The sequence below is a fragment of the Ceratotherium simum genome, chromosome 13, assembly GCF_057802395.1.
Source record: "Ceratotherium simum simum isolate JZ-2026a chromosome 13, ASM5780239v1, whole genome shotgun sequence".
In the NCBI taxonomy this organism is placed as follows: domain Eukaryota; kingdom Metazoa; phylum Chordata; class Mammalia; order Perissodactyla; family Rhinocerotidae; genus Ceratotherium; species Ceratotherium simum.
Window position 1 is genome coordinate 3,059,044 of NC_141912.1, and position 52,954 is coordinate 3,111,997.

At 44.6% G+C, this 52,954-nt stretch overlaps 1 protein-coding gene and 1 pseudogene across 4 annotated transcripts; one reads left to right on the plus strand and one right to left on the minus strand.

Moving 5' to 3' along the window:
* Positions 1-12,484: 12,484 nt before the first annotated feature.
* Positions 12,485-34,855, plus strand: NQO2 (N-ribosyldihydronicotinamide:quinone dehydrogenase 2). Of its 4 annotated transcripts, XM_087437927.1 has the most exons (7): positions 12,488-12,674; positions 17,382-17,526; positions 19,628-19,792; positions 21,225-21,355; positions 23,919-24,032; positions 24,953-25,054; positions 26,997-34,855. In XM_087437927.1, exons 2-7 carry the CDS (start codon positions 17,520-17,522, stop codon positions 27,171-27,173), a joined length of 696 nt encoding a protein of 231 aa, XP_087294053.1. In that variant the 5' UTR covers positions 12,488-12,674; positions 17,382-17,519; the 3' UTR covers positions 27,174-34,855. The 4 variants fall into 4 exon arrangements, 3 of the variants coding, with proteins under 3 accessions (XP_087294054.1, XP_087294053.1, XP_004432221.2); XM_087437928.1 differs by lacking the exon at positions 23,919-24,032 and having other exon boundaries at positions 12,485-12,674; XR_015553923.1 differs by lacking the exons at positions 12,488-12,674; positions 17,382-17,526; positions 19,628-19,792; positions 21,225-21,355 and having other exon boundaries at positions 21,362-24,032; positions 26,997-31,025; positions 31,213-34,855.
* Positions 28,425-29,945, minus strand: LOC106799994 (17S U2 SnRNP complex component HTATSF1 pseudogene; annotated as a pseudogene).
* Positions 34,856-52,954: the final 18,099 nt, after the last annotated feature.

Genomic DNA, 52,954 nt, shown 5'->3' on the forward strand with positions numbered 1-52,954 from the left:
CATCTTGTGTTAATGGATAAGAAGACTTAATTGTCAAGATATCAATACTACCCAAAGCAACCTACAGATTGAAGGCAATGCCTATCAAAATTTCAACAGAACTTTTTTGCAGAAGTGCAAAAGCCAATTCTCAAATTTGTATGGAATTGCAAGGGGCTCCAAATAGCCAAAACAATCTTGAAAAAGGAGAACAAAGTTGGAAGACTCCCACTTCCTGATTTCAAAACTTACTACAAAGCTACAGTGATCAAAACAATGTAGTACTGGCATAATGATGGACATATAGACTAATGGAATAGAATTGAGAATGCAGAAATAAATCTATACATCTATGGTTGTTTTTGATAAGAGTTCCAAGTCCATTTGATGGGAGAAAGAATAGTCTCTTCCACAGATGATCTGGTACAACTGGATTTCCACATGCAAGGATGAAGTTGTACTCTTACTTCACAGTATACACAAAAATAACTCAAAATCAATCAACAACCTAAATATAAGAGCTAAAACTATAAAATCGTTAGAAGAAAACACAGTAGTAAAGCTTCATGGCCTTGGATTTGCCAATGGGTTCTTAGATATGACACGAAAGGCCCAAGGCAAAAAAACAAAAAATAGATACGTTGGATTTCATCAAAATTAAATATTTTTCTGTATCAACGAACATTATCAAGAAACTGAAAGACATTGGAAACCACTCTTGCATTAAGGGCCAACCAAGATGCATGCAGACACACGTGCTGTGGACTTACTACTGTAAGATTACTTTGAATCAGGTTCATGTGCTTTAAAGGCTTCTCAAGCCACCTTAGAGGTTGTTGAGTTCTTTCTACAGTTGTGGTTGTTGATTGTCGTTGCCCTGCAAATCTGAAACGTTAGAGCCTATAAAGAGCTGCACTGCTCAGGACGCCTTCAGTCCTCAACTTCTTTGGAAACAGACTCCATTGTTATAGGGTTTGTGGTTTGGGTTTATGTTCTTTTTTAAAAATCTTATGAAAAATTAATAGTCTCCTCACCCCCCTTTTAGCCATATCATTGGGGATACTGCTTTTTAATTCATTATTATGGTTAAAAGATGAGCTCTGGAGCCAGAACGCTTTGCTCTTTGGGCCTCAGTTTTCTCTCTGTAAAATGGAAATAGCCATAAAAACTGCATCATGGTGCTGCTGTGAGGATTAAACCAGATAATCCATGCAAAGAACCTAGCATGCTGTTAGTACACAGCGAGCACTCTGTAAGTGCCAATGATTATTATCTCACACTATTCTTATCTTGAATAATTACCCAGAAATATTAAGTTATCTTTTTAACCTATCCTTGAATAGCAGGGAGCACTTAATTCACATTCACTCACCCAAGATTTATTACTCTGAGTCATAAATAAAGTGGGAAGAAAAGTCATGAAACAGAATTTTGGCTTAATTATATTTGCAATTCCAGTGGTACGATCTTTGAAAGTACCCTTTACTTCTAAGTTTTAATCAAACTTTCACCCATTATACATCAATGTGTACAATGAAATCCTAATACTTCTAATTATACAGTTTCCAAAATGTTCTGATTGATTTGGGGTGGAGATACAAAGTTTAAGGTTTGGTTGGGTCCAGGTACACGCAAAAGTAATTTCTAAAACATGTTGAATTTGCCAGTATTTGGTTGTCAACTAAATCCTTAGTTAAAATATGAGAAGCTTGTGTTTTCATTTTTTTGAGTAGCCAATTATTCATGGTATGAATGGCCACTTAACATCAAAAACCTATTTAATCACAAAGAGTTTTTTACTTGAATCTAGTCTCTAGATTACCATTTTGTTGGGATGATATCCACTTAAGACTCATTAATACAAAAAGCAAATTCATAAAATGTTGCCATTAGAATTCCAGCCACAGCTTTTGAGGAATCAAGATTGATCACTCTTGACAAGCAGCAGATCTTTCCAATGCACCACGGGGAGAGAAACTTCTCAGAAACCAGAGGTTTTCTAAGGAGATCAACATAATAGCTCATTTCCTAACAAAACTGGCAGGGGTCAATGCCTGCTAGTTATGTTTGAGAAAAACCATTAGATTTCCTCCTGAGATTTCAGAGTTTAGATGATCTTCAATTGGAGACAATGGACACCCTGAAAACGTATAACATCTGTTCACCCCAAAATACTTCCCAGAAACATGGAAGTATTCAGAACTACCAGCATGTTCATGGAACAAAGACTGTGCCTCCATACTACTGCCAAGGTCTATTTCCTGGGAACTCAGCAGCAAGGTAGAAATAACAATAGAAGAGAATTAAGAAAAAGAATACTTGGCTAATTGCTTTTAGAGGAATGGCACAAAAAAAGGAAGGAAGGAAGGAAGAGAAAGACAACCTACAGAATGGGAGAAAATATTTGAAAGTTACATATCTGATAATATTCAGAACAGGTAAAGAACTCCTACAACTCAACAACAAACAGACAAACAACCCAATTAAATATTCGGCAAATGACTTGCACAGACATTTTACCAAAGAAGAAATACAAATGGCCAATAAACACATGAAAAGATGCTGAACATCATTAGTCAGTAGGGAAATGCAAACTAACCACAATGAGATACCACTTCACGCCTATTAGGATGGTTATAATAATTAAAAAAAAAAAGAAACATAACAAACATTGGTGAGAATATGGAGAAATCAGAACCCTTGTACATTGCTGGTGGAAATGTAAAATGGTGGCACTGCTGTGGAATGTAGTTCGGCAGTTCCTTAAAAAGCTAAACAGAATTATCATATGACCCAGCAATTTTACTCCTAGGGATATAACCAAAAGAGTTAAAAACAGGGACACAGATACTTGCATACCAATATTTATTGCAGCATTATGCACAATAGCCAAATAATCCAAGTATCCATCAACAGATGAAGGGATAAACAAAATGTGGTATATATGTACAATGAAATATTATTCAACCATAAAAAGGAATAAAGTTTTGACATGTGCTACAATATGGATGAACTTTGGAAACATTACTCTAAGTGAAATAAGCCAGACAAAAAAGCCCATATATTGTATGATTCTACTTGTATGAGATTTCTAGAATAGGCAAATTCATGGAGACAGAGAGTAGATTATAGGTTACCAGGGCCTGGGTGAAGTGCGGGAGTAGGGAGTTATTGCTTAATAGTTATTGAGTTTCTGTTTGGGGTGATGAAAAATTTTTGGAAATAAATAGTGGTGATGGTTGCACAACATTGGGAATGTAATTAATGCCACTCAATTGTGTACTAGTGATGGTTAAAATGACAAATCTTACATTATATAAATTTTACTACAATAAAAAAAACATTCTGTGCTATTAGGAAGTTTGTCTACCAAAGGAAAGGAGATGCTGTTAGCAGAGGGAAATAAAAATCATTAAATAAAACCAAAAGAAACTACCCTTGTAGAAGATAATTCAAACTACTCTGATTAGCCTTAAGGTAGCCCTCGATATTCATTTTCTTTTTTTTTTTCATTTTTTGTTTATTGCAGTAACATTGGTTTATAACATTGTATAAATTTCAGGTGTACATCATTATACTTCTATTTCTGCATGGATTACATCATGTTCTCATGTTCACCACCCAAATACTAATTACATTCCACCACCGCACACATGTGCCTAATTATCCCTTTCACCCTCCTCCCTCCCCCCTTCCCCTCTGGTAACCACCAACCCAAACTCTGTCTCTATGTGTTTCTTTATTGTTGTTATTATCTACTACTTAATGAAGGAAATCATATGGTATATGACCTTCTCCCTCTGACTTATTTCACTTTGCATAATACCCTCAATGTCCATCCATGTTGTCACAAAAGGCTGGATTTCATCATTTCTTATGGCTGACTCATATTCCATTGTGTATATATACCACATCTTCTTTATCCATTCGACCCTTGATGGGCACTTAGGTTGCTTCCAAGTCTTGGCTATTGTGAATAACACTGCAATGAACACAGGGGTGCATGTAACTTTACACATTGGTGTTTTCAAGTTCTTTGGATAAATACCCAGCAGTGGAATAGCTGGATCATATGGTAGTTCTATCCTTGATTTTTTGAGGAATCTCCATACTGTTTTCCATAGTGGCTGCACCAGTTTGCACTCCCACCAGCAGTGTATGAGAGTTCCCTTCTCTCCACATCCTCTCCAACACATGTTGTTTCCTGTCTTGTTAATTATAGCCATTCTGACAGGCATGAGGTGATATCTCATTGTAGTTTTGATTTGCATTTCCCTGATAGTTAATGATTTTGAACATCTGTTCATGTGTCTGTTGGCCATCTGTGTATCTTCTTTGGAGAAATATCTGTTCAGGTCTTTTGCCCATTTTTTAACTATGGACATCTTAACTATGCTAATTCTTACAATCCAAGAGCACAAAATATCGTTCCATTTCTTTGTGTCTTCTTCAATTTCTTATAGTTTTCATTGTACATATCTTTCACTTCTTTGGTTATGTTTATTCCTAGGTATTTTATTCGTTTTGTTGCAGATGTAAATGGGATTGTATTCTTAATATCTCTTTCTGCTACTTTGTTGTTAGTGTATAGAAATGCAACTGATTTTTGTATGTTGATTTTGTATCCTTCAACTTTACCGTATTTGTTTATTACTTCTAAAGGTTTTTTGGTGGATTCTTTAGTGTTTTCTATATATAAAATCATGTCATCTGCAAATAGTGACAGTTTCACTTTTTCATTTCCAATTTAGATCCCTTTTATTTTTTTTTGCCTGATTGCGCTGGCTAGGACTTCCAATACTATGTTGAATAGGAGTGCTGAGAGTGGGCATCCTTGTCTGGTTCCTGTCCTTAGAGGGATAGCTTTCAGCTTTTCACCATTGAGGATGATATTAGCTGTGGGTTTGTCATATATGGCCTTTATTATGTTGAGGTATTTTCCTTCTATCCCCATTTTATTCAGAGGTTTTATCATAAATTGTTGCTGTATCTTGTCAAATGCTTTCTCTGCATCTATTGAGATGATCATGTGATTTTTATTCTTCACTTTATTAATGTGGTGTATTATGTTGATTGATTTGCGAATGTTGAACCATCCCTGCATACCTGGAATAAATCCGACTTGATCATGGTGTATAATCTTTTTAACGTATTGTTGTATGCGATTTGCTAGTATTTTGTTGAGGATTTTTGCATGGATGTTCATCAGTGATATTGGCCTGTAATTTTCTTTTCTTGTGTTGTCCTTGTCTGGTTTTGGTATCAGGGTAATGTCAGCTTCGTAGAATGAGTTAGGGAGCTTCACCTCCTCCTCAATTTTTTGGAAGAATTTAAGAAGGATAGGTATTAAGTCTTCTTTGACTGTTTCGTAGAATTCACCAGGGAAGCCGTCTGGTCCTGTACTTTTATTTTTGGGGAGGTTTTTGATTACTGTTTCGATCTCCTTACTGGTGATTGGTCTATTCAAATTCTCTACATCTTCTTGATCTAGTTTTGGAAGGTTGTATGATTCTAAGAATTTATCCATTTCTTCCAGATTGTCGAATTGGTTGGCATATAGCTTTTCATAGTATTCTCTTATAATCTTTTGTATTTCTGAGGTGTCTGTTGTAATTTCTCCTCTTTCATTTCTGATTTTACTTATTTGTGCCTTCTCTCTTTTTTTCTTGGTGAGTCTAGCTAAAGGTTTGTCAATTTTGTTTATCTTTACAAAGAACCAGCTCTTGGTTTTATTAATTTTTTCTATTGTTTTGTTAGTCTCTATTTCATTTATTTCTGCTCTGATTTTTATTATTTCCCTTCTTCTGATTTGGGGCTTGGTTTGTTCTTCTTTTTCCAGTTCCTTTAGGTGCATTGTTAGATTGTTTACTTGAGATTTTTCTTGTTTGTTGAGATAGGCCTGTATTGCTATAAACTTCCCTCTTAGAACCACTTTTGCTGTATCCCATAAATTCTGGCATGTCGTATTTTCATTTTCATTTGTCTCCAGGTATTTTTTTTATTTCTTCTTTGATTTCTTCGTTGACTCAGTTGTTGTTCAGTAGCATTTTGTTTAATCTCCACATATTTGTGGCTTTTCTGATTTTCTTCCTATAGTTGATTTCTAGTTTCATACCTTTGTGGTCAGAAAAGATGCTTGATATTATTTCAATCTTCTTAAATTTATGGAGACTTGTTTTGTGGCCTAATATGTGATCAATCCTGGAGAATGTTCCGTGTGCATTTGAAAAGAACACTTATTCTTCGGTTTTTGGATGGAATGCTCTGTATATACCTACTAGGTCCATCTGTTCTAGTGTGTCATTTAAGGCCAATATTTCCATATTGATCTTCTGTTTGGATGATCTATCTGTTGGTGTAAGTGGAGTGTTAAAGTCCCCTACTACTATTGTGTTACTATTTCTCTTTTTATGTCTGTTAATAATTGCTTTATATATTTAGGTGAACCTACATTGGGTGGGTAGATATTTACAAGTGTTATATCCTCTTGTTGGATTGTTCCCTTGATCATTATGTAATGCCCTTCTTTGTCTCTTTTTACAGTTTTTGTTTTAAAGTGTATTTTGTTTGATATGTGTATTGCTACCCCAGCTTTCTTTTCATTGCCATTTGCATGGAGTATCTTTTTCCATCCCTTCACTTTCAGTTTGTGAGTGTCTTTAGGTCTGAAGTGTGTCTCTTGTATGCAGCATATATATGGGTCTTGTTGTTTTATCCAGTCAGCCACCCTATACCTTTTAATTGGAGCATTTAGTCTATTGAAGATTAAAGTAGCTATTGATAAGTATGTACTTACTGCCATTTTTTAACTTTTTATTTTTCTCAGTGTTTTAGCAGTCCTTCTCTGTTCCTTTCTCCTACTATACAGAATTGATGGTCTCTTTAGTTTGACCTCTGTGTGAAAGCTCTACTCTTTAACTCCCCTCCTCTCTTATTTTATGTTTTTGATATCATATCTAACCTCTTTTTTGTGCATTTGTATCCATTACCCTCTTATCATGGAAATAGATAATTTTTCCTATATCTGGTAGTCTCTTTTCCCCTTAAATCAGTCCCTTTAACATTTCTTGTAGCACTCGTTTCTTGGTGACAAACTCCTTTAATTTTTGCTTGTCTGGGAAATTTTTGATCTCTCCTTCCATTTTGAACAATAACCTTGCTGGGTAGAGTATTCTTGGCTGTAAGTTTTTTCCTTTTAGCACTTTAAATATATCATCCCACTCTCTTCTAGCCTGTAAGGTTTCTGCTGAGAAGTCAGCTGATAGCCTTATGAGGTTTCTTTTGTATGTAACTTGTCTTTCTCTTACGGCTTTTAGGATTCTCTCTTTGTCTTTAATTCTGGACATTTTAATTATGATATGTCTTGGTGTGGGCTTCTTTGGGTTTATCTTGTTTGGTGCTCTCTGCTTCCTGTACCTGGATGTCCGTTTCCTTCCTTAGGTTAGGGAAGTTTTCATCTATTATTTCTTCAAATAGATTCTCTGCCCCTTTGTCTCGCTCTTCTCCTTCTGGGACACCTATAACACGGATGTTAGTGCGCTTGATGTTGTCCCAGAGGTCCCTTAGACTGTCCTCACTCTTTTTAATTCTTTTCTCTTTCACCTGTTCAGCTTGGGTAATTTCTTCTAGTCTTTTGTCCAGCTCACAGATCCATTCTTCTGTATCCTCTACTCTGCTTTTGAGTCCCTCTAGTGAATTTTTCATTTGCAGTATTGTATTCTTCATTTCTGATTGTTTCTTTTTTATACCTTCCATTTCTTTGTTGTCATTCTCACCGAGTTCATCTATTCTTCTCCCCAGATCAGTGAACATCCTTAACAATCTTTGTTTGAACTCTCTGTCAGGTAGGTTGCTCATTTCTGTTTCACTTAGTTCCTTTTCTGGGGTTTTGTCCTGTTCCCTTACTTGGAATGTATTCATTTGCCTCCTCACTTTGCCTCTTTCCCTGTGCTTGTGTCTATGTATTAGGTAGGCCAGCTACATCTCCTGCTCTTGGATAGGTGAGCTTATGTAAGTGATGCCTTAGGAGGTCTGCAGTGTGCTTCCCTCAGTTCTCAATGTTCCAGGGGTGAACCCTATGTGGGCTATGTGTGTCCTTCTGTTGTGGTATGTTTGCTCTCCCTGTAGGTGCCCAGGGAGGCCAAGATATGCTCCTGGCCCGCTATTGTAGTGCTCAGCTACTTGTAGTTTTTGTGGGCCCTTCAGTCTTTTTATCAGGTGTGGGGAGCCCCAGCACAGTTGGCTGCAAGTTCTAATACTACATTTGTGTTGCAGTATTTCTTTTAAGTGAGCAGGCCCCTAGTGTGGCAGGTTGTTAGGCTCAGGGTCTTACAATTGCTATAAGCCTCTAGCCTTTAGGTCTCTTGTCAGCTCTCTGAGGATTGCAGCTGAGTGGGGCTGGCCTCAGGCACAAGAGCACCCAATTGTTTCAGGCTTTGGAAGGTGGGACAAACCCCCTACGTGGGTCTTTGAGAAGCACAAGTCTTACGCAGCTGACAAGCCCTGCCACCCACAGGTCCACACACACAGTCAACACAGTCCTGCCCCGTGTGCGTGACCCGACCTCCTGAAGTGGACCCAGTCTCTCCACGGTGGGAGCCCCACACACTCCACCACCGCCCCTGACTCTCCACCCACTCCTTGTGCATGCCCTGCCCCTCTGAAGTGGGCTCAGTTGCCAGGCTGCAGAGAATCCAGTCACCAATCTATGCAGGCCCATAAGTTGCCTGAGAGCTTGTTGTTGGGTGGGGCCAGTCTCTAGGGTGGGCTGCCTGCCCTGGCTGAGCTGGATTAAATTGGTGCTCTAGTGGGTGGGGCAGACCTGGGCTAGCAGGCCCCATGGAGAACTCCAATGGCATCTGTGTCAGCACGCCCACACCAGGACACAACAATGGCCGCCGCCAATGTCCTAGTCCCTGGAGAGGTCTCACCGCTCACTGAGATGCACTCCAGGCCTATCAGGTGAGTCTCTTTTCACCAAAGCACTGTGCACCTTTCTTTCTGGTGATTTTAGGTTGCATTTTGAAACGGGTGAGTTTGCATGTGGGCCCTTTAAGAGTCGGTTTTAATTTCTTTGTGAACCAGCTTTTCTGGGGGTACTCCCCAAAGTTTTAGTAGCAGGCAAAGTCAAATATTATGCCACTCATCTCGATTGTGCTGGGTCCACAAAATGCCCACAGCGGGGGTGCTCCCCAGCTCAGGGCCCCATTCCTCCAGGGAGGGCTGCGTACCTGTGGGCTGCTCCCGGGCCGCTGTGAGGCACTGCGGCTTGTGAAGGCAGCATTTTTCCTCTCCAGAAGGGTGTTTATGCCTCTTCCACCTCAATTAGGATTGTCCTTTGTTGCAGGAGTTCCTCTTATCCAGTTTTCAGTTCTGTCTCAGGGGTAATCTTTCCACGAGTAGTTGTAACTTTGCTGTGTCCGTGGGAGGAGATGAGCTCCAAGTCTGCTTACGCCGCCATCTTGATCTCTCCCTCAATATTCATTTTCATCTGAAGTACAAATGTGGGGAGGTGGGGCGAAGGGGAAGTGTAAAACCAGCTTAAGCGCCTTTTTGTCTAGAATGCCTAATCCTATTGCATTTCTTCATCACAAGAAATGAAATACGGGCACCCCCAAAGGTGGTGTTTATTGTTGATGCTAACTCCATCTCCTTTTAACAGCACCACCTCCTCCTCAAATTCAGGATAAAAATACGGTCACATCTCATTTGTGTGCAGTAAATGCTCAGCCCCCAACCCCAGATTAACAAGAAGTTATTTCCCTTTTGCATTTGGGCTCCTATTGAACTGTCCTAGCATCACCACTGGGGCTTACAGCACTCGAAAGGCCAAGGGAATGAGGGCAGGCCAGCTTCCATTCACAAGGAGGGAGTAACTTGCTCCATCCACATTTTCGTTTTCTCCTCGCTGCCACAAGGCGGTACTGATGCATCACAGTCATGTATGATCAAAGTGCAGCTGCCAGTCCTCATTCTACCTGCTGTTTTTCAGGGATGAGGGGCATCTTGTTCTCTTTCAGAGCTCAACTCTTTCAGTTTCCATGCCAAGGACTACGATGGCTCCAAGACTGGTTCCAGAACTTGCTATTTCATAGTTCTCTGGCCCTCCCACGAGACTCACACCACCCAGAGGTCTGGCTGTTTTTCCTTTGAAGTCCTCAGAGCGCAAAAGACTTGAATACACGCTTCCAACTGGATAATAGGATTACGTGCCCTCCTTGTAAGGAAGTATACCTTCAATTATTCCAGAGAGCCTGCACCTACCTTTCTTAGGATGGCTCATTTACTTTCTGTGACACAAAGATGATTTGAGGACATCCCCTGAGTCTCACCAGAAAAGGGTGTCAACCTTAAAAATAAAACATCTGGTTATTTTACCAGCAAAAAGAGTTTATTCAGGAATAGCCAGAGAATTGCAATTCAGGATGTGCATGCTATGGAGGCAGATCTGTAGGCAGATCTCACAAACAAGAGAGAGGAACATTATTTTATAGAGAAAAAGGAGGAAATTGACAGGGGTTGTTTTGAACGAAAGTCCAATGGAGAAAAGCAAGAGTTCAGGGTGGTGATGGTTTCTCACTGGCTGAGTTGCTGGGGTAGTGATTTCTAGTTGGGATGAAATGTACATTTCTTCCTGTAATTAATGATTCTTTCCTGTTGAGGACTTCCGTTGGGGTCTGTAGTTGACTCTTTGCTCTAATTGACCTGGAGTGGTTCTGCACTGGAGCTCCCCTCTCTGGCCTCCTGACTCCATTTTAAATGAGGTTTCCCTTTATTAATTTTCACAAGGGGAAAATACGAAACCAAATTTCATCTCGGTGGGAACATTCAAGTACATTTAGAAAGCCCCCAAACACTTTTTCCTCTGATAAAGGTCATTCTAAAATGAACACTGCCTACAAGATCTCCTGGGCTCACAAGACAAGGTGGCCTTGTTCCCTGCTGGCATGAGGGCATCTTAGAGAGACGCCATATTTTCACCCCTGAGTACAAGGAAAACATCAACAGCAGACAGACCAACCCCAACACTGGTGTACAAACCACAGCTGCAATTGTTTTCATTAGGAACATTACAAACATAGCAAAAACCTTCCTTCAGCTCTATTATTTGAATAGGGCTATCCTAGGACACCAGAAACCAAAGTATAGAGTTTGGGAGGGTCCTTGGGGAAGTCACAATGGTAGGTGGGCTACCAAATGAGGTGGCACAAACCAAAAAGTGCTGCAAAAAAGAGAAAAAGAGAGAATTAGCCCAAACTGCTCGCCAGCACCCCTCCCCCTCACACACAGCCACAGGCTCTGGCTCAGTACCTTTCCGCCTTCTAGGGGATATCTTTGGCCTTGAACCTTCTTTTTTTTTTTTAATTAAAAAAAAATGGTAGATTCACGTGTAGTTGTAAGAAATAACAGACACATCCCACGTGCCCTTTATCCAGCTTCTCCGAATGAAACCATCTGGCCACACTACAGCACAATATCACAGCCAGGATACTGACATGGATACAGCCAGATACAGAACATTTTCATCACCACGAGGGTCATCACCACGAGGGTCCCTCCTATTGCCCTCCTATAGCCACAGCCACCCCTCCCTAACTCCTGGCAGTTAATTACTCATCTTTTCTCCCTTTCTATAATTTGTCATTTCAAGAATGTTACATAAATGGAATCATACAGTATGGAAACTTTTGAGTTCGGTTTTTTTCACTCAGCATAATTCTCTGGAGCTTCCCACATGCTGTTGGGTGTATCAACAGTTCATTACTTTTTATGGCTAAGTGTTAAGCCATGGACCTTCATTTTTAAACCTGGATACCTGCCTAGGGAGGAGGGCGCCCCCTCTTCCCAGCACTGGGTGCTCCCCAGTCGCCACCTGCCCGGAGACAATCCACGTCCTGTTCCAACATAAGGGAGTTGGACGTGGCACAGTGGAGCCTCAGGTGTCAGGGCTCAAGGGGCGGGGCGGGGCGGAGCGTCGCCTCAAAGAGGCCAGGGAGGCGCGCCGCCTCGGAAAGGGGGAGTCTCGGGGTGGGGCGGAGCTCAGGGGACAGAGAGGAGCGTCGCCTCGGAAAGGGTGAGTCTCGGGGTGGGAGCTCCAGGGTCCGGACGGACCGTCGCTTCGGAAAGGGGGAGTCTCCGGGTGGGGCGAAGCTCAGCGGACAGGGAGGAGCGTCGCCTCAGAAAGGGAGACTCTCCGGGTGGGGCCGAACCTAGGAGTCGGGGTGGAGCGCCGCATCGGAAAGGGGTAGTGGGCGGGGCGACGCTCAGTGGGAGGGGCGGAGGGCCACCTTGGCAAGGGGAAGTGGGCGGGGCGGAGCTCACGGGGCGGGGCGGAGCGGAGCGCAGCCTCGGAAAGGGGGAGTGGGCGGGGCGAGGCTCAGCGGGAGGGGCGGAGGGCCACCTTGGAAAGGGGGAGTGGGCGGGGCGGAGCTCACGGGGCGGGGCTGAGAGGCGCCACTGAGTGGAGGCAAGAGGCCGGGGGCGGGGCGGACGAGCCCCGGCAGCCCCAGTTCACGCCGGCCGGGCTGTAGTGCGGCCTCCGCAGCGCTCCCAACCGCTGAGCGCGAGTGCGCGGCTCCGCGCGGCCGACACGTGGCGGGATCGCCCACAGCTACCCTCCGGCGGCGCAGGTCCGAGTCTTGGACTTCCAGGGCGTCCAGTCTTCCAGACTTCCCTGGCCGTCCGCTTTCTGGAGGGTGAGTGCCTCCAACCGCCGGGGACCCAGAACTTGGGAGGGACAGTTCCCCGGGCCTGCTCTCGGCAGAGACTGCAGGGCCGGAGAGGTCGCCGATTTTCACTTCCCAGCCAGACTGGGAACATGTGTTCCCCGTGGTTCTTGTCTCGGCAGGCGTTGAACGTTTCGCAACTGGGACTGTACTTACCTCTTCCGGAGCCAGCGCCATGCTGGGCCCGTATAGGTGCTTACCCTCTCACTTCATCTGCCCTCCACCCTGTGAAGTCGGTGCCGTGACTGCCCGCGTATTACCAACGAGGAGACAAGGAGCACAAGACCAGTTTGTAAAGGGGGTGCCAGGATTTAGGCCGAGGCGGCGCCCAGGGCTGCCCTGACCGCGCCCTCTGCTTTTGTCAAGGATATTGTTGCAGTCTGTAACAGAACCTAAAAAAATCTGCTTCTTTAAGTTTTAATCTCTCTGAAAATATCAGCCAAAGAAATACATGAAAGGGAACGTGTATTAAATAACACACGCTTCTAGCAGTGCTATTTTTGTTCTGGAAAAAGAATGGAAATAATCTAAGTGCCCAGGAATAGAGAAATGTCACAAATGGGCATGCAGACAGTGGTGTTGCTACCTTGTGAAATCTTATCTAGCTGTTAGCATTGATGTGGGGCTGCTGAGTCACCCGTCGAAAAAGAGTTTTCAGACACAAGCTGCTGGTTTGTTTGTGCACCTTTATTTCGTGTTCAGCATGGGGACAGGACCCATGAGCAGTAAAGAGCTGCATGGAAGTGTCTGTGTGGGGCCATTATATACGATTTTAGCTATTTTACTATTCTATAGAAATGTCAAAAGAGAAAGTATTAGGTGATGTGGTTAGCCTCAAAGACTAGGGCATGGGGGCGGATGAGTGAGATGTGTCGTTGCATTCCAAAGTTTGGTATGCCTCAAGGAACGTGTAGGCAGGAGAGTAAAGTCATTGATCACCTCCTGAGGTAAATTCCTTCACTCCTAGCCAGAGCCGATTGAGTAAATAGGGGCATGGAGTCTCATGAAAATGGTAAAACAAGTCATAAACGAGGTGTCAACCACGTAGGAATGACAGGCATGGGGCCTGACCCTATGGAAAAAAGGCATACGAAATAAAGTGAAAACATCATAAAATAGCTTCTGGATGCAGATTAAGATGAAATAATGTGCATCAAAAATATCAGAGCCCATTGGATGTGGTATATGTAGTTTAATAACCGCATGCTTCCTTTTTCCTCTAAACGTGGGTAAGTGCATAGTACTTAACAAAGGAGAAAACTGTTACTGCTGTGGAGTGGAGCTCTGAGGAAGGCGAAGGACACAGAAGTGAAGAACCAGCAGCGAGTCTAGAGCCTGATCTGAGTCTTTTCTCTTATTTTGGACAAGTCTGTTACTTCTTGGGCCTCAGTTTCTTATTCTGTACAACTAAGAGAATTGGACTAGGTGGGGAGTCACAGGCTCAAATGCCTCAGGTGGCCAGGCCTGTGATGCTGTGTAAACTGGGCCAAGCAAAACAATAGGGAATGGAGAGGCATGGGGATACAGAAGGATGCGTGCCTTACTGTAGGCATTAGAACTAAAGCATTTGATCCAAACCAAAATGTCTTTGGGTCCTCCCCCAGCGGGAGGGGATAAGGTGTCCCGTGAACCTGCAGGTGAACCTGCAGGACGCAGTAACCTTTTTAAAGGTAATCAGTGATGCCGGCCCTGATGTCTGTTCCCCTGCACTGAACCCAGCATTTATGGGGTTAAAACCAACAAGCGCTCATTCCCCCTTCCCTGCTTCTCTAAGTTACATTCACTTGCAGATATTGGTTGTTTTACCCTTTGTGTCCCTGAATTCCACAAGGCAAGTGGAGGTAATAAATTGTTAAAAGCCCAGGGGGCTACAAACTGAAACTCGGGCTAATTACCAGTTCTTGAGGTTTGTTACAGGGAGACTGAGATCTCGAAATTATCAAGAAGCTGAAGCTCCCAACTCCCGGTTCCTGGCACTGAATCCACCATTCGTCACAGGGATAGACAAACAGAGGACCCCTGCACCTTCCCTAACTCAGCTGAATGCAGGCTGATGGGAGGACTCCGAACTGCCAAGCCGCAGCTCCCCTCCCCCACCTAAAACCTTGTAAACTGTAATCGTTAATTGGCGGCAGTTGCCGTCCACTCCCCAAGGCCAAATTTCGGGGGATTCGAGAAGATTGATTGATGGAGCCCTAAATCTCCTGTAGACAGGAATAACAGCTGGCCTGGCGCCGGAGGTCTGGAACCCCACAATATACTTCCCCAACAAATGGTTAGACAGTACATTCTTTCCCACAGACTTTCCTTTAAAAACCCCAACTCCTAATGCCTCAGGAGGACTGGATTTTGGGGCATGAGCCCACAGCAGCCTCATTTTGCTGGCAAAATTAAACCATTTTTCTTTTCCTCGATCCCTGGTTTGTGTTCATTGATTCGGCTACAGTGACAGGGTCCCGGGTTTTTCCGGCTACATCAGGTCCTATCACTCTCCCCCTTAAGATGCTCCCGACAGCTTTCTGTTGGGCTTAGATTAAAATCCTTAGCCTGTCCTACAGACCCCACCCACCTCTCTGACTGCATCTCCCACCCCCCAACTCTTCTTTTTAACCACAGGCCAGTCAGACAGGCTTTCTTGATGTTTCTTGAACTCCAGGCCAGTTTCCACCTCACCTCTGACACTTGCTTTTCTCTCTGCCTGGACCTCTGTTCCCCCAGATCTTTGCATGGCTTGGTCCGTATCATCATTCACAGCCCTGCTCAGAGATACTTGCCTGGACTTGCCTACCTAAAAAAACAAACACACTCCTGCTGTTTTATCCACTAAAGTACTTTATTTTCTTATCACTGTCACTATTACTTAGCATTATTACTAGTACTTATCACTATGTAGATCTTTATGGTTGCTTTCTTTGTCTGCATCTCCCCACCCCAAGAGTATAAAGTTCTATTCTCACCTGTCTTGTTCACTACTGCGGCCTCAGCACCTAGTGCAGTACCTGGCCAGAGGGTGAGCCCTCCTACAGGCTGGTGGCCCAGCTGAATGAATGAGTAGATTGGTGAGGAATTGCGACCCAGTCATTGCTAGTAATGGAGAGTCAACTCCAATGGTTTAAACAATTCAGAATTTGATCTCTCATGTAAAGAAGTCTGGAGGTTGGCAATCCAGAACCATCTCACAGCTCCAAGAAAGCATCAGGAATCCAGGTTCCTTACATATTTATGCTCTACCATCCTCAGTCCATAGCCTCTACTCTCAGGATAGCAAGATGGCTGACTGAGCCCTAGCTATCACTCCACAGTCCATCTCAGAAGGCCAGTGGGAAGGGCCAAAGTGGTATGCCCCCACACCCCCAGCTAAGTCAGCCCCTTTAAGGATACTTCCTAGGAGCCCCACCCAGTGGCCTCTGCTTATACCCCATTGGCCACCCCTGAGTGCAAGAGGCTGGGAAATGTAGTGTTTAGCTGGGCACACTGACACTGGAATAAATTCAGAGACTCTTCTTAAAGAACAAGAGAGCGGATGTCGGGTAGCCAGAGGCGGGCTCCTAACTGTTCAATCAATAGTCAATTTAAGCCAATGGGAAAGGACTTAAACTCACCTTTAGGGTATAAAGGTGTTTGGAGTTTCCACCTTCTGTCTGATGAGAGCTGTTTGCTCCCTCTCCACTTTAAGTGCCTGCCTGCCCCCAGCTCAGCTCCAGCCACAATTATTTAAACTCTTTTCCTTTTTGCCCTCAGGGCACCCAGCCTGGGGTACAGCCCATTCCCCTGCCCCCTGGCCCCTGCCCTCACTTCTTGGCAGTATTCTGCATATCTCAGCCCCTTACCTGATGCTCCTGGACAGCTGGAGGTATGACAGGCCCAGGAAGGAGCTAATTCAGGCTCTGTTCCAAACTCCAGTCATGGCCATGGATAAGCCGGATGTCTGTCTCTCTGTTCTTTGTGTTATCATGCATCAAAGATGCGCTGATATATTAAAACTGTCATCTGGACACAACAGGCATCCTGCAGCGTCCCCATACTGGCCCCGGGTCCCAGGCTCTGAGTGGTTGGTTCTGGCAGTGGGAGCAGCTTTGTTGGAGGCACCATGTCTTCCATATGAAGCCAGTTATTGTGGGCTGGGCTAGCCAGGGGTGAGGACTGCGGCCTCCCTTGTGCCTTTGAGGCCCTCTAGGGAGAACTAACGTTCTTCCAGAGCTTTATTATGTGCCAGCCATCACACATATATACTGGTCTCTCTTGCTCTTCTGAGCCATGCTGGGGCTCTGTAGACTCTGGTAAACATGGTAGCTATGAATTTCCCACCAGTACCCCTGCCCGTTATCTATTCAGCTACAGTGATCATCGGAGGGGAATACTTGGGAGAGGGAGGAAGTATGGAGAGGCCTGAGTCCTCTTGCTATCTGATGTCTCATTTCGCAGGACCTCTTCACTGTGGCCACCTTCACAGAAGGTTCTGAGTCCTCTCAAAAAAAAAAAAAGTATTGGTTTGGATACCCTGCATGATTTGTCCTCTGAGGCCTAAATCTCCGGAGGGTTCCTTGCCTCTCTTGAGAAGTCTTTCTTCTGACATGTTTTCATGTTCTTCACAAAGCGGCAGTGAGGCCTGGAGTCAGTACCTCGACTTCACCATTGCATCTCCCCACTTCCCTGAGTGTTCGTTTTCTCTTACAGATTGTTGGGGTCACTGAGGAGAGCAACCACACCTGAAAGCCTGGGGCCCCGCTACATCGAATCCTTCTGTGCCCAGGATTAACAGCAGAGCCTCCTCTTGGCAGTTTTCAGAGAGAAAAAAATCCATCTTCCTAGAACATGGCAGGTGATTATTAGCTATGGAGTAAACTTCTTAAAATTTTAATTAGAGATTGAATACATTGTTATAAAAAATCCAAACAACCCTAAAGTGTCCATGGTTACAGAATCAGTATCTGGGATTTTCTTGTTTTGTATTTTCTTATATATGTTATTGTCCTGTTAATTTGAAAAGCCTCAAAACGAGTTTATTCAGAAATAGCTAAAAGAATTGCAATTCAGGATGGGCCTGCTTTTGGCAAACCATATGTAAATCCAACAAAGAGGAGGAGCTGCTTTTATAGAGAAAAAGGGGGAATAGGGAGGGGCTGTTCTAAAGGAAAGTCCATTGGAGGAAAGTAACAGCTCAGAGTGTCAACAGCTTCTCATTGGCTGGGCTGGAGCATTTCTCATTGGCTGGGCTGGTAATTTCTCATTGGCTGGGCTGGTAATTTCTCATTGGCTGGGCTGGTAATTTCTCATTGGCTGGGCTGTTGCGGGTGGGGACAGAAATCTTCCTTCAGTAGGGAAGTAGCTGTATTTCCTGTCCAAGATGCAAGCCTCTGTCTCTTCCTGGTTGGTGTAATTGATGATGTGTGATAGGGCATGAGAGCTCCCCCTGCAGGCCTTCTCGAGTTCAATTTAGTTAAGGTTTCTTTTATTAATTCCCACAGTCCTTTTCAACCCCACCAGAACGTAAGTTCCTTGAAAGTAAGGGACATGCTTATCCTGTCTTTGCCTCTAGTCTCTAGAATGATCCCCAAGGCATAGTAGGTGCTCAATAAATAGTTATTGAGTAAGTGAGCCCCTGGAGTAACCAGAGTTAAAAATTCAGTATGACTCCATCTTTACTTTTGTCTCTGCTCATGACACACACATACACACACACACAAACACACACATGCACACCATCCTGCAACTTCTTTTTTCTCTCAACAATGTGACATGAAAATCTTTTCATTTCAGAACATAAAGATCCACCTTCTTTGACACATTATAGTGTAGATTAGGGTTTCTTAACCACAACACTGCTGACATTTTGGGTCAGATAATCTTTGTTGTGGGGGCTGTCCTGTGCATTGCAGGATGTTTAGCAGCACCCCTGGTCTCTATCAGATGCCAATAGCACCCTTCTTGCCTAGCAGACAAACCAACAATGTCTCCAGACATTGTGAAATGTCCTCTGGGAGGCAACACTACCCCCAGCTGAGAACCACTGGTGTAGATATTTCATTTGTATCCATTCTAATAAGCCCCCAAGTAGAGTGCTTATATAACAAATGAGTCTGAGAAGTTAAGAATGTTGGTCATTAATCTAACTCATGAAATTCAACCTTTACACTCAGTTGAGTGTCCCAAAGCTGTTTGCTTCAAATTAACATTTGTATTTTCTGCTTAAAGGCCTAAACTGAAAAATTTAAATCAGGACTTAAAACATTTTAGTCTTCGATGTTACCAGGGCAAAGTGAAGCAAATCACCAAAGCTGCCTCCCAGAAGAAATCAATACATAATCTCACAGAATCTTATAAACGAGGAAAATTCTGCTTCAGAGGCTGCTGGTATTAATGCACAGCCAGGACCTGTAAGACCTGACTCTTCTTAGAGCGTCTTGTCAGATTCACCACCGAAAAGCGGGGCTCCATGTGGGCCCTGCTTCCCCCTGGAACTGAGTCCAATTTTTCTTACCTTGTTTAAGTGTCAAATTTCGAAGGGCCTGGAGAAGAAAGCAGAGCTGTGTGCCAGTAGCTGACGCCTGCCAATGTGCAGGGTTAGCACAGGAGATTAATTATGGTAGCTTTTTATTTTGGTATTAGGGAACAGGGCTAAAACTTCTCATAGAGGATAACCAAAATAGGTCGGGCTTTTAAAGAACTTAGTGGTGTTGTTTTTGAGGAATCGTAATTTGACGTGTTGTATATTTGTGTTAGTAAATGCAAGTAATGATGAGCTATGATATTTAATATGGATTAAAAAATGCTCATTATTTTAAAACTGTCACCCATAAAAAAGGTTTCTTAGCTTCAACTGCTGTGATCCACCTACACATTTCATTTTCGTCTTAGTCCTCATTGAATTTTGATTAAGAGGAATTGCTCTTCAAGAGGAATTATTTCTTCTCCGGATTTAGGGAAGAAAGTGCTCATCGTTTATGCACACCAAGAACCCAGGTCTTTCAATGCATCCTTGAAGAGAGTGGCGGTGCATGAACTGAGCCAGCAGGGCTGCACCGTCACCGTTTCTGATCTCTACGCCATGGACTTTGAGCCGAGGGCCACGAGGAAGGATATCACTGGTGAGTCACGGCATAAGCGCTCTGTTTTTTTAAAACTTTCATCTTGTGTTTCTTTAGTTTAAAAAATGTTTTGAAAAAAGCTAATCATTGCATGTGATATACGATTCTCAAGGTAAAAGAGTCTACAGTACAAGTCTTTCGTATCCCTGTGCCCCAGCCAGCCAGTTTCTCTGTCCCCGAGATCACAGTGTGCCCATTTGCGCCATATCCTTCTAGAGATAGTCTATGCTTCATAAAGCAGTTACCAGTGTATTCTCCATCGTCGTCCCACTCTGCTGCCACTTAGGACCCCGTGGCATTGAACTAGTCCCTCAGCCTCTCTTCAGTCTTGGTTTCCTCGGGGGAATTACCCCGACTCATGGCTGTTATGAAGGTAGGAAAGGTCATGTGTGGAGCACAGCACCTGGTGGGTGGGAAGTCCTGAGTCATGGAGAAGTACTAGTAACCTGTTACTAGTACTGATTAATGCCTTCTGATGAATGCGTCTCATTGACAGGACCCTGATTAAAGGCGCGGATCAAAATAACTTACCTTTCCTCTTAGTTGCCGGAGGTGGTGCTGGAAGTTCTAGCCCCAAACACCTCTCCCACCCACTGCTCCTGCCCAACCTCACCCTTCCCCACCAGGCCTGCTCTTGAATCGCTGCTGCTACAGTCAGCTGTTCCAGACTCAAGTCGGAGCATTTATGTATTTTTCCTGCTTAAACCATATGGCTCCACATGTGCAGGAAAAGTTTAAGCTTCTCAGCAAGGCTTACGAGACCTGGCCCATCGCTCCACTCACATCACCTGCAGCCCTCCTGCCTCTCGCCCCAGGTCCTCAGATGTGCTCCTGGTGGCCCTTTTCTGGGCTGGCCCGGTCAGTGGACACCCTGCCCTCTCTGCCTCTTTTGCCCAGGACGTCCTTCCTGTTCCCTCCAGTGCTCCAGGCTGCCTGGTGACCTCCTGCTCTGTCTTCAAAGCCCGCTTCAGAAAGGCAATCCCCAGGGATGCATTTGTAACCCACCCAAGCAGAGCTGGTCACTGCCCCTTTGGGCCACCGCTGTACCTGTTATACTCCAGAGTTAGACCACATGCATCTCGACTCTGGCATGGGAGGCTTATCTGGCCACAATGTTAGACTGAGCTAGCTGACTAATCTTGTTTTGCATGTTAATCATTTGGTTATTTATCTACTTCCACTGGACTTCGAGTTCCTTGAAGATAAGGACTCCTTGAAGATAAGGACGGTAAGTTCCTTGAAGATAAGACGGTAGCTTTCTCTCTCTTTATTTCCATAGCCTGACCCCAGGGCCAGGGGCCTGGTCGGGTCTCAGTGACTGTCTGGTGACTTGCTTGGGGGGAGTCCAGGTAACAGTGATGCTAGTGGGATCGGCCGGGATGGGCCCTGGACGCTCAGCTGAGAGCGAGAGCATTGGCCTCTTCCTCTCCAGGTGCTCTCTCTAATCCTGAGTTCTTCAGTTATGGGGTGGAGGCATATGAAGCCTGCAAGAAGAGGTCTCTGACCAGCGACATAATTGACGAGCAGAAAAAGGTGCAGGAAGCTGATCTAGTGATACTTCAGGTTTGTTTTTCCTCTAATCAGTATAATGAATTAGATTCATTCTATGTCAAACTGTTTCCAAATGCTGAGTTTCATGCTCGTAGACGTGGCATTAATGGTTTTAGCACTCCAGCACACTTATTTACATCCAGTTGGGTAAGAAGATCCACGTAGTCACTATCACTCATTCAGAGTCCTGACCCCCAGTAAAGAGTACGGACTTTCCTTTAGCCCAGCGATCCACGAAATGTCTGAATCATGCGGATGGTATTGCCTCCTTCCCCTCCCATTCCCACCCCAGACATGCAGAGGCTGCGTGAAAACCAGGTTCGTCTACACGAGTATTTATCAAGGTAATTCGGGTAAAATGCAACTCCTGCCTTGAATACCCTAATCATTAAGAGGAGAGTCTTCTTTTGTTCCTTCCTCTCGCTGGTTGCCTCACTCGCCCACCTTCCGTTATTCGTTCACAAGTTGTCCCAGACTGGTGGTTCACTGCAGGAGGAGCCCGCCCAGGACACTGCTTCTATGGGCTGTAACTGACCACGGCCACTTCCCGCCACTGCTAGACAGGCGTGCTGTCATGGAGGTGACCGGAGCCTGGCAGCAAAATAAACACGTGCTTTTTGGGAGTCATTGGGTTGACGGAAATCCAAGTCAAACTAGAAAAAAGAGGGAATTCATTTGAAGGGCCCTGGTCACTTGGGTTCCCTGGAACCCAAGGACAGACCAGCTGGGCTTCAGCGATAGTGGACCTAGAGGCTTGGACACCTCTGTTCTCTGTTGCTCTGTGTCTCATCTGCTGCTCTCCCTCTGCACGTTGGCTCTGTTCTCCCTCGCTACACACAAGGGACTGGAGTCTCTAGATCCAGAATCTCCAAGGAAAGGATCTGATTGGTCCAGACTCTCTCTCTTTTCCAGCCTGCTTGAGGGCAGGGAGTGGGCTGGAGAACAAGACCACCATGCTCACGGGGGCGCTGAGCCCACATGTGGGGTGAGGGGCAGGAATGTGACCAGTTTCCAGATGAAACAACTCATCCTGAAAGGTGAAGTTCACGAACCCTTCATAAAATAAACCTGCACATATGGGAGGAGGGAATGCTTCACCCCTTCCCTTCTGCCCAACCTAGGCTGCCTCTACACACCCCTCCTGGCTCCATCCCTGCCTTTACCAAGTGACCTTGAGCTGATACTCTGGTCAAAGTGCAGGATGTTTTTTCATCCTCATTACACATGGGTGGGTAACAGTCCTGAGACCTGGATGGCCATATGGTTTATCTTCCACTTACTATGGCCATGCCAGGACCATGGGTCTATAGCAAGACTGGCCCCAGCAATCAGGCACACGGTCCGAGCAGAACCACGCTCAGCTCCCTCGCTCTTCTCTTCCTGTCTCCCTGGGGTCAGCTGCCCCTCCTTCCTCCCACCTCCTCCAGGGCAGTGGGAGTCCTGGATCACCGGCTACACTCACATGAGCCTGAGATGGCTGCAGCCTGTGTCTCCCTGCTGTTGGGTCCTCCCCTCCGCTTATGTAACTGGATGGCTGAAGCAAGCCAAGGCCTATTCTTTCTATAATGGTCTTTCTTTTTTCTACCCTGTTTCACATCTTTTCTTTTCCGGCCTTCCCTCTTTTCCTGATACTTCGCCCAGAGAGTCTACGTTGTAAGTTTATTTTTTTTATTCAACACTAATAAGTTTCATTGATCACTACTACTACTACTACTACTGTTATAGCTCACCAGTCTCTGAGCACTGACTCTGTTCTAGGCACTGCAATATGTCACTGAATCCTCACCACAAGGCTGTGAGTTGGAAACTAGTAGTAGCCTGATTCAGATCAGGAAAAGGAGGCACAGAGAGGTTCAGTAACTTGCTAACGTCACACAGCAGTAGGTTGTGGAGCGTGGATTTCAAGGCCAAGTCCTGAGTTAGATTTATAGTAAAAGCACATGAACCATGGGCTCCTCTCCACTTTGGTAACAGATTATTGTCTGTGTTCCTTTCATCGATGATATTGTTGGATATAGTGTTAGGGCTTCTCTGGGAACCAGAGTGGCCTTCAGGGAGATCTTAGTGCTGGTGTGTGGAGTCTGAGGATAAGGCTTTAGCTTGTGTCAAAATCCGAAGCTTCTCAGAACTGAACTCAGTCTGACTCCCAGATGCCAGCAACTCACCCTCAGGCATGGAAAGGGGCACCTTCTCTTCCACACCCTTCCTCTTGTCCCCCATGACTGGATCGGTCACAGGGACTGCTGCCACAGAGCCAGTGTCCCCCACAGCTTCCCAGCACCTCCCCACCTGCTCGGGGACCAGCATAAGGGGACTGTCACTGGAGGATGCAGAGCCGCCTATAACAGTAACCAGCACCACTGTCAACCCACCCACCCCAACATCACCATGTCCACACTGCGTGTCTCGGAGGGAACGGGAAGAAATGTTCCCGCCCCGCTCGTGCTGCCCCACGGGTTACCCTCGCCTGCCCAGCCCCCGGGGAGGGGAGGGGGCGGGAGTCCTGGATCGCCGGGTAGACTCACACAGGAGCCTGAGCCGCCTGCAGCGTGTCTCCCTGCCGCTGCGTCCACAGTTCCCGCTGTACTGGTTCAGCGTACCGGCCATCCTGAAGGGCTGGATGGACAGGGTGCTGTGCCAGGGCTTCGCCTTCGACATCCCAGGGTTCTACGACTCCGGCTTCCTGAAGGTACGTGCTCTGGGGTAAGAACCACTAGGACTGGGGAGGGCAGGGGCATCTCATCAAGTTATATTTTTAGTTTGCTTTTTATTTAAACAAATATTGATTGGGCACCAACTATGTGCAAAGCCCCATGTTCCAAACACGGGTGAGAAAAGTGTCATTTCTGAAGTCATGGGGCTCTTTGTCTAGTGAGGGACACAGCCACGTCCATGGCTAACTAGTGCGTGGCCAGGGAGGGCCTGGGCTAGTTTTGGGGGAGGGCTGACGTGGGCGCACACTGGTCAGCCCTGGCTCCCGAGAGGGGTCTGCTGCCGACAGAGGCGAGCCCTGGCCTCGCAGCAGTTCACCTCTGAGCTTCATGTTCCTGCCTTGAAAACAAGGTAACACAATGCCTGCATCGCAGGTGGACACCTGCACGGAACCTGGTAGGTGTGCAGTATAAGTAGCTAGGAATTTCTTACTAAAATAGTTGATTTTTTAAACTCCATAAGCCTCAAAGAATAAGTGCATATAAGAAAAACACTGACTCACAAAGATGCCGTTTACTGAGTGGTCCTTTGTGCCGGCACCACCCGCCACCCCATCCAGCCCTCACAGCCCACCCCAGGTCAGCGCCTCAGCCTCAGCCTCAGCCTCTTCCCCCGGGGCGTCCCTGAAGCCTGCACTCAACCTGAAGTCGGGCACCTCAGAGCTTTCTGTTCGCTTGGTCAGTCCCTCTGATTGTCCCCTCTGCTCCTTCCATTGGATGTAGTTGTCGCCTGGAGCTGGGCTGCACAGAGACGGGAACGTTACAATTGTCCATCCCTGGAGGGCCTGACCTCACATTTGCCCTGCTGCTCCTTAGAAACCTTGGTGCTGGAGTTATGATAGCGAGTGTTTATCTCCTCCTCTGGAGCCCACACAGGCATTTGCTTTCTCTCCTGCAGGATAAATTGGCCCTGCTTTCGCTCACCACGGGCAGCACGGCCGAGATGTACACAAAAACCGGAGTCAGCGGAGATTTTCGATACTTCCTGTGGCCCCTCCAGGTACCCACTCCACCGTGGCTGCCCCGCCGCCCACTCCCCCACAGTCCCCCAGGGGTCAAATGAGATGGGACAGAAGCCTGAAACCCAGACCACTCTGCCTCCCCCTGGATACAGGAAATTAGAACATCTTGCCCTTTTTAATTTTTTACTTAGCAGCACTGAAAAGGTTGGCCGGTATGGAAAACACATGTTATAATGATAGCCTTTGATATTGTTTGGGCAGAAGCTAAGGCAAATCTGGTTAGCTGATGTCTGCTCTGTGGTAAACAGAGTCGCCCAAGGTGGCCCTATGTGTGTAATGAGGGAGGCGTACAGCCGTCCACACTGACTCAGCTTTGTGGAGGCAGCGTCGCCCTTGAACCCTGGCCAGAGGTGCCCTGGGCCTGGCATTCGGGACAGTCTCATGCCCACCACAGGTGAGGGGTCCATGGAGCCAGGGCCTGTGCCCCCTCCCCAGAGCCCACACCCCCCTCCAGGTACCTGCAGTCCACTCTCCGAGGTGGATGCCATGCTGCCTGTGTGCGCACCCTGGGCCCAAGGGGCGGCCGAGGATGGCTGTCTGGAGGGGAAAGCAGTGGGCAAAGCGCATTTGAGCAGCCTGGGGTGTCCGCGTGTGAAGCACACCGTGCTGAAGGACAGAGCTGGGGGCAGGGAGAAAAGGGAGCCGGCTCTGGTCAGGCGGCCACATCCTGATACAGGACTCCCAGGAGACCCCGAGGGGAACCTTGGTGGGAACTGTTCTTCCAGGTTGTTATGAAGGGACGTTTGTGGATGGAGGAGGAGGTCACACCTTTAACAGTCGTGAACTCTCTTTGAAAATGTAGACAGTGGTGTGTGGGCCTCTTGCCCCGCAGCTACCCCTCGTAAGGCAGGCCTGGTCCAGGGTGTGGGTTCCGGGGAAGGATGCAGACGGAGGACAGTGATGTTCTTAGAGAAAGCGGTCTTCTCTGAGAGGAGACAGGGTAGCGACTCCGTTCAGTGATGCTCTGCTGAGGGAGACGGTAATTCACGGGCCTGGACTTTCTGCTCCACCTGCCACCTGGTCTCTTACGTGCTGCTAGCCAAGCTTCAGTTCCTCTTATTCAAAAAAATCTTTATATTTTTTTCAGTTTGCAGAAGTACATATTATAGAAAAAAAAAAAATGAGACTGTGAAATATAAAAATAGAAAGTCAGTCCTCTTAATCCCCCCTTAAAAATAATCACTTTTAATAATTTGGTGTATTTCCTTGCAGCCCATATATGTTCTTACATATATACTTTTTATTATTAGGTTTATGTTTTTTTTTTTTTCACATAAATGGTATACCACAAATACTGCTTCAAATTTCTTATTTTCATTTAACACTTACCTTGAACAACCTTCTGTGGTGGCACATTATGCTGTAATAATCACTTCTGGAATAATCCATTGTATGAATGTACCATAATTTGTCTAATCAATCAAAACCGTAATGTTCATTGTCTGCATCAGTAGCAAAGATTACAGATTAATCTCACTGGTCAGAATAGAGTTTGGAACTCCCAGCTGCCCAGAGTTCTCACCTCCCTGATAGAGGCCGCATCCTGAGGCTAGGGCAGCTCAGTTGTTTTCGGTTACCTTGTAGCATTAAAGTTGTTCAATATTCTTTGAAGGTTTGTTTCATGCCATTTCCCCCTTTAATTATTTTTATTACTGGGTTTTTTTGCTGAGGAAGATTCGCCCTGAGCTAACATCTGTGCCAGTCTTCCTCTATTTTTTAGTATGTGGGCCACCAGCACAGCGTGGTTGCTACCAGAGCAGTGTAGGTCCACCCCCGGGAACTGAACCCGGGCCGCCAATTCGGAGTGCACCGAACTTAACCACTGGACCACCAGGGCTAGCCCCCTCTTTAATTATTTAACTGAATGATATATAAAGGGTGTGGCTTCTAATCAGTTCTCTTCTTTCTTTGCGGCTGTAGCATGGTACACTGCACTTCTGTGGATTTAAAGTCCTTGCCCCTCAGATCAGTTTTGCTCCTGAGATTGCATCAGAAGAAGAAAGAAAGGGGATGGTGGCATCCTGGGCTGAGAGACTGAAAACCATCTGGAATGAAGAGCCCATCCCCTGCACTCCTGATTGGTACTTTGGGCAATAACACTCTGTGCCACGTACCCATCACATGAGCAACACACGAGGAGACACAAGCACGTGCAAAGAGAAGATGAAGCTGTGAGCTGATGAAATGACTACAGAGTTACCTGGATATATTCACCAATGTGCACGAGAGAGTGTCTTCAGGGTTTCATATTGCCAGTCCAGTATTTCAGGGATCAGCTAGTTCTATTGAATCTATTCTGACTGATACCATTATTCACCCAGCCTTTCTTTTCTTTTCTAATATCTTTCCATCTCTATTTTCAACCTTCTTGGGTAATGTTGTTTTCAGATAGCTCTCTTGGCATGAAGCTGGATTTGTTCGGTTTTTGTTTCATTTCATAACTCATCTTGAGAGTTTCTATTTTTTATAGAAAAGTTGAATCTTTTCATAGCTAGTGTTTTAGTCCTGTGTTTGAACTTACTTCTTCCATCTTTTTTTTTTTTTACTTGCATTATGACTATGAAGTTTTAATTGAACAGCCGTTTAACATATGTTTTAAATCACCGAGTGCCAATTACAATGAAAATTTCCAAGCATTAGTCTGATGGCATCCTGTCACTGTGCACACATTCACATAACACTGCTAACAATTACCCGGAAGCATAGGCACATGTGGATGGAGGTGTCTCCCTAAAAGAAAGTTTAAGAGATTAAATCTCCTCTTCGTTTTCCTCCTCCTCATCATCGTTACTACTGAGGACAGAGCAGCTGTGGATGGGGCCCTTCTTCCTTAACATTCCAGCACCACCCACAGTCCGCTTCTCATCAGACTCATCGTACAACTTCACATTGGATCCTGCTCATCAAACACCTTGTTGGAATCATCACCTTTGAACAAGTTTTCACCTACATCACCTTTCTCCTCTTCGTCAGCACCTTCACACCCTTTTCCACGGCATTTTCTTCCTCCTCTTTTTCATCTGACACATCATCAGATATTTTTTCATGCGCCTCTTCTTCCTTTTCATGTGAATCTTCACACTCTCAGAGCATTCCTCATCAAACACTCCCTCAGAGCCATCTGCAAATTCTGATTTTTCAGGGTCATTTCCTTCTAATTCTTCTTCAACACCATTTTCTTCCCCTTTTTTGGACTTGTCTTCAAACTCTTTCAGAGCAGTCTTCAGCTTCTCTTTCCAAGACATCTTCCTCAGACCCTTTTTGGGGCTGTCCTCTTCAGATTTCTTTTCAGGGTCACCTTCAAACTTTTTTCAGAGCCATTCTCTTCATAATGTTTTTTGAGGCTCGCTATTTTAGGTTCTCTTTCGACACCATTCTCTTCAGCCTTTTGGAACTGCCTTCTTCAGACTCTTTGGTGCCGTGTTCTTTAGCATCTTTTTCAGAAGCATGTTCTTCAAAATCTCCCCCATCTTGTTTTTTCAAGTATATTTCCATGTATAGGTTCTTTAAATGCCATGTTAGTTACTGCTTCTTGAGCATTCGTCCTGGGTGTGCTAGGATGCTCTGGAAATGCCTTACTCTAGAAGACCCTGCTCTTTGAAGCAAAGATGGAATTTGAACACTGATTGCCTCTGTTGGCCTCAGGACATTGAAGAAAGCCTCCCATAATTTCAGCCTTTGCTCCCTTTCTCTTGGGGTCTCCTTGGCCTGGTCATCTGTAGTGCCATCCTATGCTTGGACAGGGATTTGACGGCCACCAAGCCACCTTCTGTCGAGGGTTTGAATACAATGCTCAGCTTCCTCTGCATCTCTCAAGGACACAGAGGTTACACCACCTGGGTGTTTGTCAAAGAGAAGGAGCTTCCCAATTGGCCCAAACCTTGAACACTCTCCTGAAAGGTTTTCTCCAGCCTCATTCAGCAGCAGTGCACCATCCTCACAATCCGTGGGATGAAACGTCTTTGATGATGACCCCCTCATTCATGGTGCGCTCAGGACGGTCCAGCAGTCCAGCTGCTTTTGCTGCAGAGACAGCTGCTGCCTGTGCTGCTTGCACCTCTTCTTTTCTGAAGCCTCATATTCCCCTTCCATTGACACTCGGCCACCTCAATATGCAATTTCTACCCTAGTTTCGTCTTCATCCAAAAGCACTAATGCAAGATCCACAGATTCTCCCTTCAAATAACTGCAAAGCCCGTCTCCTGTAAGATTTCCTTGGTTACCTTTGAAAAGCTGGACCTTAACTTCTGTCTGAGGATCTCGTAATCATGACAAGTTAGATAGAAGGTGTATGGATGCCTCCACTGTGATGTCTGGAGGCAAACCAGTCACATATACATTTGTATTTCTATCTTCCACATGAAGCCTTTTCCTCCCCTCTTTTTGAGATCCGTGGGTTTGGGAGTTTCTCTTCACAGAGGTTTCTCAGCATTGCTAGCAACATCTAGTATGTTTTAAGTACAGCCAAGCCGTGTCATCGTTGAGAAGCCATAATTAGCCTGATAGGTAGCAATGAAATCCTCAGTGATCTTGGGGACCAAGCCTTCTTGTCCAGGGGTGTCAGCTGGCTGCTGCCTGAGAGATTGGTTTCTCACTGGGATTCTCCTGGGTCTCGTCATCCTTGAGGCCTCTGTACGGTTTTTGCATCCACAGCTGCTCATCAAGCTCCTCTTTCCTTCCAGGTAGTCGCTGTCCACGTTTCCTGCCTAGCCCGGGAGCAGGTCCAGGCGAGCAAGGAGGTGCTGGCTCGCTCTGCCTGGCTTCTGTGTCACCAATCAGGGTCCAAGGCCTGCTATCTTTTTTGTGTTTTAGCTCTGTCCTGCTGTCTTTTGTGGTAGTTTCCTGAACGTGCCCTGGGCTGCTGTTTCCCAGTCAGACTCTGTCTCTGGAATCCCTCAAAGTTTCCGATCCCTGGAGAATTCTACTCGACTGTCTTCCAGGCACCTCAGATTCAACATTTCATCATTTGAGTTCATCCTTCTACTTCTCACACCTCCATCACCATTCCCTTATCTCAATAAGTGGCAGGAACATTCATTTAATGCTCAGCCATAAAACCTGGGACTCACCTTGACTCACATCCAATCAAGCTTCGCATGTTGCTGAATCTACCTCCTTCCTATGTTTCATTTGCCTACTATTTCCATCTAAGATTGTACCATGCTAGTCCAAGATACTGCCTTTTCTTGCCTGGGTTACTGCAACAACCTCCTAAATAATTTTCCCTCATGCACTTTTGCTGCTTAGAACCCATTTTCTACAAAACGCTTAATCTCTAAGCACACGCACTTTAATGCCACTCTTGAGGCTCATCAATTCTTCACAGGTTTCTTATGCTCTTAGGAAATGTCCAGAATTCTTGAGCTGGTCTGTGAGGCACAGCGTATGACCCTGCCTCCTGTCCAGGCTCTCTGGCTCCCGTCTCCCCTCTGTGTCTACATCCCAGCCATACCCACCTTCTTCCCACTCCTGCCAAGGACCCCATCCGTCCGGTGCAGGGCCTCAGTCTAGACTGCTCTCTCCAGCAGGAGTGCTCGCCCCACTTCATCACCCTTTACATGCCACCTTCCAGCCCACTTGGTTAAGAAAGCCCTGTCCTGTACCCTGTACTTCTCCTGGCTTTAAAAACATCTCTGTGGTATTTTATGTATACAAGACACACACATTCTCATTGTGCATGTTTCAAACACTAGGACCATCTGAATGTCTGTCTCCCTCACTAGATTGTCGGCTCCATGAAAGCAGGGACGGGACCAGTCTTGTCCACGCTGCATCAGTGTGGGGCGGCGGCCATCCCCGGAGGTGCTCCCTGTGTATTGGTCAGAGAACTGAGATCTGCACACTCCTCACACCCCGCCAGGGGCCCCAGCAGGGATCGCAGGCAGCAGTTTGGCCTTCAGCAAGATGGCAGCAGCCCTGTGCATGAGTGTGCCTCCCTCTGAGCACCAGGTGGAACGAAAGTGTGAACTTCTGACCAACTGGACCTTATTGCTTGCTCCCTGGTTTCTTTTTTGCTCCTGTGCCTGCAGACACCGGCCCCTGGCTCTTGATGGGGGGTTGGAGTTTGGGGAGGACAGGCAAGGACAGGCAGGTGCAGGAGAAATTCCCTACACAGCTGCCTGCCTTCTTTTCACAGACGACTCCGGGATGCATTGGGCAGCATGAACTCACCTCCGCCCTCACACCCAGCGGGCTGCAGCGGCACCAAGCATGACCGGTGGACGGGGAGCAGCCCCAGCCTGTAGCGCCTCACCCTGCGGTCCTTGTGGGGTTGCTGGCCCAGAATGCCTCGAGGGGGAAGCAGATGCCACTGCACGCTCTCTGAAGTCACCAACTCTAAATGTCAGAGGCGGGTTCTCTGAGCCGCCAGGAGACACTGCCCCTTCCCACGAGGGGTGAGAGAAGAGGACGGGCAAATTCAGAGGGGAGGCTGCTTGCTGGCCTTCCGGGTTCCTGAGGCCTGACTTCCCAAGACGGCTTGGCCTCACATGTGCCGAGGATGTTACTTCTGCCTTCCAAGGAAAACTGTTAGTGCTTCGAGGGCTGGGACCTTGTTACGTCTCGTGAGCTCCCATAGCACCTGCACCCTGTTACGTTGACTGCTGATTTTTAAAAGCTTATTGCTGAAACACTTAAAATGAAAATATGTTTGGCGTAGGCAGGGCAGCAGGAATTGCTGTTTAAAAGGAAGTGAGTGCAGCCGCATCTGTGTCTAAGGCAGGACAACATATTCCTTAGGAGCCCGGGGCCTCTGGTTTTTGTTGGTTTGTTTTTGTTTTATTTTGTTTTATTTGAATAGTGGCAGGGCCAGAAAGCATCCTTGTCTTCTTTCTGACTTTTAAGATATGAAGAGATTGGGGTTGTAGCCTTGTGCTTAAAGCAGGTGAATGCAGTGATTAGAGAAGGACCCCCAGGTGTACGTGAGGGCTGGACTGAGGAGAGCGAGAGGAGGCAGGACGGGTCCTCTGGGAGTGGCTGCAGCCCTCCGAGTGAAGAACAGTGTGCTCCAAACGGGCCTTGGAGATGTGTGCAGCAGAGAGATTTGGGGGAGGAACTGATGGGATTCTGGGACAGATTAGATCTGGGAATGAGGAGAGTCAAGACGCCCCAGCCCTGTTTGGGGGCTGGCTGCCTTGTGGGGATGGTGATGCCATCACTGAGGGGAGCATCCAGGGAGAAACAGATTTGGGGAAGGAAGGTGGGTTCCACTTCAGATGTGTTTGCTCAGAGGGACCTGTGCAACATCCAGCGAGGGATCTAGTGGGCGTCTGGATGGAAAGATAGCACAGGGCAGTGGGCTGGGCTGGGAGATAAAGATTTAGGTGTAATGTGTCCAAGTGGTCTTGGTGAATGTGGCACATATGGGCTACCCACTGGCAACTATCAGGATTATCCACATAGAGGTGGGAGATCAAACCAGGGAATGGACGAGATCATTCTGGGGCAGCCTGGAAGCGAAGGGGGCTGAGGCCCAAGCCCTGGGCCACACCGACCCTGGAGGGGCGGAGGACCCGGGGAGAGCCAGCAGGAATAGCAGTCGAGGGCCAGTGGTGAGAGTACCCAGGAGGAGGGAGTCGCTGTGCCGAGACTGCAGAGGAGCATGGGGGTGGGAGTGCCCTCCACGAATGTCCCCGGGAGCAGGCCTGCACACGCCACTGCACACCTGCCTCCAGTGGCTGCGGCACTCAAGAGCACAGGGCCTTTCTGCATTCAGAAAGTTCTGTTTGGTTATGTAGAGTTAGGTCTCAGAGCCTAAGTTTGGGTGGAAGTTGGTAAAAAAAAAAGAAACAAAAAAAACGGAGGAAAGAGACTTATGTTGCTCAGTGTAAGAAAGGTGTCAGGAATTTTAGAGTAGTCCCTGGCAGCTCAAGAGCGTGGGAGAGGGAAGTAGGCACAGGTCTCAAGAGGTGGGACGTGAGCCCCAGGAAATGGGGGCAAGATGTGGATGTAGGAAGGAGATGGCACGGGAGCAGTTCCGTGGTGGGGACGATGCAGGACTATGGGACAGCTGGCCAATCCCAGGCAGCTCTCTGCTGTCACGTGTGCTCAAGCTATTTTGTTTTGTCCTTAAAGGAAAGTGTTGCTGCAGACAAGACTAGAGGGCTCGAGATCACTCGGATTGCCCAGCACCGGGGCACTTTGCCTGGGATGCTGTTAATTGGCTCAGTACTGCTGAGAGCAATCTGGCACTAAATAACAAGAGTGTAAACACAGCTGGACCTTTGACCAGGCAATTCCACTTACAAGAACGTATTCTAAGGAAATACATAGAAAGTGAAAGTAATTTTTTTAATTAAATGTGTTTTTTTAGCAATGCTAGTTATAATGAATAATAGTATTGTATTGGATGCTTAATGTGTGCCAGGGGAAGATATGAATTCTTTACATGTATCATTAGCTCATTTAATCCTCATAACTCCTCTCTGACCAAGCACTGTTGCTGTCCCCATCTTACAGATGAGGAAACTGAGGCAAAGTTAGAGTAAGACACTTGCCCAAGGTTCATAGCTATAGAGAGGCAGATGTGGGATTTGAACCCAGAGCACCTGTTTCCTCTCTGGAAGCAACCTAAGTGTGTGTCACTCGGGTAATGACAAAGAACACCATGGCCATCCACTGGGCTGTTAAGATGGCAAGTGTTGTGAACAGTCATCTTTGCTTGTCCCACATCTATTCCCATTTCTTCTGATGGCAACACCCTGATTTTCCTTTGGGAATCATGCCCTTTCGCCAAGCCATGTGGTTTTCATAGGGGTGACATCTCAGTACGCAGGAGTGGCACCTGACAGACCTGACCAGTCAGTGTCCCATGCCCCAAAAAGCCCAAGCCATGCAATGAGAGTAAACTCAGAAATTCACTGATCTACTCGGAAAGGGAGGTTTTTCTTGCTTCTGAACTTGGAGCTATGACAGTGTAAGTTCTGTCAGGGGCCATGACGTTGGGAGCGTTGGCCTCATTTGCAGGCCAATGCTGGGGAAAGCTCATCCAAGCTATAGAAAGAGAAAACTTCCTAATGACATCCTTTGAACACCTGGACCCATCTTTGCCTGAAGCTGGAGTTTTATTCTTGAGTTCTTCAGTCATGCGAGGCAGGGCATTTCCTTTTTTGCTTAAATGGTTTTATAGCACTTGCAGCTAGAGCAATTCCAAATAATTCAACAAGCATAGTATCACATGGAAAAATGAAATATTGCCGTGAAAACAAAATAAATGAGTTTTGGAATATGATTGTAATGATATAAAAACATACATGGAGGTGTACAAAATTAGAACAAAATTTATGGTAAAAATCAGATTCTTTTCACCAAATGGGTTGAGTCTGTAGTGTCAAATGAACAAGGGACGAGGGTAAGGTGAAGAATCTGCCATTCGGAGACCTGAGGGAGGCAGCAGAGGGAGGTACAGAGCCCTCAGTTCAGCCCCAGTTCTGCCAATAACTGACTGAGTGGCCTTGAACAAGCTGCTCCACCTCTTTGGCCTCAGTTCCCCATCTATGACATAAGGGGAGTCTGGCCTCCTATGGTTGCCCCACCTGATGTGCAAGATCCCAATAGGCTGCCAGTCCTGCCACGTTGGAATCTTTTCCCTGAGATCCCAGTGACAGTCTGGAATACTGGGATCCCCAGCGGTCCTGGGCTGATCTTGTCTGGGTTGTTTACGCTGGTATGTCTGATTTCTATTTGCCTTTCACTGTTTCTTTCTGTAAAGTGGGATGCATGTGTTGCAGGGTAGATTAATTCAGTCATTTGTTTCATTAAAATGTATTGAGGACAAAGTTCATCAGAAATCAGATCATGTGTCACTTGAGCTCCTGAAGCACTGATGGAAGGACTGTATTTTGTGCTGATTTCTCCCAGTGTGGGCTGGCAGTCTGTAAGATTTTGTTATTATCTCCATTTTACAGATGGGTAAACTGAGACTAACAGAGTTGAAGTAACTTGGCCAGGGTCTCACCAATACAAATGGCAGAGCTGAGGCTCAAACCAAGGCAGCCTTTTCCAGAGTTTGTGCTTAGAACCACTCAGGTTAAGGAATCCTGTCGTGGGGGATGGGGCAACATTGAACAGAGGCCATTTTTAAAAATGACCTCAAAGACCCTACGGCAGAGTTCATGGTGGAAAAGGAGAAATCTGAGCAGGAGCTTCCTCCTCAACAAAAGCCTAATGTTTGGGGGCCAAGGGTTCTTTTGAAAAGTATCTGTTTGCAGTTGAAGACCCTACTGAGCCTTTCATTTCCTGCTTTGTGGCAGAAAAGATTTCTGAAGAGCCCTCCTGCAGCAAAACTGCTAGAGACCAGAAAAATCAAAACAAACACACTTTTAAGTGCATGGCTGAGACCATGAGAAACAGGGGAATGTCCAGGTGCATCCCCTACCACCCACCCACCAACCTTGCCCCCAACAACAAAATCCTAACTAGTGGCTGACGGTGGAATGGTAAGCAAATGTGGGACCTCAGGCTGCCTCAGGGTCAAATGCTGATATCAAGACTGCAGCAGAAAGGAGCAAGAAACCAGATCTTGGGTCTGTGCAGTGTAGGCAGCTGAAATGAGACCTTGTATAAAGGGGGCCATCCTTCCGAGAAGGTAGGTAGAAAATTACATCTGCCTTTAAAGGGAGACAGGAAGATAACCTGTCTATCTCCATCTCAGCTCTGTTCTCTTGCATCATAAATCTTGGAATGGAATTTATTCTATCTATAACTAAAGGGGAAATCTAAAGAAATTAAGTGGCCCCAAATGATGACAACCCTCAGTACAGGAAGAAGTAAACAAATTTTCTCTGGAGAAAAACATCTCATGCCTGTCAGGATTCCCCCTGATTAAGATCAGCCTAATATAAGCCCCCAAAATTACCAAACGTGAGGAAACAAAATATCATAATTGAGAATAAGCAGAAACACCAAGCAATAGATTTTATCACCGATGAGCTTCAAGTATTGGCATTATGAGATACATAATGCAAAATAACAATGTATAAAATGTTTAAAGAAATAAAAAGGGAATCAAACACTGAGCAACATACAAGAAACATTCCAAAGTGACCAGATAAATTTGAAACATAAGTCAGTGAATAAGTTAAATAGTAGATTAGACACAGATGAAGAGAGAATTAATGAACTGGGAGATAGATCTGAACAAATAAGGAATGAAGTGGAGAGAATGAAAGATAGATTAAGAGGCATAGAGAATGAGTAACAAGACCTACTATATTTTTAATTGGATTTCTAGAATGAGAAAATGGGAGAGTGCCATATTTCCAAAAATATAATAGCTGGGAATTTCCCAGTATTTATGAAAGATATTAGTAGTCAGATTTAATAAGTACCACATATCTCAAGCAGGATAAATAAAAGAAAACCTATCCCCAGATATAGCATAGTGAAACTGCTTGACACAAAAGAAAAATAGAAAGAATAGACAGACCACCTATAAAGGAAAAACAATTTAACTGACAACTGATTTATCAATAGCAACAATGGAAACTGGAAAACAGTGGAATAGTATCATCAATGTGTTGCAAAAAAGATAACTACAAATCTAGAACTCTGTTTCAATGATCAGAGTAAAATAAAGACCTAGGTTTACAGGGTCCCCTGGTGTACTTCCTACAACTCCCAAGGTTGGCACAGGTCACAACTAGACAGAATAGGTGGCAGAGTGTTATGAGAGGTTCGGGGATTCGATCGGAGACGTAAAAGACACTTTCCACTCCAAACAAATGGACTGAAGTTATATTTTATTATATAGAGGATAGTAAAGGCGACAGTCTGCAAACAGATCCAAATAGGTCAAATATTAAGAGGGAAAAACATCAGCCCAACTGGAAAGGGAAAACACCCACATCGGCTGAAGAGAAATGACACAAATCAACCGGAAAGAGAAACACCAGGTTGACCGAAAAGAGAACACATCAAATCACTTACTACACATCAAATCAATTACTTCACATCAAATCAGTTACTCACAACATCCACGCCCCACTGCCAGGAGAGCCCTGTCAATCGACGCGGCTGGGCAAGGATCACTCGTCCTGGGCAAGGCGTCCCTTCCACAGGTGGAACTCTCCCTAGGGCTCAGTTTCCAGCAGTTTTTATACCATCAGTAATTTTCCGAGTAAGCAATTACAGAGTTTGCAGAGCAAGCATTTAGTGTTTCCATGCACAAATGGTTATCAGTGGTGTACGTGCACTGAGCCCCCTGGCTAACGTCCCAGCCCAGTAGTTGTGTACGTGCATTGTTCTCTTTGGTTATCGTCTTAGCCCGGCACAGATGGCCAGTCCATCCCGTGCTACGACGCTCCAAGAGCCTTGAAATGTTACAACTTGCAACTCTCTCCATGGGAGAAAGGCCAGTTCCCGGGAAAAGGCCGGTTCCCACCACACAGAAAGCAGCTTTGTATTTCTCTTTGTGCTGGTGGCTATAGGTCAATGGAGCGGCCAAACATGGCTGTACTCATGTCAAGACACAGAGCCACATAGAGCCTTTAATAGCAGGGGAGTCATGATCCCCAGCATGGCTCTAGGTACTTATTGTTTTAAAATCCTTCTAGATGTTGACCCCCCAGGCTGGATGCTCTGCTTTGTAGACAGTGGCTGAGTGCATGTGACCTGAGAGCTGCCCCTTTGGAGTTGTGTGGGAGCACCTGGGGGCTGGGAGGGCTCTGAACTATCTAGGGCATGACTATTCCAGCAGACAGACGTCCATGAGGCTGGTCAGGATGTAAACTCAACAGTGACTTCAAAATGGCAGGGTCAGAAGCACCAGTGCTGGTGGACAGATCAGACTTTCCAAGTCTTTCACCTCCTGAGGTTTGGAAGCAAAATCCCTGAGAAAACCTACAGGGTTCTTGTGCAGTTTAGGGTAGGAGGTGGGAGCCCAGCTAATAAGGATGTGTAGGGACGCATGGGATTAACTGGAAGAAAGCTTTGTGCCCCAAGCTGGTGCAGCAGATGACTCTTGGTGCATTTGAGGCAGGGCTGGAGGCCTATTGGGCAGCAGCTGGAGCAGGGGCCTGCTGAACCTTGGGACCTTGCCCAGGGCTCCTCCCCCACAGACAACGGCCCTCTTTGGGGCAGAAGCCACCTCAGGATGGGGGAGGTTAGAGCTGGCAGATAATCCAAAGCTATCAGGGGATCTTCCTTTTTGCAATATCCAGATTGGAGTGATAAACAAAATCTTCTTAGGAAAAAAAAAAGTTACAATTTCAAGGCGTGATGGGTAAGAAACATGAGCTTTGGGGGATTTAGGATTAAAATCCTTAATAATTACATTGCTTAAATCTCAAATTCCTGTTCTTAGTAGAATGACCTAAAACAGAATATTTTAGAGTTATGTACATATTTTAATTTTAGGGCCTGAACACATCATTCAAAATCAAGAATTTATCTAGTACAATTTAATTTAAAAATTAATTGTAGTTGCTCTGGCTCACACTTCAGCATTTGGCCTTTATTGCAATCCTTCTGGCACAGAGGGTGTTTGCCATTTTGTCTTCTAGAAGGAAGAAGAGTCTTACAGGGACTTCTGTAACGGTAGAGCTCCATATCTGTGAGCTCCATACCTGTGAGCCATCACCAGCTCCAGACTCTCTCTGTTGCCTGTATCACCACCTGAAGTGTGATGGGTCTCAGGCTTGTGGGGTCTTAGGCCAGTTCTTCTTGCTGTGGATTGAGTACGAACTTGGAGGAGAAGAAAACGTAACTGTGTTCTTATAATCAGATGGATATTTGTCAGGGCGTGGCCACGGCTGAGGGCAAAAGTCAGTGCCTCTGTCATTCAGCATACTGCATGAACTATTTCTATTTTCAGAAAAACAAGGTTAAAACTTCTCACCTAGAATACCAAATTATATGAGAATTTTGACAAAGTTTGCTTGTTTTATCCTGAGAGGACAAAATTTATACCATTGTATTTTCCATTCGTGTATACTGGAAAATCAATAAAGTGAACTTTGCAAATTACCACTTAAAAAGTGAAAAATGATGACTATTTTAAGAGTATGCACTAAAAGTCTTATTTCTCAGCTTTGAATGTGTTGATGCACTTAAATATTTGCTAATGGTTTTCTTCTTCCTTGAATTATGAGCAAGAGGAATGTTTTTTCCCAGAGAGATTTTTTTTCTTCTCCTGATTTTGGTGAGGCAGTGCTTGTCGTCTATGCACACCAGGAACCCAGGTCTTCCTTGAAGAGAGTGGCGGTGTATGAACTGAGCAAGCAGGGCGGCACCGTCACTATTTCTGATCTACGTGCCATGGACTTTGAGCCAAGGCCATAAGGAAAGATATCGCTGGTGAGTTAGTGGGTTTAATCCCTTCTTTAAAGGTTTCCTTTCTTTCTTCATAAGAAATTGTCCAACCGTGATCACATATTGAAAGGCAAAACAAGGACCAGGTAGGGGTTTAGGGAAAGGAACCAATGGTACCCCCTTAACATTTCAAAGTTATAAACACACACTCTTGGTCCAAGTGCAGACAAATGAGCCCATTGAGTCACTGTCCAATAGCTCACCAGCCAAGCTGATGGGCCTGAGATGGGTTTTCAATGTTACTAGACTATACCAACCCCATTTGGCCCAATAATTTGTATTGGTCCTGTTTGCCTTTCTCAAAGATTCTCTCAGTGTCTAGTGTAGATATCTAAATAGAGTAAGTGCTCAAAAAATGTTGTTGATTGACTAATACAGAATTATCTGATACCATTAGCTAATAAGTCACAAGTTACCCAAAGCAATCCCACTGACAGGTTTTTTCATAAATATACTGTCTTGTACACAATTGTTTTCTCCTTGTCTCTTTTTTACCCACACAATAGTAGGATAAAATAATTTTAAAAAAGAAGATGGCAAAGCAAAGTTTTAAAAAAATTGTGATGCCAGGACAGATTCTAATGTTTTCCCCCTCAAGACAAACCAGTATTTGTAAACTCTTAAACGAATACACTGTAGCCTAGCAGTTTTGATCTCTGAAGCTGTACATTTGGGTTTAAGTCCAATTTCTGCTCCTCACTAGCTCTGTGACATTAGGGAAGTCGCCTATCTTCTTAGTGCCTCAGTTTCTTCATCTGTAAGATGGAGATCACAGTGACCTCATGGGGGTTACATATATGACTTTAAAAATGTTTTTATGCCAAAGACATTTAATGTAATATACTGCCTGGCACGTAGTATTTGCTGAATAGATGGTAACTGTTACTAACTTTCGAGGCCACATGGGTGTTCAGGGAATAAATCAAAGCCTTCCTCCTTTTAGTCATGGCGACACTCCACTTTCTAGTCTGCAGGGAGGCAGTCCTGTTGATGCTTCCCTGTCACCTTTGTCCTAGCCATTCTGGCTCTCCTCCCCATCGCCAGTACCTGACTTGAGATCCTTATCTTCTCTCACCTGGAGTATCTCAATTGCCATGTAGGCAAAAGTCATTAATATCTAAGTTCTCAGCCTCTTTTCCACAAGAGGATTTCATCTTTACCCTCAGAGCTTTCCACCAGCCTCCAAGCAGAGCAGAGACTTTGCCAGGCTTGTTTCCAGGTTCCTGTGGTGCCAAGAAGGGAAAACGGGAAGAAGGAGGTGGGCCGGATGGGAAGAACTGGGTTTGGAGTGTGAGGGGCTCCACAGTGGAGTCAAAGAATACTTAATACAGCACCTGTTAAGCTCCAAAAGCTAGTCTGAGGGCTGTGGACACAAGAATAAACAAGAGAGACAAATCCCTACTCTCCAGTCTCTCACATTTAGGAAGTGTGGGTTGCTGAGGAGGAAAAACTGCTAAGATGTGTTTCTACGTGCTTTAAGGTGTATTCCCTTTAGCATCTTTAGGAAGCACAGGAAAGACTGGAATTGCTTTCTAATAACTTCTAGCTGTTGTGTTTTGTTCCTTAGTATGTGAAACCCTGATAAGGCTAGGCCATGTAGTGCCCTGGAATTTATTATTATTATTATTATTAGTGAGGAAGATCAGCCCCGAGCTCACATCCATGCCAATCCTCCTTTTTTTTTTTTCCTGAGGAAGATTGGCCCTGGGCTAAGATCCATGCCCATCTTCCTCCACTTTATATGGGATGCCGCCAGAGCATGGCCTGACAAGTGGTGCATCAGTGCACGCCCAGGATCCAAACCTGGGCCGCCAGCAGCAGAGCGCGTGCACTTAACTGCTTCCCCATGGGGCTGGCCCTGGAATTTTTTATTATTATATAATTACCTCCTAACTGGTTACCCAACCTCCACCCTTGCCCTTCTCTGCATTGCTACCAAGGGATCTCTCTAAAACATAAATCTGATCATGCTCTAAGTTAACCTTCCAGTTTAAACACCTTCCATTATTGCCCATCACTTCCAGAACAAAGTCCAAGACCTTCCGTGATATGGCCCGATCTACCCCTACTCTGCTTTCTTGTCAAGGCTCCCTACCCCTCCCTTGGCTGCCACAAACTCTAGCACAGTCCAGCCCTGGCATACACAGACCTCGCACTCCCACAGAGAACTCTCAATGCAGTCAAGTTCCTTGCCCACAATGACCTTGTTCCTGCCAACACTCGGACTCTTCTCTCTGGAAAATCCTACGTGTCCTTCAAAATTCCATTCAGAATGTCCTGTTTGGGAAGTCTTCCTAACCCACCCTAAGTGGAGCTAATCTCTCCACTTACTGTGCCCACTAAAGACATGCATTATGGCCCTGGATTTTGAGTATTGATTGTGAATGATTCTGGCTGAAACCTCTGTTTTCCAGGGTTGAATGGACAGAGCAGCCTGGCTGAGCAGCTAGCTCCTTCTTCCCACATTGCTCTATATATTCTGGTTGCTTTTTACCTATATGTTCCCTCTAGTATGCTGTGCACATCATGAAAATGGGCACCAGGATTGGAAATTTCATGGTGCCCAGCACATACTAGAGCTTCAGTGAACACATGTGGACTTGAAGAGACAAGATTGTCCTACCCCTGTCTGCTGGCTATGATCTCCGACTTGCTTGGGCTGCCCACTGGGCTTGTGGGTGAGAATACCTAGGTGTGGCATATTTCTCCCCAGGAACTCTCTGTAGCCCCAGATTCTTCAGTTATGGGTTGGAAGCACATAAGAAGAGATATATCTCTGGCCAGAGATATAATTGAGGAGCAAGAGAAGTTTCAGGAAGGTAATCTGGCAATATTTCAGGTTGGTTTTTCCTCCTATTAAATATATTGAATATTTCTTAACATAAGATAAGCCCGATATCTTCAGATTGCCGTGTATGTAAATACTACACATATACTTAGTAAAGTACATTGAGAAACACTACTCGGAAATCTGATTGCTGTCTCAGAACCACAAGGATCACAAATTCCAAGTCTCCAGGCTACATATGGCTAGAGCACCCTTTGTACGCCATGGTGGCTCAAGGATGCCCTCCTCATATCAACCCTCCTCCCTCCACAGCCCAGCCTGCAGGCCAGCTTGGACTCGGCATTGCCAGGAAGGGATTATCAAGGACACATTATGCTCACAAGTAGCCTGACAAATCTGAGAATTTAAGGAAAATCCTCATTGTCTTTGTTGACCCCGATAATTGTCACATGCTCTTGTTGTTTTCTTTTTTAACATGGGTCACAAATTGATAACTGGCCCGAGTAAGTCAACACCTTCCCAAGGTATTGATTCCAGTCGCACGGCTTGGTCAGTTCCGAGGGTGAAGCAGCTTACTGTACACTGCAGCATCCTTGGGCATCATGTGTGTGCCTGCAGAGAAGCGGGCAGGCCTCCCGGGGCCTCTGGATCTACATGACACAGAGTGAAGCTCCTCGGCCTGGCAGTCTGGCTCGCTCCCAAGGACCGTGGGCACGACTGAAGCTGGGCCTAGGCAGCCAGGCTGGGCATTTCCTTCCCTCTGCTGGCAGGTCCTGGAGTGAGCTGCAGGTTCAGGGTGGCTCAGGCCAGTTTGTTTAGGGAACTCCACGTCCTCCTCTAACTCTGGATGTACGGGTGCCTCCCAGCTCCCCTCCCAGACCTTTCCTAGACACCTAGCCCAGAAGGTTAGCTCATTTTTCCATTGAGCACTGAGCATAACAATGGCTAATGTTTACAGAATGCTCACTCTGTCTGTGCCCTGTGCTACATACTTTATATGAAGTGTGTGATCTAATCCCCACAACAAGGCTATGAAATAGGTGTCATTAGTAGTCAGTGTTCCTGTAGATGGACGAGGAATGGAGGCATGCCAGAGAGCAAGAAAATGGCCCAGTTAATGAAATATGGAGCTCGGATTGGACCCCAGGTCTGCTGCCTTCAGAGCCCCGGCTCTAACCTCCACGCCACACTGCCTCTTGCTCTGCAAATGGAGGTCAACACATGTTCAGATGACACACACATGGCCCCGCCGTGGAAACAGAGGCCAATGCATGGCCTACTCCCAGTATTAAAGCCATAGGCTGGTCAGCATGAACACTCAGGTGGAGGCACTGATGGGCATAAGAAAAAGATCTCATACAGGTATGTAAACCCAGTATAGGATCACAGCCTATACCATGAGTCAAAATCCATAACACCTCAGAACCTTACTCAGATCAAGTCCAGGATGGCCAGTAGCATATTATTCCAGGCGTGGCAAAGGGAAAGACCATTTTGGTACTCTACCACGGATTCTCTCTTGACTGGGTCCTTGATTCGGCCCCTGTGTGAGGAGAGAACACCTCCCACAGGGCCAGTGCCCAGCGTGGCTACCAACAGTTTTCCTTGAACATCACATCAAGAGGCTTTTGCTCGGGGACCCCATTACTGCGCCCACATCAGAAGTGGACCCCATAGAATAGGAGGAGGGAAATAGCCCAATTTATGTCAAACTTGTCTGATCTGCTCCGTGAAAGAGGATGGCTGGATTGATTCTGAGTAATTATCAGTCATTGTTAAATAAAGATGAGCTTTGTACACTCAAGTGTTCATTCCTCTTTGGCTAATAGGGTCTCCTTGGTTTTGTATCTCCAGTTCCCGTGGTACTGGTTCAGCATGCCAACCATCCTGAGGGCTGGACAGTGTGCTTGAAAACGATTTCCTTTTGAGCCACCAAAATGCTGTGAATCTGGCCTCCTTCAGGTCTGGGAATACACAGACTTCTTGGGTTTATTAAGAAAGTTTCATAAAACTTTAGAATTCTTAAAATTTTTTCCATCAAGTTAGAATTCCAATTTACTAGATATGTTTATTTTTTATTCAATAAATGTTTATTAAGCAATTATGTGCAATGTTGGGTACCTTGAATGAAAAAAGATGAGGAAAATATGGACCACATTCCAAATGAATTATTAAACTAGAGGCAACACAGACACAGACATAAATAACTACAATATGTGGCAGGGAATGTCATATTTGTTTCTATCCTTGGAGGATGCTGCCTAGAATTTTCCCCCCTGGGTTATTATCAACACTTTGCACTGCATATCACTTCTGCTTCTCACTCCACTCTCACCTTTTCCAGGATAAATTAGCCCTCCTTTCATTCACCACGAAGGGCAGAGTGGAGTGGTCCACATAAGCAGGACCTAGTGGAGATTTGCATTACTTCCTGTGGCCGCCACAGGTGTTTGAGCCAAGGGTCTCTCTTACAGCTGTGTGTCATTGCATCTGACCTTCCCTCCTCCTCCTGCCCCACCTCTGAACAAAGCAGCAGCCACTGGGTCCTTGATGGTCAATAATTAGTTATTAAGAGCTGATTCTGAATAGAGAGATAAGACTAGGATTGGGATATGATGACCTATTTGGCCCTAATCCTTGTCTTTCTAGCACTGTGCTGAAAAGCTTGATGGCCAGCTGACAGTGCCTTCTGAGGCAGCCCTCTGGGAGGGGACTAATTGAATCCTTTTGGGTGGAGTCAAAGGCAAACCTTTTCACTGTCTTCTGCTGTGTGGCGAATTGGATCCACCCATGCTGAGATTGCAACGCACGTGGTAGGAGAGTCCAAGGAGAGCCGAGTGTCTCAGTCCAAGGAGAGTCCAGGGACTAAAACGAAGTGCAGTCATCCTAGAATTGCTTCATAAAGGATGGTCTTAAAGAGAGGAACCCAAGGTAGAAGAGAGGCATTCTTTCCAGGAGGAAAACATGGCTGCTTAGAGAGGAGATTGGTTAGGGGTTCCAAGAACTGAAATCTGCAGGAGTGAGGGCCTTAGGCTTTTATCACCACAGGAAACTGCCTTCTCTCTTTACTAACACTTACATCATAATTTGTCCCTGCTGCAACCAGAAATCAGAAAAGCTATAGGTATCTTAATTAGAGGGAAAATTGAATATCCTGGGCATTTTGACCTGACATTGAGGGGGAGCTTGTTTTCAGTTAGCTGGCATTTTAATCCTTCTTGAAAGGGCCATGGGGTGTGTGTTTCTCTGAGTGGACATGTAAAGGGGTGGTTTCTAACCAGTCCTTTTCAATCTTTCTGACTTGAGCACTGTGTGCTCTCTTCTATGGGTCTCAAGTCCTTGCCCTCAGTCGAGTTTTGCTCCTGAGGCTGCATCGGAACAAGACAGGAAAGCGATGGTGGCATGGTGGGCCTAGAGGCTGACAACTGTCTGGAAGGAAGAGCCCACCCACTGCAAGCCCCCTTGGTACTTTGGGCAATAACGCTCAAAGCACTCAGACCCCAAAGACTGGTTAGCTGGGCTGTAGTTAAATAAAACTTACAGAAAAGTTGGTTGAATATACTTAAGATGTCAGTTATCAACATATTGCCTCTCGGCCCTGAATGCCACCTTTAATGTGTGCTGCATGATGCACAGAGTTCCTTTAAGCATTTCTCCTTTAAAGTGAGCACGAAATCAAGCTTCCTCAGTGGGAGGCTCTAGAGGGACAGGCCAGGCAGGAGGAAGAGGCTCCGGGGTGGTTTCCAGTGAGGGCCAGGCGTCCAGGGTGTGATGTCAGGACCCCAAGTGGAGCCAAACACACTGCCAACTGGCAGCCTTGGCCTGGCAGACCCTGAGCCAGTCCTCTCTAGAGGGAAACCAGAGCCCCCGGCCTGCACGCAGCAACTTGTGGCCTGGAGGGAGGGTCTGCACAGCTACTGTGCCCAAACACCTCTGTCCCTGCCCACCTGATGACCCTTTTGGGATGCTGCTCCTCTGCCTGCACTCCCCAGGTCACCCATTGCTTGCCCAGCAACTCTAGACCAGCTCTGGCCTGAGCAAACCAGTGAATTTCTCTGCCCTCTGTGTGCTGAGCGGCACCTTCTCCAGCAGGTCTGAACCCTTCCGCCATTTGTCCTTCTGAGGGTGCTCCCTCAGCCCAAGGGAACCTTATAGAGCCACCTTATCTCTTATAGTCACTCTTTTATCAGAGTTAACAAATCTTTATATTAAGCTCCTGTTTAACCAACCGTGTGCTTTCTATATCCTGACAGGATGCAGAATGCTACATTCAATGATGTGCATAAAGGTTTCATGACAATTGACCCAAATGGTAAACAACTTTCATGAATTAGTGTGTTTAGTATTTTCCACAGCAAAATCAAATCTTTCTAAGTCTTCAAAGGCTATTGTGAAGATTCCTGCATTCATATCTCCATGATACAATCTGTGTTTTCATAGAACATAGAACATTCTCCCCTTATGATTATTTTTAATCATATATATGAATATAGAGCTATATTTTCTTCTACTATTATTAATTTTTTCTTTCAGGAACTAGTGAGACAATTTATGAAGAAAATAGTCATTAAATTTAATACTTTAACTTCATTCTTGAGAATTTATCCCAAGAAAATTGTTTAAAAATGATCATGTTATAGATTTTTTTAAGTGAAGAAAAGAATTCTAAATATGGGTTTGATTAAGCAAATTATGTTGTATCACTTTGATGTCACAGTATAAACCTATTAGAAATGATAAGTGGTGTCATGCACAACCTATAAACCCTGGTCATGAAAAGTGTTGGGCATGAAAAGAAATAGGTAACCCAAGGGCCGGCCCCGTGGCTTAGAGGTTAAGTGCGCTCGCTCCGCTGCTGGCGGCCGGGGGTTCGGATCCCAGGCGCGCACAGATGCACCGCTTCTCCAGCCATGCTGAGGCCACGTCCCACCTACAGCAACTAGAAGGATGTGCAACTATGACATACAACTATCTACTGGGGCTTTGGGGGGGAAATAAATAAATAAATAAAATCTTAAAAAAAAAAAAAAAGAAATAGGTAACCCAAGATTACATATTGTCAAGAACTGTGCAGGTTCTAGGATTTTAGCCTATTTACAAGCTTACAAGTTAGCCTGTTACTTTCTTTCTTTCTGTCTTTCTTTTTTTTGAGGAAGATTATCCCTGAGCTAACATCTGTGGCCAATCCTCCTCTTTTTTGCTGAGGAAGATTGGCCCTGTGCTAACATCTGTGCCCATCTTCCTCTACTTTATATGGGACGGTACTACAGCATGGCTTGACAAGCAGTGCATAGGTCCGCACCTGGGATCCGAACCTGGGAACCCTGGGCAGCCGAAGTGGAGCGCGGGAATTTAACCGCCACGCCACCAGCTGGCCCCTAGCCTGTTACTTTCTATCTCGTACGTAGATGCTAGTAGAAGACATGAGACTTCTGGGTCAGGGACAAAGCACTTTATTGTTCACAGCAAAAGCAGTAGCTACAGCATATCATATTCTTTTGTATTGGTTCCCCATGCCGCCCTAGTCCCATGAAGGCAATGCAATAGGCCCATCATGGATGCCTTCACGTGCAGAGGATTGCGTTACAGGAGAGGAACACTGAGCTGGGGGGTTTCACTGCTTTTATGGAAAGCAGAAGCAAGCTTGCTCTTCCCGGGGAGAGATATTAACTCATCCATTGAGGTTGCCACTGCAAACACAACCCTAAGAAATAGCCCAAACAAAGAGTGCTCAAGCATTTTGGCATACTCAGCAAGAGCTTGCAGCGAGCTTTAGCGACCTTGGTGGATTGCTTTCTCAACAACAAAGTAAATACTAGACATAAAGCATGGAGAGAAAAACAGACATGAAAAAATAAATATAATCTTGTCAGTGTGGTAATATTTTCTTTAGCATTGTTTTTGCTCTTGTCATCTTGCATGTATGTATGTACATATGTTCATATATAAGCACTGGGTAGAAAACACTGTCCAATAAAGGTTTTTGAAAGACTAAGGGAAGTCTTCCCTCTTCCTGCTGCTACCATCTCTGCTTCTTTCCTTTGTCAGAGATGCTTCCCAGATTCTCCCTGTCCTTCCTACAGATCACGGGGAGTGTGTATTCAGCTCTGAATGTTCCGTGTGGTAGCTGCAGTTCTGCATATCTGCATGGGGAACCTCTGTGAGCTCCCAGCACTGGGGGCTCTCAAGTCCACTAGGCATCATTCATATTCAATAATGACAGTTTTGTTTCTTCTTTTCCAACTCTTGTACTTTTTTTGCTTTTTTGTGTTTTTAGGGAAACGTCTTGTACAATAGATGGGCACCCTTATTTTGTTACAAATCTTAACGTGAAATATTTTAAGGATTCACCATCAGTATGATGAATAGTTGTTGAATTTATAAAATATTTGTATGCATATATTGAGATAATCATGTTTTTAACTTGAATCTGTTGATATAGGAAATTTCAGTGATTGCTTTCTTGATTTTAAACTAACTTTGAATTCCTAGGAAACCAACTTTGGCCATGATGTATTATATTTTTTTATATCTTGATGAATTCTGTTTGCTTATAGTTGGTTTAAAAGTTTTACATTTATGTTGATGAGTTAGATTAGCCTGTAATTTTCTTTTTCCTCCTGCCCTTATCAGATTTTAATATGAAACTTAATCTCAAAAAATGAGTTGGGGAGTGCAGCCTCTTTCTCTATACTCTGGATTAACTTGATTAAGAATGAAATCATTTGTTGCTTCAATGTTTGATACAACTCTCCAGTAAAACCATCTGGACGTGAAGTTTTGTTTGGTTTTATGATTCTGGATTAGATAAGATAAGCACAATCCACCTGTCTCTCCCACTGAATGCAGCTATAAAGCCTGGAAAAATGCTTAGGGCAGCTATCACAGTAGTCTAAAAAGTAAATAGTAGCAGATGGATTGGGGAAGACCAGAATTCAAAGTATGACCAACTGAGCAATGAGTTTACCATTTTTTCCTTTCAGTATTCCCCAGCCTGAACTCAACACAGCCCCAAATCCTGAAGCAGGCATAGGTTGAAGACAGAAACATCTCCAGGAGAAGCCCTCTACTTCTGGCTTCAATGGCAAGGATGGGAATTGCTAATGTTCAGGGAGAGTGTGAAATCTCTCGTTCTTTTCTCTGGCAATCCAGCGTGCAAGCAATCCTGCAGTGGCAACAAACAGAGCCAAAACCCTTAAGAAATAAACCTTCCTCTCCAGTCAGTGACACTGTGATCCCAAGAAGTTGGGACCAAATCCTGTTGCTTTCTTTCTCTCTCTGTCCTCACATCTCTTGGCTCCAGACAGTGCGTTTGTAGAAGCATGTGGCAGAGTGGGGCAATTAAAGCCCCAGCTTTCTGTCTGCAACTGGAAATAGAAGTCCCATTGAACCAGAAAGTACTGGGGAGATCAAGAGGAGGGAGAGAGAGGAGCACAGGAAAACCATACTCTAAGTAGTGTATGAAATCTTGTGCTCACCTTCAAGCTGCAGACGTATGGATCTGATCCCAATCAGCATACCAAAGACTTTGAGAACTGAACTAAAAGGTAGGCTACTGCTCAGGTCACAGACTGGCCACTGGGTTGCATACACACAAGACAGATCCAAACAGCACTGCAAAGGCTTTGAGAATTGAACTGACATGGGAACCACAGCCCACTGAAAGCATATTGGAATTAGTGGCCTGAAGTTAACCAGGTTGATTACCTGCTAAAACAAAAATAACAGCATTCTCGTGGAATTTAAATAAGACCCAGAGTTTCATAACATAATATTCAAAGTAGCCAGAAAACAATCCAAAATTACTTGGCATTCAAAGAACCAGGAAAATCTCAACATATATGGGAAAAGAAGATCAAGAGATGCTAACATCAAGATGACATAGATGGTGGAATGATCTGACAAAGACTTCACAGTAGCTATTATAAAAATGCTCCAATGATCAATCACAAATATTCTAGAAACCAAGGGAAAAGTAAAAAGTCTTAGTAAATAAATAGAAGATATAAAAAAGAAACAAAAGGAAATTTTATAACTGAAAAATACAATAAGCAGAGTACTACCTCTGTAGTAGAATGAAGAAGACAGGGGAGAAGGTCTGTGAAGTTGAAGATAGATCAATAGAAACTATCCAATCTGAGTAACAAACAGAAAAAAAGATAGAAAAAAAATGAACATAGCCACAGGGACCTGTGGAAAAATAATGAAAGGTCTAAGATTGGTGTCATTGGAGTCCCAGAAGGAGAGGAGAATGAGTACACTGCTGAATAATATTTGGAGAAATAATGACTAAAAACTTCCCAAATTTGATGAAAGACATAAACCTATTAACTCAACCCCAAACAACATAAACTGCAATTCACACCCAGCTATATTATAATGAATCTATCATAATGAAGCTATTAAAAACTAATGACAAAGAAAAATTCTTGGAACCAGCCAAAGGAAAAAGTGTATTACCTAGAGGGGAACAACATTTCAAATGACTGCAGACTTCTCATCAGAAACCAGTAAGCTCAGTAACAGATAGAATTAGAGACAGAAAATCAGCAAGGAGATGAAATAACTGAAAAATATCAACCAACTGGATCTAGTTGAAACCTATATAACACTCCATTCAACAACAGGAGAATACACATTATCTTCAAGTATACATGGAACATTCACTGAAATAGACCATATCCTGAGTCTAAACAAATTTAAAGAATTGAAATCATACAAGATATGTCTTCTGACCATAATGGAATTAAATTAGAAATCAATAGAAGAAAGATAATAGAAAAATCTTTACTTGGAAATTAAGCAACACACTTATAAATAATCTATGGGTCAAAGAGGAAGTCTTGAAAGAAATTAGGAAATATTTTGAACTGACTGAAAATGAAAATACAACATATGAAAACCTGTGAGATGTAGCTAAAGAAGTGTTTAGAGGGAAATTTATAGTATTCAATGCTTATATTAGAAAAGGACAAAGGTCTTAACTCAATAATCCAAGCTTCTACCTTAAGAAATAAGAAAAAGAAGAGCAAAATATATCCAACAGAAGCACAAGGAAAGAAATAATAAAGATAGGAGTAGAAATCAATGAAATTGAAAACGGAAAACAATAGAGAAAATCAATTAAAGTCAAAGCTGGTTCTTTGAGAAGATCAATGAAATTGATAAACCTTTAGAAAGATTGACAAAGTAAAAAAGGAAAATTCACAAATTATTAATATAATTATTAAAGGGGGAATATCACTACAAACCTGCAGACATTCAAAAACTAATAATCCAATAAAATAATACTACAAACATCTTTACATGTAAACTTGAGATGAAATGGACCAATTTCTTGAAAACTAAAAATTACTAAAATGTGCCCAAGCTGAAACAGACAACTCAAATAGTCCTATGACTGCTGAAGAAATTGAATTTATAGTTAAAAGCCTTCCAAAAAAGAAATCTCTAGGCCCACATGGTTTTACTGGTGAGTTCTGCCAAGTATTTAAGTGAGAAAAAATATCAATTCTACTATCTCTTCAAGAAAGTAGAAGAGGGAACACTTCCCAACTCATTTTATGAGGCTAGCACTACCATGATAGCAAAAAAAAGACAGTATACAAAAGAAAACTTTAGACCACTATACCACTATGTATTTTTTAATGTAAATGAGAAAACTTCACCAAAAAATTAGCAACTCGGACTCAGCAATGTACAAACAGCATGATAAAGTGGGGTTTATTCTAGGAATGCAAGTCTGGTTCAATATTTGAATATCAATCAATATAATCCATAATACATTAAGGAAGAAAAAGCACATGATCATATTATGTGCTTTGCATTGTGCAGAAAAAGCATTTGACAAAATGTGCTTTCTGCATTGATGCAGAAAAAGCATTTGACAAAATTCAATGTCCATTCACATAAAACAAAAACAAAAACCTCTCAGCAAGCTTGGAATAGAAAGAAATGTCCTCAACCTGTTCAAGAACAACTAGAAACCTGTAGCTAACAATATACTTTTCCCATAAAATCAGGAATAAGGCAAGGATGTCCACTCATACCACTCCTATTCGACATCAGACTGGAAGATCTAATCAGTATAATAAGGCGAGAAAAAGAAATAAGAGCTATACACATTGGAAAGGAAGAAATAAAACTGTTCCTGTTTGCAGATTGCATGATTGTTTACATAGAAAATTTCAAAGAATCTACAGAAAAACAAAAAATCTTCTAGAACTAATAAGAGTTTAGCAAAGTCACAAGATACAAGGTCAAGAACAAAGGCAAATTGTATTTTTCTATCCTAGCAATGCACAATTGGAAAACAAAATTAAAACAATAGAATTTATGATATATACAAAAGTGAAATAATCCACAAAACATGTATGAAATCTCTATGCTGAAAACTGCAAACAGCTGATTAAAGAATTAAAGTAGATCTAAATAAATAAAGAAACACACCATATTCATGGATTAGAACTATCAATACTGTAAAGATGTCAGTTCTTCCCAAATTTATGCACACATTTAATGCATTAATAATTCCAGTCAAAATCCCAGAGAATTTTTGGTAGCTATAAATAAGTTGATTCTAAAATGTATAGAAAAGGGCAAAGAAGCTAGATTAGTTAAAACAATTTTGAAAAAGCATACAGTTGAATCCACACTGCCTGATTTTAAAACTTATTCTAAAGCTACGTTAATGGACACAGTGTGGTAAAGCAAAGGAATAGATACAAGGTGAAAGAATAGAGAGAGACGGTTAGACCCACACAAGTATAGCTAATCAATTTTT

Coding starts and splice junctions, on each gene's coding strand:
- NQO2 (XM_004432164.3), top strand. CDS start 23,517: ATGGAAAGGGGCACCTTCTCTTCCACACCCTTCCTCTTGTCCCCCATG. Junction 24,033..24,952: donor ACGACTCCGGCTTCCTGAAG/GTACGTGCTCTG, acceptor TCTCTCCTGCAG/GATAAATTGGCCCTGCTTTC. Junction 25,055..26,996: donor ACTTCCTGTGGCCCCTCCAG/GTACCCACTCCA, acceptor TTGCGGCTGTAG/CATGGTACACTGCACTTCTG.